This window comes from Chionomys nivalis, chromosome 4, assembly GCF_950005125.1.
Source record: "Chionomys nivalis chromosome 4, mChiNiv1.1, whole genome shotgun sequence".
In the NCBI taxonomy this organism is placed as follows: Eukaryota; Metazoa; Chordata; class Mammalia; order Rodentia; family Cricetidae; genus Chionomys; species Chionomys nivalis.
In genome coordinates, this window is record NC_080089.1 from 24408461 (window position 1) to 24480549 (window position 72089).

The 72089-nt window shown below is 43.0% G+C and overlaps 1 pseudogene; it reads right to left on the bottom strand.

The window, feature by feature from the left end:
- Positions 1 to 27773: 27773 nt before the first annotated feature.
- On the bottom strand, positions 27774 to 37443 carry LOC130872693 (complex I assembly factor TMEM126B, mitochondrial-like; annotated as a pseudogene).
- Between the last annotated feature and the right edge of the window lie 34646 nt (positions 37444 to 72089).

Sequence of the window (72089 nt, forward strand, 5' to 3'; positions counted from 1 at the left end):
TCTCTGTCATTCTACTGTACTCAAGGGATTAGCTCAGTATCTGGGAGACAGTGGGTGCTTAGAAAATGCTTGTAAAAACAGAAAGATGAGTGTTTGGATTAATATACGCTGAAAAATCTTTTAGGCACACTGTACCGTGCGATGGTGAATCTTCATTGCTAACTTGACTAGATTTTGATCATCTGGTAAATTGATGAGTATGTCTCCAGGATAGGTTAACTCAAGGGCGAGAGCCCCACATGTGGGTAGCACCGTCCCATGGACTGGGGTCCTACACAGACAACAAAGGGGAGGGGCGTAAAGCAGAAAGCCCTTCACCATGTCAGCATTGCCTCCATCCACCATGAAGAAATCCCCTTGCCTTGCTCTGCACACAAACATCCAGCCAGCAGCTGTGGAGAGATCCTCTCATTCCCTCTGCCACTGCTTTTCTCAAGTATTTAGTTACAGCAGCAAAAGGTATCAGGCATATGAGAGCAATGTATCTGGCCTTATTATACTGTACTGGAATAGTTCTCACTACTTCGGTTCTCCTGTCCCCGAAAATCATGGAAAAACAATTTTAATATTTGAGTCCTCTCCCGCAAGGGTCTGCAGCTACGCTCCCCCTCATCCAGCTTATTTTGTGAGCTCTCCTCCTACCATTACAACGCCTTTAAAGATCTTATCCAGATACAGTCGCATTCTGAAGGACCAAGGGAACGGGGCTTTAAAATATAAAAGAGGGACACGCAATTCAGCCCCCTTGCCCCTGGGTTCGTCTGAACTATTTAAATCTCACAGTGATTTTGAGAAACGAGTTTTAAAAGCTATCACACTTCTGTTTCATTTGGCATAAATCTTAGTAACAGAAGAATCTATTTGTTAGCTGTCAAAAATTCTAAGCCTGACATGGTGACACATACCTGTATTCTCAGAATTCCATATGCTGAGACAGGAGAATTGCTATGAGTTCAACCTATCCTGAGTTACAAAGTAACTCCCAGGTCAGCCTAGGCTACAGTCTGACAGTGTGAGGAGCAGCACAGTGGGTGAAGCAGAAAGGCCAACTGTAGGTCTCCACCTCTCTTCTCCTCCAAGTCCAGTGTCCCATGTCACTCCCAGCTCTGGAACAGACCCCCTTCTGAGGACCCCTCCCTTCTCCCATCTCCAGCAGACTGCATATATCTTTTCCTCCAAATGTCTTCCCCTCTTACCCAGTTGTCCCAGTACCCATGCTAGTAGGCATTTCCTGGGAATCTGCCATCCAAGCTTGCCAGAGAAGCAAGTAGGTCAGCAAAGCAGGCAGGCAATCTTCAGGCCTTTACTCCCTCCTCTCCTCCAGACCCAATCCCCCAGTTTCACCTCAACTTTATGGCAGACTCCCTGTTGTGGCTCTAGCCTCATTCCCAGGGAACTTAGCAAACCCTGGTGGAACACCCTGTTTTCCTCCCTAGTAGACCCCCTCAGCCATCCTTCCAGCTCCTCTCCATTCCTAAGTGTCAGCTCCCAATACCTACAAACAAATTCTACCTGAAACCCCTAGTGGCCACACCTGGAAGAATCCAAAAGAATTTTCTACCAGGCAACAAACAGCCACATACCCTCTTAAGGACCAGAGAGGTCAACAGAAACCAAGGAACAAAATACTCACCCAACACAGACAAGACCAGTTATCAGCACCTAGAATGACAATCACCCCATCCCCAGATACCCAACACACAACAGCATAATAGCAGCCGGGACAATGTGTCTCCACTAGAGTCCACAGGAGGCCCTGAGAATGTCAATATAACTGAAGCACAAGACAGGGACCTTAAAATAGCTTTTATGAGTATGATGTAGATCTTAATAAGAAAATGAATAAATCCCTTAAAGGATTCTGTGAAAACATAAACAAGCAGTGAAAGGAACTGAATATGACAGTTTAAGACCTGAAGGGGAAATAGAATCAATAAAAAAAAAAAACCAAACTGACGTAAATCTGAAAATGAAAAATTTAGAAACTTGAGCAGAATGCTCAGAGGCCAGCCTCACCAACAGAATATGAGATGGAAGAGAGAAACGCAGGCATTGAAGGTAAGATAGAAGAAATGGACACCTCGGTCAAAGAAACTCTTGATCTAAAAATTCCTAGGCACAAAACATCCAGGAAATCTGGAACACTATTAAAAGACCAAACCTATGAACAACAGGAATAAAAGAAAAAGAAAAAACCCAGGTCAAAGGCACAGGAAATATTTTCAGCAAGATCATAGAATAAAATTTCCCTAACCTAAAAACGGAGGTGTCTATCAAGGTACAAGAAGCATAGAGAACAGCAAACAGACTGGCCCAGAAAAGAAACTTCCCATGACACATAATAAAAACACTAAACATACAGAACAACAACAACAGAAGAAGAAGAAGAACATTAAAGCTGAACATAAAGCTGCAAGGTGGGGGAAAAACAAGCAACATATAAAGGCAGATCCATTAGAATAACACCTGACTTCCCAATGAAGGCTCTAAAAGGGCCTGGACAGACGCTTCACAAACTCTAAGAGACCACAGATGTCAGGTCAACTACTACGCCCAATAAAATGTTCAGTCACTAAAGATGGAGTAGAAAATTACATTCCATGATTAAAATGAAACAAAACAACTTTAAGTAACATCTGTCTACTAATCCAGCTCTTCAGAAGGGACTAGAAGGAAAACTTCAACCTGAATAGGTTTAACCATACAAAAAAAGAAAAGAAAAAGAAAGAAAAATAAAAGAGATAATCTCAGACCCCAAAATCAAAAGAGGGGAGAAATCCCATACAACCACAACAAAATAAGAGGAATCAACACAGTTCATTGATAACTCTCAAAATTAATGGTTTCAATTCCCCAATAAACAGACTAGCTAACTGTAGTAGGTACTTTCTCGTCAGGACCTCCATCCATAAATAATGACACAGTAATTTGTTATTAATTATGAAAACTTGACCATTACCTTAGGTTTGTCCCACTAGCTCTTACAACTTAAATTAACCTGCTTTTAATAATCTGTGTTATGCAACGTGGCTTGGTTATCTCCCCGCTGTACTGTCTTCAGTGTCTCCCTGGCATCACCTGTATGCCTAAATTCCTTCTCCTCTTCCTCTCTCTCCCCGGAAACTCTGCCCATCCTCTCCTGCTATTAGAGGTTCAGCTTTTTATTCCACCAATCACAGCAACACATCTTCACACAGTGTACAAATATCTCACAACAACTAGCAGATTGAATTTGAAAACAGGATCCATCATTTTGCAGTGTCTAAGAAACATACCTTAACATCAAGGATAGACATCACCCCAGGATGAAAGAATGGAAATCTTTATTCCAACCAAATGGACCTAAGAAGCCAGTGTAGCCATTTTAATGTCTGACTAAATCAACTTCAAACTAAAGCTAATCAGAAGTGATAGGGAAAGACACTGTATACTCATAAAGGAAGAAAATCTCCTAAGATTATTGCAGCTTTTTTTTTTTTTTGTCCCTGACACAGGCTTTCTCTGTAGCTTTGGTGCCTGTTCTGGACTTTGCTCTATAGACCAGGCTGGTCTCAAACTCACAGGGATCTGCCTGTCTCTGTCTCTTAAGTGCTGGGATTAAAGGCATGTACCACCACTGCCAAGCGATATTGTAACTCTTAGTGTTTGTACACAGAACACAAGGGCATCCAGTTTCATAAAAGAGCTAAAATGTTATGTCGACTCTCAAACACTGAGAGGGGGTGACTTCAATACTCCACTCTCACCAATACACAGATCATCCAAACACAAACTAAACTGAGCTAGGCTGGAGTTAACTGGTCATAAACCAAATGGACCTAACACATATTTACAGGACATGTCAAACACAACAGAATATACCTTCTTCTTGGCATTTCATGGAACTTGCTCCAAAATTGGTCACATACTCAGAAAGAAATCTCAGCAGATACAAGAAAATTGAATAACACCCTGCAGCCTATCTAACCAGAATGGCTAAAGCTGGGTATAAACAGCAACAGAAAACTTACAAATTCATAGTGACTGAACACCTGGCTACTGAATGAAAGATGGGTCAAGGCATAAATTAGGAAAGAAATGAAAGACTGCCTAGAATTGAATAAAAATGAAAACACAGCATAGCCAAGCTTACAGGATACAATGAAGACAGTTCTAAGAGGCAAGTTCATACATTAAGGACCAATTAAAACACGGGAGAGAGCTCATTCTAGTAACCTAAGAGCATACTTGGAAACTCTAGAACACAAAGAAGAAATGGCACCCAAGAGAAGTAGAGGGCAAGAAATAATCCAACTCAAGACTGAAATCAATAAAATAGAAACAAAAGAGAAAAAATCAACTAAGTAAAGATTTGGTTCTCTGAAAATCAATATGATTGACAAACCTTTGGCCGAATTAACTAAAAGGCTGGGAGAGAGGATGCAAATTAACAAAATTAGTGTTGAAAGGAGGGACATAACAACAGACACTGAGGAAACCCAGAGATTCGTAAGGACATACTTTGAAAACCTGTTCTCCACCAAATAGGAAATTCTATAAGAAATGGATTTCTCAATGTACACCACATACTAAAGTTAAATCAAAATCCTATAAGCAGTTTAAACAGACCTAGAAGTGTCCCAACCAAAAAAACGTCCAGGGCCATAAAGTTTGGGTACAGAATTCTACCAGATTTTCAAATAAGAGTTAATACCAATACTCCTCAAATTATTCCATAAAGTAGAAACAAAATTACTCAATTCATTTTATGAGGCCAAAGTTATCCTGATAACCCAAACACATAAGGACCCAACAAAGAAAGAGAATTACAAAACAATTTCCACTATAAACACAGATGCAAAATTACTCAAAAAATGTACATCCACCATGATCAGTAGGCATTATCCTACAGATACAGGGATAGTTCAACATAGCTAAATTAATAAACAAAATCCAAAATATAAACAACCTGAAAGACAAAACCCCCCACATGAAAGCTCATAAAATCTAACACCCCTTCATGATAAAAATCCTGGCAAGATTAGAGGGGTGTACCTCAACATAATAAAGGTGATTGACCACAAGCTCACAGGAAATTTCAACTTAAATGGAGAGAAACTCAAAGCAATTCCACTAAAATCAGGAACAAGACAAGGCTGTCCACTCTCTCTGTACTTATTCAATAAAGAACTGAAGTCTTAGCTAAAGCAATAAGACAGATGAAGGACATCAAGGGGACACAAAATGGAAAGGAAGAAGTCATTTGCAGATGACCCTAAAATTCTCCTGGCTACAAAATTAACAGAAAAATCAGTAGCCCTCCTATATGCAAATGACAGTCTGAGAAAGAAACCTGGGAAGCAACACTATCACAATAGACTCAAAAATAATATATCTTGGGGCAACTCTAAATAAACAAGTGAAAGACTCATATAAAACATTAAGAAATTAAAGAAGATATCAGAAAATGGAAAGATCTCCCAAGCTCATGGATTGGTAGAAGTAATAGATAAAAAGGGCACACTACCAAAAGCAATATACAGAGTCAATGCAGTCCTCATCAAAGTCTCAACACAATTCTTCACAGATCTCGAAAGGACAACTTTCATCTTCATATTGAAACACACGCAAAAAAATGTCAAGATTGCTGAAATAATCCTGAATAATAAAAGAACTGCTGGAGGTCTCACCATCCAGATCTCTAATTGTACTTCAGAGCTAAGGAAATAAAAATGACATGGTACTGTCACTGGACACACAGACATAAATCCAGACTCCTATGGACACCTGATTAAAAAAAAAAATAATAATCAGACCAGGTAGGTAGATCCTGCCCTCCTGGGCTGCCGTTCGGGCCCAGATCCAGAGCATTGAGTAGCTTCACCTCAGCATCTAACCATCTACGAGCTGCTGGAGTATATGGAGGAGTTGGTTCTGCAGAATCAACCGGATGCATGTCATTGCCATCAAGGATGAAAACCTGAAGCATAACTATGTCGAAGATGGCAGCAACAGCCAGGGAGCAGCTTCTAGGAGACTGGCACACCCATGAAGGTTCCCAGGGGAGATGAGGAGGCAGTGATGGAGGAGTCTGTAGAGCCTACAGTGTGCCCAGAACAGCCAGAGAAGGGCAGGTTCTACGGAAAGATGCTTTTTGGAGAGTGGGCTCAGGAAGTTGGAAGAGAAGATGGTGGAACAGTGGTGAATGAGTGCACAGGGAAGAATGGTAAAATGACAGATGTGGCCATAAAGGGCATAAAAGCATGGCTGCAGGAGACAGAGACCATGGCATGCTTGTGTGTGTGTGTGTGTATATATATGTATATGTATATGTATATGTATATATATATATATATATATATAGAGAGAGAGAGAGAGAGAGAGAGAGAAAGAGAGAAAGACAGAGAGAGAGACAGACAGACAGAGAGAGGGAGAGAGACAGAGAGAGGCAGAGACAGACAGAGAGAGACAGAGAGATGCTGCAGTTTGCAATGTCACATCAACAAATAAACACGCAAAGGAGAAGTGGGAAAGATGGAAGAACAGTGTTGTGTGAGTGGTAGAGAAAGGCAGAACTAGAGACCCCAGAGGTGACAGGTGTGGGAGAATATCCATGCTAAGCAGGGCCAGCAGGGTAGTGTGTGCAGCAGTCTGGAGCTGTCCCAGAACACTGCCAAGCCATAGGATCACCTAGACTTGAAACAGAGCCAGAAGTTCCAAATTGGAGAATGGTCTACCTCAAGATCCAGCTATTCATTCCTGGGCATACCCAAAGGATGCTTCATCCTACCCCGGAAACACTGATGAACCATGATCATTGCTGCTCTATTAATAATAGCCAGATGTTGAAAACAACCTAGATGTCTGTCTGTTTGTTTGCTTGCTTTGCTATGATGTGATTGCTTTTATTTTATCTTATTATATTTTCTTTTGTTTCATTACTATCTATTAGAAGCCTGGTTGTTCTCTAATGATAGACAGAAGGGCACATATCAGGATAGGAGAGGAGCTGGGAAGAATAAAGGAGGGGAAACCATAATCATGATATAATATAAAAAAGAACTATTTTCAATTAAAAAGAGGAAATCAATTTCAGAAGACCAGGCCTCTTGCTACCCCCAGGTCCATCATCCTCTACATTCAAAAACTACATTTAAAGAAAAGATCAGATTCAATGCCTGGACTCATTCATCCAGTCTTCCACTTGTCTTTCATTTCCCAGGGTGTTTCTTCTACCCCGCTGTTGGGATAAATTTCCCCTCTTCCAGGTTCTGAGAACTCACTGACAGGTACCCTGGATTAGTGTTATCTATCCGCACACCCGATTCCCCTTTATTTTCAAAGTACCCCAAGACTAGTCCTAATTCATCTATGCTCACCCATGGTCCAGAAAGGAGATCACAGAGTGTACACACCCCATCCTTGTGCCTCAGTGGGAAAGAGCCTTTTACAATGGTATCTTCCAAACTATCCCCTCTGCAGAGATATATGGCCATAGCTCAACTTGTGATCCCCTTCCTTTGCTTTTTTGTTGTTTTTTTTTTTTGTTTGTTTGTTTGTTTTGTATTTCGAGACAGGGCTTCGCTGAGCCTGTCCTGGAACTGGGAAGCCCTTCTGTATATGTGTTGCTTTTATTGGTTAATGAATAAACAAACAAATAAGCTGCTTTGGCCAATGGCTTAGCAGAGCAAAGCCAGGTGGGAAACCTGAACAGAGATATAGAGAGAAAGCAGGCGGAGTCAATGAGATGCAGTGTAGCTGCCAAAGGAGAAAGATGCTGCCACCAGAACCTTACCGATAGGTCACAGCCTCGTGGTGATACACGGATTAATAGAAATGGGTTAATTTAAGATGTAAAGGCTAACTAGGAATACACCTAAGCTATTGGCCAAACAGTGTTGTAATTAATATAGTTTCTGTATGATTACCTGGGTCCGGACAGCTGGGAACGGTTGAGCAGTCTTGGTTTACAGCTGGCCTCAAACTCACAGGGATCTGCCTGCCTCTGCCTGGGATTAAAGGCATGCACTGCCATGGCCAAGGAATCCCTTTCTTTTGATATATATATAGTATATTTGTGGGAAGAGTATGTGCACATGTATGTGCAGGTGTCCAAAGAGATCAGAAGAAGGTCTCAGCTGCCCTATAATGTGAGTACTGGAAACCAAACTCGGGTCACCTGCTAGAGCAGTATACACTCTTGATCAGAGAGTTCTCTCTCTGGGCCAGTGCTCCCTTTCTTTTCTGCAGTGAATGCAGCAAGACTTTCACTGAATTTTCTTGCTCTTTCTCTGTCTTCTTCCACCCCAATAATCTTCATCAGTAAAAGCTAGTATCAGCTCCTCTTCCTCTTGACTCAGCACTGGGGGAAGGGTACAGGAAATGTTTTTGTCCCTCCCAGCGGTACAGTAAGTTTCTATGGATGGAAGATAGACCCAGGGCCTGACCCAACTTCAAAATCTGAGACTTTACTAGAGAAAACAAGAGACCCAAGGGACCATTCCATAAGAAAATGCCAGAGTAGATGAAATTAGATGTAGGAGTCAAGTTCATTGCAGAGGTATTTATTCACAATAACCAAAGTGTGGAAACAAATGGTATTTCCATCAATGGACAAATTAGCCAAAAAAGGTAAAGGTTAATTATCAACATGAGAGGGCGGAGAATCACCTCCATCAACTTCTGGGGAGGTCTTTAAGGAATGTTTTAGATTGAGTTAATTGAGATGCGAGGATCCAGCTTAAATGAGAGCAATACCATGCCATGCATCTCCAGACTGCATACAAAGGGGAAAATGGGCTGAACACCAGCGTTCATTGGGAGCTACCCGTATCCTAACTGGATTAGTTTGGTTTTCATTGCTGTGAGAAAATACTGACCAAAGTCAGCTTGGATGAAGAACGGCTTATTTGGCTTACATTTCTACATTATAGTCCAATATGAAAGTTAGCCAAGTCAGGAGCTCAAGGAAGGAATCTGGAGGCAGGAACTGAAGCAGAAACCATGGGAAAATACTGCTTACTAGCTTGCTCCCCTTGGCTTGCTCAGCCTACTTTTTCATTCAATCCATAATAACCTGCTAAGGGGTGGAGCCACCTACAGTGGACTGAGTTCTCCCACGCCGAGCATTGATCAAGGAGATCTCCTACAGACATACCCATTGGCCAACCTGATGAAGACAATTCCCCAGTTGGGATTCTGTCTTCCTAGGTGACTCCAGTTTGTGTTGGTAAGAAAACTAACCAGCACACTGCCTAAGGTCACAACATGTGACCAGATGCCTCGTACCGCTGTCACCATGGCTTCTCTGTGATGATGGATTGAACCCTCAAACTGTGAACTAAAATAAACCATTCCCTCCTTAGCTATTTTCATCATGGTTTATCAAAGTTATGAGAAAATTAATATGTATGAAAAGCAATATTGCTCAACCTCAAAAAGAACATATTGACATATTTTTGGGTGTATAGTATCCATAGGACATTCTGTTGAATGAAATGCAATAGTTACAGAAGGCTGAATATTGTATTATCATACCATATGAGATGCCTCATTATCAAATTCATGACAATGAAAATCAGGATGGTAGATGCCATGCAAGGGGGTGCAGAACCCTGAGGGAGCTGCCTCTTATCTAGTTACAGGATTATGCAAGAGACACACATGGCACAGAGATGCAGAACAGCACTGTGCCTTTAGATAGCACATCTACATCACACACTTAAAACTCTATTAAAAGGGTGACTCTCATATCCTAACCAGGTAGCAGGGAGGAGCATGGCAGGCCCCACACAGCAGAGGGCAGCCCAGCACACACAGTGGCTGCTGCTGGGTGAAGCCCACAGGAGACTTGAGTGGGACAGAAGGCACCTGGTTTTATGCAGATCTACTTTGTCTTCATTTCATAACTGTGCTTTCATTAAAGTCAATTTTTTCCATCAAAAAAATCTTCACTAGCAATAGAGCTCTTCTTTCAAATCTTGCTGAGAATGGAGGAAGATTAGAGCTCATCAGATGCAGTGTGGGTGCCAGGAGTATACCCACATAGCAATCTGCTCTCCTACGTGTCCAAGGCCTTCAGTGCTTACAATTTCAGAGTACAATAGAAAAGACAGCATTCAATTTTACCTTCCCCCTGTCCAATGAGACGACAGCCTGTAGGTGCTATTCATCAGGGTGGGACATACACTATTCCCCAACAAATACAGCAGAAATGTGCACCTCTGAGGTGTCCAAGGAATTACAACATTCTGCAGGAATTAACGCATCTAATCTCCCCTAAGTCTGCTACTCGGGGAACTTTGATGAGACACCCTACAAAAAGAACTTCAAAAAAACTGAATTAGCATAAATTCTTTCTAAATGAATGAAAAGCTTCCAGAAAAGGAAAAAGAACATTTTCTTGATCCTACTGCACGTACTGGCTTGGTGGGAGCCTAGGCAGTTTGGATGCTCACCTTACTAGACCTGGATGGAGGTGGGTGGTCCTTGGACTTCCCACAGGGCAGGGAACCCTGATTGCTCTTTGGGCTGATGAGGGAGGGGAAATTGATTGGGGGGAGGGAGAAGGAAATGGGAGGCGGTGGTGGGGAGGAGGCAGAAATCTTTAATAAATAAATAAATAAATAAATAGAAAAGAAAAGAAAAAGTGGAAGAACACGCTCCTCAGGCATATCTGCAGGCTAATATACAGATATTCAAGGAAATCACCTAAACTGATGAATGGATATTCAGTGTCTTAAACAGGAGCTGAGGTTGCCGGGCGGTGGTGGCGCACGCCTTTAATCCCAACACTTGGGAGGCAGAGGCAGGCAGATCTTTGTGAGTTCAAGACCAGTCTGGTCTACAAGAGCTAGTTCCAGGACAGGCTCCAAAACCACAGGGAAACCCTGTCTCGAAAAACCAAAAAAAAAAAAAAAAAATCAAGAATATATTTTCAGAACTCTGAAAATTAGCTAAATTCTTAAAGCTAATTCAAGAATTTGAATTTTTGAATTAGCATACCAATGCAAAAGGAACAGCTGAGCCTCAGTAAGAACAGCTTATTAGTGAGTGTTCCCATCTCTCTGCCGGAAAGCTGATAGAATCATCTTAAGGAAGGAGATGTTTAGTTTGACTTTGGTTTAGAGAGTGCAGTCCACCCTGAAGGGTGTCTGGAGAAGCTCAGCCTACAGCAGAAGAAACTGGGTCTAGTGGAGAGGAAGAAGAGAACACAGCATCAGAAGCAGGACTGGGCTACAGTCCACAAAGGTCTGCCCATTATCTACCTCCTCCACCACTGTCCTCCACAAACTCTGCCCGTGACCCACCTCCTCCACCACTGTCCTCCACAAGGTCTGCCCATGATCCACCTCTCAAAACAGCTTCTACCTATGGACTAAAAGTTCAAACATCTTGGTTTGTAGGGGGCACTTAATAATCAACTTATAACAAATAGCAAGATTCAGGACGTTTTATCTCATCCTTGTCCCCTGCTTCCCTCTGCTCTATAGTAGCTTATAAAATAACCCATACTCATGATAGAAATTAGCATTAGCTAATCATCATGGAGACTGGAGATTTTTTTTTTCAAACCATGGCTTACAAAGAATGGTTATGAAGCAAACTGTCTGGCAGATCAAAATATCAGATGAAAGAATCAGTACATTTGGAGGTAAGGTCAATTGAGATTATCTACTTTGAAGAACAAAAAGAGAAAAAATAAAGAGAAACAGAGTTTCAGAGACAACATCAAGTAAATCAATATATGCCAAGGGGAAAAGAGAAAGACGGTAGATAATATTGGGATAAATAACTAAATAGACCTGTTACATGAACAACATCGAACCTGTTGATTCCTTAAAATAAGCTTTTCAACTTCTTTGAAAGTCTTGGAAGAAAAAAATGAAATCATTCAAAAATTCAGTCCAAGCCGGGCGGTGGTAGCACACGCCTTTAATCCCAGCACTCGGGAGGCAGAGGCAGGAGGATCTCTGGGAGTTCGAGGACAGCCTGGTCTACAAGAGCTAGTTCCGGGACAGGCACCAAAGCTACAGAGAAACCCTGTTCCCCCCCCCCCCCAAAAAAATTCAGTCCAGTCCACTGTGGCCTAATGTATCAAACGGCTATGAGAAAATAAGCTGCAGAAAAGTAAAAATGTAAATAAAAATGTGATTTCGATCTCTGCTTGGTGACTGTCCTCCCTCAGGCCACTAAGGCTCGGTGCCATCAGATGCATTACTGCTGGACACTGGTCACTGGTGAGGGAAGAGAGGATGAGCAAATCCGGAAGGGAACAGCTTACAAGCCCGGAATGCATTCAACAAATGCATCAGGCACAAGTTGCTGAAAACACAGAGCCATGAACTTCCTTCGGTAATTGCCTGACCGGAGGGGATAAACATGGCAACATGCTGAGTTACTCAAACAATGTAGAAGTGCATGATGTCAGAATTCCGCAGGGCTGCACCATGGCCCTGGGCTGGGTCTGGGTTTCCCTGAGAATGTCCTCACACCATGAAGTTTCTGATGGAATGGTCTCAGAGAAGCAGACCTCGGCGACCCTGAATGCCACCCTTCATTGTAAGAAGAGCAAATTCCTTCTGTTCTGGCACATGATGGTGATGGATGACCCCAAGGACTGATGAAGCACACTAGAGCTGTGTCACTGCAGCCAGAAAGCACAGCAAGTGTGGACAGAAGCAAGCCTTGGTACCAGGAAATGGCTCCCGACCCAATTGCTGACAGAAGAATCTAGGGCTCTGGATGGAGACCGACGTAAGAATCCACACCCAAAATGTAGGACCCCGTGCCCCGTACTAGGAAATCTTCTCAGAGCAGTGGGCTACAGAGCCCTTGCTTAGGACCTGGGACACTGATGTTGTCAGCCCTGTTATTAGATACCATTTGTCCTTCAACAGTCATAGACCCTTACAGAACAAATTCAGACTAAGTCGGTCCCACAAACTTTAAAAACAAGATAACTTTTTTGTTTGTTTGTTTGTTTTTGTTTTTTAACAATATAGAAGATTATTTCTCTCTCATGTAAACAATCCAGAGAAAAGAGCTGCTTTCTGCCATTTGCCCTTGCTTTCCATCTGGTCTAACTTAGACTCATCATCAGCTCCAGCCCTCACACACGGTCCACACAGAGGAAGCACGCAAAGGGAGAAAGAAGGGCGCAATGACTTCCATCATCACAGGCTCGTCCCCAAGTTGCCAAAGACTTCTTTCCTTGGCTCTGATCCCAATCCATGGCCACGGGCAGCTGCAGAAGAGACACAGTGCGGCCGCTTCCCCAGATGCTACTGGGAAAGACCACGTGAAGAAAGGGTGACATTACGGGCTCACAGGGTGATCTTCCGCGCAGCCTATCCGGCTACTGTGGCTGAGGATGGAGCTGAAGCACTGGCCTGCCTGGCTAGTGTGAAGATTAAGCGAGGCCAGCTGAAAGATGTTCTCCATGAGGGCCTGGGATGCTGCTCCCCACCCCCACCCACAGCATCAATGCTCGGTCTACATATCAGGAAGGGGCTCACCTGCAAACACTTGCTGTGGCGATTGGAAGGTTCAGAGTGCTGCCAAGGAGCCGGGGCTGGTGAGACCGCTAAAGCACTTGTCATGAGCGTAAATCGTAGGTGGACCCCAAAACATAGAACTCTAGAAAAGTATGATTTTGCTAGAAAAGCAAAATTAATGAAAAATGCAGGTTGAACAAAATTTTATAGAATGACGGTTTCTGATCCTGTTTTCCAATACTCTCCTCATCCTCCTCCCCTCACCTATTCCTGCCCAGACCGTCTTTTTGCAGGCCTGAGAGATTTAATGCAGTGTTGCAAAGGTTAGAACCTGTGAGCGGCATTTTCAGTAATATAGCAAAGGTGAAGAGAGTATGAGCTCTCTAAGGCATATGAACATCTTCCCGCTGTACATCAACTTTAATGGAAACAATACTCTTTAAAAAATGCAAAATCTATACCTTCTAAATCACAAGGATGAAAAATTTCTGTACTATAAAACCAAGCCTTCTTTGGTATTTCAGCACCTATCTTTCTCTGTCATGGACTGCACAGAAGGGAAAGAAAGGCAATGGGGGCCTCAAGCAACTGCAAGCTGCACTCAGCCTCCTTCCTCCAGTCGAAGATCCCAGCCCAGGATGGTGCCACACAGTGGGTGGGTTTTCAGTGAATGCAGTGACGGTACCCGCCATAGGCATAGCCTGAGGCCTCCCTCCAAGGTGACTCTAGAACCTATCAGTTGGCAGTTAACTCCAGCCATCACGGTATTGTTTTCACTTTTATTAGTATTTGCAGCTGTGTGTGGTGTGTCCGTCTGTGGAATGGGTACACAAGCACCTAAGTGCGATCAGAGAGGACAGAGCTCAACCCTGAACGTCTTTCCCTTGCACCCTATGTTTTTTCCCTTATTTCCATCTTATTTTTGGTAGAGCTTCTTTCACTGAACGTGAAATTCACCAGCTGCCTAGACCGTCCAGCCAAAGAGCCTCGGGACCATCTTGTCTCCAGCTCCTCAGTGGTGGTCACGAGCACACAACGCCACACATAACTTCTGTGAACTCTGGGATCTGAACTCAGGTCCTTATCTTTGCATAACAGGTACTTATACCCATGGAGCTACCTTCCCAGTCCACATTGTCTGTTTTTACAACGAATTGTCTGAGGTACTCGGCTCCATGGTGGGAGAGATTCAACTTTGTATACTCATTTGTGTCTCCAAGACACAGTCGGACAAAGTACTCAGTGGATCCTGAATAAAAGAAATTGTCTAGGAACACAGGGAAAGAAAGGCTTCTTATATCACAGGGATTAATATTTTTTAAGGATCTTACTTTCCCCCTCTTAGTTTATCATGTATCTTTCTGTTTTATTTACTGTCCTTTCTCACACAAGATTAAAACACCAAACTAGCTGGTCAGTGGTGGCACAGGCCTTTAATCCCAATACTTTTGAGGCAGAGGCAGGTGGATCTCTGAATTTAAGGCTAGCCTGGTCTACAGGATAGCCAGGGCCACACAGAGAAACTCTGTCTTGAAAAACCAAAAAAAGAAAAAGAAAGAAAACAAAAGCAAAACACCAAACTGATGCTTTCCTGTGTGTTAGAACAAAGTTATATACACTTTGTGTGTTTGTATATATGTGTGTTTGTGTGCATATGTTTGTGTGTCTATGAGTGTCTGTGTATGTGTTTCTATGTGTGTCTGTATATGTGTGTGTGTGCCTGTTTCAGTGGGTTTCTGTGTATGTGTCTCTGTATGTGAGTGTGTCTGTGTTTGTATGTCTCTGTGAACATGTATACTCTTGTGTCTGCATGTGCTTCTGTGTTCATACAGTGTACTCATTTTCTGTGTCTACTTCTTAAATATTTTGAATTTCTTGGAAAAAAATTACAACTTTTAAAAACACATGAACTCCTAATGTGAACTAGAGAACATTTTATTCTTTTCTATAGAGTTGGCAACAGTTGCTTCAAAGGCTTCATGGAATCATCTGCCCTTTCTCAATCAAAATTTTCTTTTACTAGAAATGCTTCATTTTACCTCAGCTTGGATCCATTTATGAACGTCCAGGTGTCCTTCCCAGGTATGCCTGTCTGTCTGCATCACTACTGTGCTACTTTAAGGGATGTTCTGACAGAGGAATTAGGGACTCCTTTCTACTACACAATTTTTAAAAATTCTCAGTTTGAGAAGGCATGATGGCTCACCGATAAAGGCATTTGCTGCCAATCCTGAAGACCTGAGTGTGATCCTTGGGACCCATGTGGTGGAAAGAAAGAACCGATTTCCATAGGTGTTCTCTGACCAAATATATACGACGACACCCATCTCCCCAATAAAGACACTTAGTTCTCAGTTATTATCCAATTTTCCTGTTTCAAGAATTACTGGGAGTCAAATGATTTAAGAATCCCATTATGGTGGCATTTGACACTGTCCAACTTTGGTAGCTCATTTTGGTGACAATATTATTTTTAATAAAAACACTTCCATGGGGATGTCATGTCTCTAGAGCAGAAGAATTTATGGATTCCTCAAGATACCTTGACTGCTTCCCACTGAACTTATTTTTAGGTACTTTATATTTTAAGTCATCGCTGAAGTGATTGATCGTCATCTCTGTTTTCTTACTTGTTACTGTTTTCATACAGAAAACCTAGTCTGGGGGTTTTATTTTCCGGATATTTCTGGATAGAATCTCTTATGCTAAAACTTTTACTTTCTAATTAATTTTTATTCTTCTCATTGTGTCTCCTTATCTTACTATCATTATTTAAGCTTCTAAGATGATGTTCAGTATTAATGGTTACTGTGAATGTCTTCATCTAACTTAGAGGAAAATTTTGTGCTATTCATTTTAAGACATTAATTTCAGTATCTTTAACATGATTAATTATCTTTATATTTTTCTTTCAGATAATTAAAAATAGAGGCTAAATGCTGGATTTTTAAAAACATTTGATAAAATATTTTGCTCATTCTAATGATATGATTGAGTGCATTGATAGTCACCTGAGTAAGTCCATGCATAGTCTGTTCTGTAATATCTTTATTTGTCAAGGGTCAGAGCACATAATCAATAAAACCTGAAGCTACGATTTGCTTACATAGTACATAAGATGACCTCATTTGCATACCTTTGCATTTATTTATAGTTGCCTCCCTCATTGATTCTAATGTGTAAAGTATCAGGATCATGTTCATTGTCTAAACTGACTTAAGGTTTGTGTTCCTTTCCTTTTCTATAGCGCAATTTCAACAGCACAGGAATCGTGTGTTTCTTCATGATAGAATAACTTCTCTATATTCAGGACCTTTAGTAACAAACCTTCAACTGCATTTTCTACATTTTCTGTCCCTGTTCTCTCTATTCAACTTCTTTTATGGAATTTGACCACATAAATTTTGTTGATTGCTTTACAGTCTTGACTTAGTTGAGGTATTAAAATGCATTTAGAGATGCTCATTGTATTTTCTTAATGCTTTTATGATTTTTGTTTCATTGCTTAAATCCACTTCTTATTATTGATATTTTCTCTGGAGTGTTTTTGGATTTGAATTTATGGTGATTACATTTGTGGAGTTTGCCAGTATAATTTGGCCCTTTTCAAAGAAGTATTTGGATTTACTGTGATGTCTCTACTTTTCTAATTAATTATTTCAGCTTGGATAGAAATTTCCTTATTAATCCTTAGTGAACAGGGATATGAGGGGGGATGCTTGGATATGGGGGAAGCTGAAGACGCATGGATAGGGGGGCTTTAGACATATGGATAAAAAATGGATATGGGGCGAATTCTATTACAGGAATGAAGCAAATTACAGAAAGAATGGGGAAATCACATGACTTTGGTAATACTTCTTTTTGAAAGGCAATGTTTATACTGCCATTTTAGAAATTATCTGCAACTATTTTTTATTTTAGATATTATAGTTTAATTACATTTATTCCTTCCATTTCCTCCCTTCAAAACCTTCCCTCTCCCCTTCAAATTCATAGCCTCCTTTTTTCACTAATTGTTATTACATATACATATGCATTTCTATGTACAATGGATGCAACAGATTGTATTTGGGGATACACATGCAACTATGGTTTATAGCATTTTTGTTTAGCCATTTGGGTAATTTTCTTTTTTTAAATTTATTTATTTATTTATTAAAGATTTATGCCTCCTCCCCGCCACCGCCTCCCATTTCCCCCCTCCCCCAATCAAGTCCCCCTCCCTCGTCAGCCCGAAGAGCAATCAGGGTTCCCTGTCCTGTGGGAAGTCCAAGGACCACCCACCTCCATCCAGGTCTAGTAAGGTGAGCATCCAAATTGCCTAGGCTCCCACCAAGCCAGTACGTGCAGTAGGATCCAGAACCCATTGCCATTGTTCTTGAGTTCTCAGTATACTTCATTGTCCGCTATGTTCAGTGAGTCCAGTTTTATCCCATGCTTTTTCAGACCCAGGCCACCTGGCCTTGGTGAGTTCCCAATAGAATATCCCCATTGTCTCAGTGTGTGCATGCACCCCTCACAGTCCTGAGTTCCTTGCTCGTGCTCTCTCTCCTTTTGCTCCTGATTTGGAGCTTGAGATTTCTGTCGGGTGCTCCAATGTGGGTCTCTGCCTCTGTCTCCTTTCATCACCTGATGAAGGTTAATATTCAGGAGGATGCCTATATGTTTTTCTTTGGGTTCACCTTCTTATTTAGTTTCTCTAAGATCACGAATTAGAGGCTCAATGTCCTTTATTTATGGCTAGAAACCAAATATGAGTGAGTACATCCCATGTTCCTCTTTTTGGGTCTGGCTTACCTCACTCAGGATAGTGTTTTCTATTTCCATCCATTTGTATGCAAAATTCAAGAAGTCATTGTTTTTTACTGCTGAGTAGTACTCTAATATGTATATATTCCATACTTTCTTCATCCATTCTTCCATTGAATGGCATCTAGGTTGTTTCCAGGTTCTGGCTATTACAAACAATGCTGCTATAAACATAGTTGAGCATATACTTTTGTTGTATGATAGGGCATCTCTTGGGTATATTCCCAAGAGTGGTATTGCTGGGTCCAGGGGTAGGTTGATCCCGAATTTCCTGAGAAACCGCCACACTGCTTTTCAAAATGGTTGCACAAGTTTGCATTCCCACCAGCAATGGATGAGTGTACCCCTTTCTCCGCAACCTCTCCAGCAAAGGCTATCATTAGTGTTTTTGATTTTAGCCATTCTGACAGGTGTAAGATGGTATCTTAAAGTTGTCTTGATTTGCATTTCCCTGATTGCTAAGGAGGTTGAGCATGACCTTAAGTGTCTTTTGGCCATTTGAACTTCTTCTGTTGAGAATTCTCTGTTCAGCTCAGTGCCCCATTTTATAATTGGGTTGATTAGCCTTTTACGGTCTAGTTTTTTGAGTTCTTTATATATTTTGGAGATCAGACCTTTGTCAGTTGCTGGGTTGGTGAAGATCTTCTCCCAGTCAGTGGGTTGCCTTTTTGTCTTAGCGACAATGTCCTTTGCTTTACAGAAGCTTCTCAGTCTCAGGAGGTCCCATTTATTCAATGAGGCCCTTAATGTCTGTGCTGCTGGGGTTATACGTAGGAAGTGTTCTCCCGTGTTCATGTGTTGTAGAGTACTTCCCAGTTTCTCTTCTATCAGGGTCAGTGTGTTTGGACTGATATTGAGGTCTTTAATCCATTTGGACTTGAGTTTTGTGCATGGTGATAGATATGGATCTATTTTCATTCTTCTACAGATTGACATCCAGTTTTGCCAGCACAATTTGTTGAAGATGCTCTCTTTTTTCCATTGTATACTTTTAGCTCCTTTATCGAAAATCAGGTGTTCATAGGTTTGTGAGTTAAAGTCAGGGTCTTCTATTCGATTCCATTGGTCGACTTCTCTGTTTTTATGCCAATACCAAACTGTTTTCAATACTGTAGCTCTGTAATAGAGTTTGAAGTCAGGGATGGTAATGCCTCCAGACAATCCTTTATTGTATAAGATTGTTTTAGCTATCCTGGATTTTTTGTTTTTCCATATAAAGTTGATTATTGTATTCTCCAGATCTGTGAAGAATTTTGATGGGATTTTGATGGGGATTGCATTGAATCTATAGATTGCTTTTGGTAGAATTGCCATTTTTACTATGTTGATCCTCCCAGTCCAAGAGCAAGGGAGATCCTTCCATTTTCTGGAGTCCTCTTCAATTTCTTTCTTCAAAGACTTAAAGTTCTTGTCAAATAGATCTTTCACTTCCTTGGTCAGAGTTACCTCAAGATATTTTATACTATTTGTGGCTATCGTGAAAGGTGATGCTTCTCTGATTTCCCTCTCTGCTTCCTTATCCTTAGTGTATAGGAAGGCAACTGATTTTTTGGAGTTGATCTTGTATCCTGCCACATTACTAAAGGTGTTTATCAGCTGTAGGAATTCTTTGGTAGAGTTTTTGAGGTCGCTTATGTATACTATCATATCATCTGCAAATAATGAAAGCTTAACTTCTTCCTTTCCAATATGGATCCCCTTGATCCCCTTATGTTGTCTTATTGCTATTGCTAGAAATTCAAGCACTATATTGAAGAGGTATAGAGAGAGTGGACATCCTTGTCATGTTCCTGATTTTAGTGGGATGGCTTTAAGTTTTTCTCTGCTTAATTTAATGTTAGCTGTCGGCTTGCTGTAAATAGCTTTTATTATATTTAGGTATGACCCATGTATCCCTAATCTCTCCAAGACCTTTATCATAAAGGGGTGTTAAATTTTGTCGAATGCTTTTTCAGCATCTAATGAAATGATCATATGGTTTTTTTCTTTCACTTTATTTATATGGTGCATTACATTGATAGATTTGCGTATGTTGAACCAGCCCTGCATCTCTGGGATGAAGCCTACTTGATCATAATGGATAATTTTTCTAATGTGTTCTTGGATTCGGTTTGCCAGTATTTTATTGAGAATTTTTGCGTCGATATTCATGAGTGAGATAGGCCTGTAATTCTCTTTCTTGGTTGGGTCTTTGTGTGGTTTTGGTATCAGGGTAACTGTAACTTCATAAAAGGAATTTGGCAATGACTCTTCTGTTTCTATATTGTGAAATACCTTAAGGAGTATAGGTATTAGCTCTTCTTGGAAGTTCTAGTAGAATTCTACATTGAAACCATCTGGTCCTGGGCTTTTTTTGGAAGAGAGATTTTTGATAACAGTTTCTAGTTCTTCGCGACTAACAGGTCTATTTAGATCGTTCACCTGGTCTTGGTTTAGCTTTGGTATATGGTACTTATCTAAAAAAAATGTCCATTTCTTTTGCATTTTCCAGTTTTGTGACATACAGCCTCTTGTAGTAAGATCTAATAATTCTCTGAATTTCCTCTGTGTCTGTGGTTATGTCCCCCTTTTCATTTCTGATCTTATTTATTTGCGTGTTCTCTCTCTGTTGTTTAATTAGTTTGGATAGGGGTTTGTCGATCTTGTTGATTTTCTCCAAGAACCAACTTTTTGCTTCATTGATTCTTTGGATTGTTTTCTGTGTTTCTATTTTGTTGTTTTCCACCCTCAGTTTGATTATTTCCAGTCTTCTACTCCTCCTGGGCACGTCTGCTTCTTTTTTTTCTAGAGCTTTTAGGTGTGCTGTTAAGTCCCCAATGTATGCTTTCTCCGTTTTCTTTAAGTGGGCACTTAGTGCTATGAACTTTCCTCTTAGCACTGCTTTCATCGTGTCCCATAGGTTTGAGCATGTTGTCTCTTTATTTTCATTAAATTCAAGGAAGACTTTAATTTCTTTCTTAATTTCTTCCTTGACCCAGGTGTGGTTCAGTAGTTGACTGTTCAGTTTCCATGAGTTTGTCGGCTTTCTGGGGGTAGCATTGTTGTTGCATTCTAACGTTAGTCCGTGGTGATCTGATAAGACACAGGTGGACACTGATATTTTTTTGTATCTGTGGAGGTTTCCTTTGTTTCCGAGTATGTGGTCAATTTTCGAGAAGGTTCCATGAGCTGCAGAGAAGAAGGTATATTCTTTCCTATTTGGGTGGAATGTTCTATAGATGTCTGTTAAGTCCATTTGCTTTATTACCTCCAATAATTCTCTTAATTCTCTATTTGGTTTCTGTCTGATTGACCTGTCCATTGGAGAGAGAGGTGTGCTGAAGTCTCCCACTACTAGTGTGTGTGGTTTGATGTCTGCCTTGAGTCCTAGTAATATTTCTTTTACATATGTGGGTGCTTTTATATTATGGGCGTAGATATTCAGGATTGAGACTTCATCCTGATGGATTGTTCCTGTTATGAGTATAAAGTATCCATCTCGATCTCTTCTGATTGATATTAGTTTGAAGTCAGTTTTGTCAGAAATTAATATGGCCACACCTGCTTTTTTCTTAGGACCATTTGCTTGAAACACCTTTTTCCAACCCTTTACTCTGAGTAGATGCCTGTCTTTGTGGTTGAGATGTGTTTCTTGCAAAGAGCAGAATGTTGGATCCTGTTTTCGTGTCCAATCTCTTAGCCTGCGCCTTTTTATAGGTGAATTGAGACCATTAATATTAAGTGATATTAATGACCAGTGGTTGTGTACTCCGGTTATTCTTATTGTTTTTGGTAGTAGAGTTTGTGTGTCTCCCTTCTTTGAGTTGTTCTGGTGAAAGGTCGCTAGATGCCTGAGTTATTGTAGGCAGTGTTGAATTCCTTGGGTTGTGATTTTCCTTCTATTACTTTCTATAGGGCTGGATTTGTGGCTACGTATTGTTTAAATTTGTTCTTATCCTGGAATGTCTTGTTTTCTCCATTGATAGTGAATGATAACTTGGCTGGGTATAGTAGTTTGGGTTTACATCCATGGTCTCTTAGTTTCTGCAGTACCTCTATCCAGGACCTTCTGGCTTTCATGGTTTCCATAGAGAAGTCAGGTGTAAGTCTGATCGGTTTACCTTTATAAGTTATTTGCCCTTTTTCCTTTGCAGCTCTTAATATTCTTTCTTTAACCTGTATATTTTGTGTTTTGATTATTATATGTCGAGAGGATGTTTTTCTTTGATCCAGTCTGTTTGGTGTTCTGTATGCTTCTTGAATATTGAAAGGAATATCTCTATGTTGGGAAAGTTTTTTTCTATAATTTTGTTAAAAATATTTTCTGGGCCTTTAAGCTGTGACTCTTCTCCTTCTTCTATCCCTATTATTCTTAGGTTTGGTCTTTTTATTGTGTCCCATATTTCCTGAATGTTTTGTGATGAGAATTTGCTGGCTTTGCTGTTTTCTTTGATCAGTGCGTTTATTTTCTCTACGGTGTCCTCAGAATCTGAGAGTCTTTCTTCTATCTCTTGTATTCTATTGATTATGCTTGTTTCTGTAGACTCTGCTCATTGACCTAGACTTTCTATATCCAGCTGGTCCTCAGTTTGTGTTTTCTTCCTTGCTTCCATTTCAGTTTTCAATTCTTGAACTATTTCCATTACCTGTTTGATTGTTTTTTCTTGGTTTCCCAGGGTATCATTTACATATTTACTCATTTCTTCAAACTTTTTGTTATACTTCTCATCCATTTCTATAAGGGCGTTTTTTACATGTTGTTTAAGGGACTCTATTGCTTTCATAAAGTCAATTTTTTCCACTTCTTCTGTGTTAGGGTGTTCAAGTCCTTCTGTTGTAAGATCATTGGGTTCTGGTGTTTTCATGTTGTTTTTCAGATTGTTGGGTGAATTCTTGCCTTGGCGCCTGCCCCTCTCCTCCTATCGATGCTATCTAATGGGTCTTTTAAAACTGGATTAGGTTTCCATGCTGGCCAGGGGCTTACAAAATTCCCTCGCTCCATTTCCTGGCTCCTGTCGCGGGCCAAGATCCCTCTCACCACTCAGAAGGGTCTTCAGGAACAGGACCCAGCTCCCTGTTTGTCAGGGACCTCGCCAACAAAAGGCCTACCTCTTTGATTTAATTGTAGTGGGACGATCTGCTCTTGGAATTGCTTGCTGGTCCCCGCCGCTTGGCTGTCTGGGTAATTTTCTTTTGCATTTTAACTTTTGAAACTTTGATTTGAAACATTGATCAAGTAATTTCTACTCTTTAATGCGAGTGTCTTGAGGTTCAGTGTATGTGTGTGTGTGTTGTGCTGTGTTATAAATAGTTTTAAAAAATATTCTTTTGACATAAAAATACCTTTTCTAATCTTAAAAATTTCCAATAGATTTATTAAGCAAAAGTTATTAATCAGTTTATACATATTCTCTGTGTCCTTATTTAGTTTTATCCTTTTTTGATTGTGGGGTATCCACCAGAGAAGACCACTCAGACATGGGTTTAAGTCAATAGAAAGTTTTTATTTACTAGCCGGTGACTACACTGGGTGTTCAGGACCTCAGTATAACCCCAAGTCTTCTTAGGGTGAGCTTTTTGAGCACAGAAACATGTCCTGGGTGACATACTTCAGTTGACAAGAACAGCCAGCCAGAAGCAAAACTACAGAAGCCAAAAAGCAAGGTTGCTACATTTAGAGACTTTCCTCGAACTATGGGCTTTGTTGGGCTAGACCTTTGTTTTAGTTTTGGCTGGTGAAACTGTCTACATGCTGAGTTTTATAGCCTGAACGGTTCTTCCACCATGGAGTCAGTAGTCAGTTGTGCTAAGGTCTGGGGCCCTGTTACACTTTTATTGACAACTGAGATGAATGTAGAGTTGACATTTTACTCTTCCCAATTATCTCTTAGCAGCTTTTAGCAAGAGGTTTTGATAATGCTCAGAATTTAAAGTCATGAAAATGATTCCAGGTGTCTTGCTACCACACATTTGGCAGTCACACTGTGATGGCAACACTTGTGCAGCAGAAAGGTCTACATCTCAGAATTCGCAACAACAACAATATGACATCATTTTTAATGCTAGATGAATTAAGTTCTTTGTCTTTTTGTTTTACTTTTCTTTTTTTATTGATTTTTTGAGCTATACATTTTTCTCCACTCCCCTCCCTTTCTACTCCCTCCCCTTCTATCCTCTCCCATGACCCCCACGCTCCCAATTTACTCAGGAGATCTCGTCTCTTTATACTTCCCATGTAGATCCATGTATGTCTCTCTCAGGGTCCTCATTGTTGTCTAGGTTCTCTGAGATTGTGAATTGTAGGCTGGTTTTTCTTTGTTTTATGTCTAACAGCCACTTATGAGTAAATGCATATTTTATTTGTCTTTCTGGGTTTGGGTTATCTCATTCAATATGGTTTTTTATAGATCCATCCATTTGCCTGCAAATTTCATGATGTCATTGTTTTTACAGCTGAGTAGAACTCCATGTGTAAATGTACCACATTTTCCTTATCCGTTCTTCAGTTGAGGGGCATCTAGGTTGTTTCCAGGTTCTGGCTATGACAAATAATGCTGCTATGAACACAGTTGAGCACATGTCCTTGTGGTATGATTAAGTATCTTTTGAGTATATACCTAACAATGGTAATGAATTAAGTTCTTGATCTACCTAATTTCCTCTTGAAATTTTTATCTAGTATTAATATTGCCAATGTTATTCCTTTTGCATACGTCTATTATTCTAAAGATTCTGTCATTTAAAATATACCATAGAGTACAGACTACTTCTAACTAAATATAACTATCTTCATGCTTTCTTGTAAGAATTTAAACTCATCAGCACCTCTAAATTTAATACTGTTCATCTCAGTGTGTTGGGGTTGCTCAACATACAGAGCAGACATAATTTTCTTTATCTTTTAAGTTATCTTACAAATATTAAAACCTTTATGCTTTGCAGGTAGGCACGACTGTCCACAATTGTATAAATTACATGTCCTTGCTCAGATTCAGAGATATATTTAGAAAAAAGAATTAACCTAAAATACTGTAAAGCCATTGTCAGTGCTAAACCAACTTTATATGAAAACCAGAAAACTATAATCAGAGATACATGAGGCATTCTTTCTGAAAATGGCTTTGCAAGAAAAGAGGCGGGCACTGCAAAGACAGAGCCAGCGTGGATGCAGACATCTGAATTGGATTCACAAGTTCTGGCTATGTGACCTGCTTCCTTGGCTGCTTAGTCACATTTCCTCTAATACTTTCTACAAGTTGCTATCACTTTCTGGTTCTTGAGCCCATTGTGTGCCAGGAGACTTGGATTTCACAGCCTGAAGAACTTAGGCTGTAACACTGGTAGGTGGGCTCCCGAAAGCCCAACACATGACTCTCACCTGTTCCTTAAATTTGCCCTGTGTTCCATTGGGATGCATTGCCTGCTACTCAACCATAGGCAGAATGGGCAGCAGAGTCTGTTCTGCCCATGGCTTCCTTGGGCCTCTCCTCATGTTGCTCATGTGTGTGCCTTAGGCATTACAAGTACAGCCTGGACAGAGAGGGTGGTGCATGATGCCATGGAATGAAGGCCAGCCAGGCCTAACCTTGAGAAGTGGCCTCGTGCTGGAGAAAAGAGCTGGCCAGGACAATTAGGAAGGTACAGGGAAGTTCTGGGGCTGGGGAAAACAGAGTCCTTCAACTGTCTGAGAAAATGTCACACCAAAATTCATTATTTAAAACATTTAATAACCACAGCATGAAAAACTTATAAGTGTCCCAAAGGGAAATAAAATATGATGGGCTAGAGCACCCTGCCCTATATCCACTGAATGAATCCCACTTGTTTTGCCATAGTCAAAAATTATTTGTATTATTAAGACTATCTACAACTTAGCTTCCACCCTTGGTGTTGTGAAATAGTTTAATCAATAAAAAGCCAATCAAAAGATACACTTTTAAAACAATACCCAGCATGCCAATGTAAGTACGTCCAATAATCAGCTCTGCCCAATCTCAAGTATTAAGCAAACTTCCCTAACATATTTTCAAATTGTCAATATATAGTTTTAATATAAGTTTCCAACCAAGCAATTAATTATATTGAGTGGGTCAAAAACCTGTGAGTTTATTATTCCAAGATTTTCAAATATGTATCTCTACTTCCTTTTCTTTTTTTTATTAATTAATTTATTTAATTATTAAAGATTTCTGCCTCTTCCCCGCCACCACCTCCCATTCCCTCCCCCTCCCCCAATCAAGTCTTCCTTCCTCCTCAGCCCAAAGAGCAAGCAGGTTTCTCTGCCCTGTGGGAGGTCCAAGGACCACCCACCTCCATCCAGGTCTATTAAGGTGAGCATCCAAACTACCTGGGCTCCCACAAAGCCATTACGTGCAATAGGATCAAGAACCCATTGCCATTGTTCTTCAGTTCTCAGTAGTCCTCATTGTCCATTATGTTCAGCGAGACCGGTTTTGTCCCATGCTTTTTCAGACCCCGGCCAGCTGGCCTTGGTGAGTCCCCGATAGAACATCCCCATTGCCTCAGTGTGTGGGTGCACCCCTCGCAGTCCTGAGTTCCTTGCTCGTGCTCACTCTCCTTCTGCTCCTACTTTGGATCGTGAGACTTCAGTCCAGTGCTCCAATGTTGGTCTCTGTCTCTGTCTTCTTTCATCGCCTGATGAAGGTTAATATTCAGGGGGATGCTTATATGTTTTTCTTTGGGTTCAGTTTAGGTATGACATGAATTCTTTCGATACATCTTTCCTGTGTGTCCCAGGAAGGTCATTCGGGTTTACTCTGCCTGTCAAGGGGAACACATTCAGCAAATTCTTAAGCTTTTGTCATCTCCCAGGCAGCCTTTTGTGGGGCTGGGCAGGAAGAGACAGGTTGCCCTGGGCAGTGTTGGACAGCACAGCTCTTTGTCTCTTGTTGTCAGCCGCCGCTGTCACTACATTGTTCTTCGGGCGGGTGCCTTTGATGGACTATCTACTCCCCTGTCTCAACACTCCCAGCAGCATTTGGAGAAATAGCAGCCGCCGCCACCACTGCTCGTCTGTTAGAGAATAACCCACTGCCCCACACATTCTATGAGAACACCTCACAGGAAATCCCAGAGCTGTGTCGCAGATTCCTTCCCTGAAAATGCTCCCCAAAGGCTGAGAGACCAGCTGTGCGCACGAAGCAAACATTTGCTTCGCTGTTGTTGCGATGACACTATGATCAAAAGCGACTCGGAGGGGAAAGGGTTCATTTTGTCTTACAGGTTACAGCCCATCATCTGGGGACACCGAGGCTTGACTTCAAGGCAGAAGTCACCGAGGGACACTGCTTACTGACTTGCTCACAGGCTCCTGCTCGGCTGTCTCTTTCTCCTAAAAGATAATTACTTGTTGATGCATGAGTGAATTGCTGGTAGAATTCTTTGTTGCTGTTTGTTTGTCTTACATTTATATTTACTGAATATCTGCTATATCCTAGGCAAAAGGACCAACTACTTTTTGCTCTTCCACCAGTGCCCAAGTCCTTATTACAAAAAAGTCCATTCTGTTAAATAGGCCTCCCCCATTCTTTGGTTAATCTTTAGGTACGGTTTTCCCAAGTGTTCTTTAGAGCACAGAGGTAGAAGCCATGAAACCTCCCGATCCTGTCTGAAGGGCAGAGAAACAGCCATTGCTTTCACCCCAGTCTGACAAAGGATTAGCCAATGGAGTAAAACTCTCCCTTTTGGAGGCAGTGGAGCAGAATGACACCTGACTGCCAAATGTTTATTTTTATGAAAATCAAAACACTGGAATATGAATCACCGCATAAGAAGCCAATCAGTGAACTTCTCAGAACTCTGTTTTCCTGGTTTATGTTACCTGAGTACAAGGCTCCAGTTACAAAGAGTGTGTAACAGTGGCCACAAAAATGCAAGTGCATTTAAGGATGCGTAGGTCTTCAGAGTTTCCTACTGAACCTTGAAACTGTTTCTGAAAATGAAGTTTGCCAGTGTTCCAGACAAACTCACAGTTGTTCCAAAGAATGAAGTGCTAGGGATATTTAAAGTCTTTTCTTTTATATCGTATTCTTTTTTTTATGATTTCAGTGATCCTTGGACTTCTGAATTTTTTTAAAAATACTATTTATTTATTTATTATGTCTACAATATTCTGTCTACATGTATGCTTGCAGGCCAGAAGAGGGTGCCAGACCTCATTGCAGATGGTTGTGAGCCACCATGTGGCTGCTGGGAATTGAACTCAGGACCTTTGGAAGAACAGGCAATGCTCTTAACCGCTGAGCCATCTCTCCAGCCCCTGGACTTCTGAATTTTGCATCTCCTAGAGACAGAGTCTGCTGACCATGTTGCCATCTTGATGTTCTGGGTGCTTCTCTATCCTGCACCCACACACGGCAGCATCTCAATTAGCTCTAAGCCTCTTGCTCAGGTTGCAATTGTGACCAAAAGTTTGAACCTTGATTACTAATGTCTTATAATAGAATAATTTCGGTTCCATTTTCCTTTATTTCCCCCTTCCATTTCCTCCCTCCAAAGCCTCCCATATATTCTTCCTTTCTCTTCTTGAAATTCATGGCCTTTTTCAAAATAATGCTGTTACATATATATACACAGACATTCCTAAATGCAGCCTGCTTGGCCTATATAATGTTACTTGTATGTATGTTTCAGGAATGACCGTTTGGTATTGGATAACCAACTGGTGTCCTCTTTCCCACCTTCCCAGAATCAATGCTCTTCACTCTGGATTTGACCCTCACACACCAATCAGTAATCAAGGAAATTCCTCACAGACATGCCCAAAGGCCAGTCTGATGGAGGCAATTCTCCAGTTGAGGCTCCCTCTTCCCTGGTGCATCACATTGACAACCAAGATTAGTCATCACAGCCAGCAAGACAGTACCAAAGTGGGAACTGAGCCCTATTTGACCCTGTCATCTCAGACAGCTGTTGTTGAGGATCATTATAAGTAGTTTATTTATTTATTTATTTGTGCTGAGGAGCATACCTAGAATCTCATTCATGAGGGAGGTGGGTCTTTATCTATCTGTTGCTTTCATTGGTTAATTAATAAAGAAACTGCTTGGTCTTTGATAGGACAGAAAATTAGGTAGGCGGAGTAGACAGAACAGAATGCTGGGAGAAAGAAGCCAAGTCAGGCAGTCGCCATGATTCTCCCACTCCAGACAGATGCAGGTTAAGATCTTTCCTGGTAAGCCATCAGCTCATGGTGCTACACAGATTATTAGAAATGGGTTAATCAAGATGTGAAAATTAGCCATTAAGAGGCTAGAACTAATGGGCCAACCAGTGTTTAAAAGAATACAGTTTCCGTGTAGTTATTTCGGGTAAAGCTAGCCGTGCGGGAGCTGGGCGGAAACGCAGCCCACCGCTCATCTTACTACACATGCATGCTAGCCAGGCACTCTACCACTGAAGCTACATCCCAAAACAACAAATTAATTACTTCTTAGCATCATTATATAATTTCTATAACCCATTAACTCTGCATCATGCAGTTTTTTCAGTAAAACTAGCTTTAGTCGACTTACAGTGCTGTGCAGATGCCTCCTCAATGCAATCTCCCTGCATTTCTACCACCCTGAAAGCACCCTCAGTAACATGGGCAATGAATCTCCACCCTCCCTCAGCCTCATGTCCTGGAAACCACTGGGCTGCTTTTAGCTTCTATAGCTTTCTCTTTTCTAGGCATTTGACATGATTTTCCTTAGAGTCATAGTCTGGCCCCTCATCCATGTTGTAGCTTGTGCCAGCATGCACTCAATTCTTTGGAAGACAAAATCATTTGCTGTTTATTTACCAGTTTATGGATATTTGGAGTATTTGAATTTTACCATTTTATGAATATTTTGAGCAAAATAATATATGAATTTTGGGTTGACATGCTTTCATTTATCTTGGGTGGATTTTCAAGGAAGAATTTGTTGAAAATTAGATTTGTTGAAGTTCAAAATGTAAGAAATTGCTTGAAAAGTGTATCCTTCAGTCAGGAAAGAAAAAACCACCCATGGACTAAAGCCTCACACTAAACACTGAGATATGAAGGAAGAGTGAATCATTTGATCCCATCAGTGTTGGCTTGTGAGAGCATCATGATGGGGGTGGGCATAATGAAACGGAGCTGTGCACTGTTTGGGAAGCAAACAACTGGAGAGATATGGGGTAGAGGCAAGATTATACAAAGTTTGTCATGGTGGTGCATACCTATTTTAATTAACCCTGGGCCCGGAAAAGTGGCCTAGAGGCAAGAGTGAGCCCAGCTTGTAAGCGCAGCAGAGGAGGAAACCAACCTCCTACAGCTTGAAAGCAGGATGACCCTCATGTCATTCTAAGACAAACATCTCTGGAGCCCACAGTTGAGTGAGCATGTAGCAGTAGACATTTTGTTATACAACATGGAGAAATCAAAGAAACAGTAAAAATATTATAGCTGATGTAATATGCCACCAATATGGAGGAAAACTGCAAATATGTTTGGTGTGTGGGTTTGGGGAGGATCCAAACATGCACATGTTCATGTATGTGTATTTACATGTATGTGCAGGTGTGTGTGCTTGTGGAGGTCAGAGATCAACCCTGAGTGTCATTATTCAGGAGATGCCTACCTTGTTTATTCAGACAGTCTTTCCCTGGAACTTGGGGCTCTTGGATTAGACTTGGCTGGCTGGCCAGCAATTCCTGGGATTCCGTCTGTCCCCATCTCCCTGGTACTGAGGCTACAGATGACTAACATTGCACCTGGATTCTCACATAGATTCTGAGGTTTGAATTCAGTCTTCAAGCTTGCAAGGCGAACACTTTGCTAACAGAGCTGTCTTCCCAGCCTGAGAACTCCAAACATATTGGAGGTGGGAACGCTTGGCAATTATGGGGCATCTGTGGAACCCAGACATAAGCAGTGTCTGTGTGCAGGAGAGTGCAGGTCAGCTACACCAATCACGGAATACTGGAGTATGTGTGTAAGACATGTTTAAAGTCTTTTTAAAAGGTGTTTTAAAGTTAATTTTAATTATGTATATGTGTGTACATTAGTATGTAAATGTGAATGCAGGTACCCCCAGAGTCCAGAAGAGGACGTTGGATGCCCTATAACTGGACTTACAGGTGGTTATGAGCCGCCCAATGTGGATGCTGTAAACCCAGGTCCAGTCCTCTACAAGAGCACCATGTGTTGCTAACCACTCAACCACCTCTCCAGCTCCCATTAGAAACTCTTGTAACCCATGACCAGTTTTAAACTAAGTTCATTTTGCAAGGGAATCAGCACCAAAATGACTTCAAAAGTCAGTATCACTAAATGAGGAAAATTTAGCTGCATGAAGAGAAGGAAAACACCAAGCGCAAATAACCATCTGCAACTGATATTTATTTGAGCTTCAGCGCAGCAGGACTGGGGTGGGGTTTTGTATGGACTATCTTATACAAATTTTGCTACTCCCAGCTAAGTAGGTTGTATGAAGAAGAGGGAAGCACCAAGACTCAAAACAGTTGATTTGGATTAGACCTCGCTCTTAAGCACCGCTGAACTGGTGTGCTGAACTTGGTCCCATCCTGGGTCATCTTAATGGGCAGAAAACATGACCCCTCAACAGCCTACACAGGACCTGACTGAAGGTAGTTAATGGAGGTGTAGGAAGCAGGCATGGCTCAGACCAAAATCTTAGCAACACAAAGTTAAGCTAAACCCTAGCTACATGAAGAATGGTGAAGACACAAACACACCACAGCCAGGAAATGGACTAGGAGAATAACTGGCTAAGATAAAGGAAGGATTCTAAAGTTTCAAAGACATGTACTTTGAAGCCAGGTCCAATCTTTTCTCTCTGGAGTAAGAATTCCATCTCACATCTACTTATATTAAATGCATTCCCTAACTGGTCCTTGGCATTGATTCATGGTCCATTGTCCAATGGAGGAAAGGCCTCACCAAACAAGCATTGCATTTGTGGCTATATTGCTTAGGGCAGGTAGAAGCTGTGTCTTCAACCCTTCAGGCTGGGGTTGAGCTTCGTGGCGTTAGTGTCATCCTCTGTAAAATATCAAACTAAGCATTTCTGCTCCTTCAGAAGTCCAAACAGGGCAATAGAGAAACTTAAATAAAATACCGTTTAAACTCACAAGCCCAGGGACTGGCGTTTAGAAGAGGCACAAAATATGGTAACACGGTGATTTCACTTGCTAGGATGCTAGCTGCTCTGATGTCCATATCAAACAAGAATGTCTCATTCCAAAGATGTCACAACACTCCTGCATGGTGTAATGCCAGGCTGGATATGCAACTGGGCTGAATCGCACCTTTCTTATCCTGGCTGAACTCTTTGAAGATAAGACACCTTAAGTCTTGCCCTTCCCTGCCATCTCTGCCCCTCCCCATCCTCTTACAGATAATAGACAAGAAAAGAGAATTCTGGCATCCCACCAAACTTAACAAAAAGTTATGAATGAAGATTGCACGGGACAGTTGGCTCTCAAATAAGACATCCTGAAGGGCGGGCAACAACCCCAGGGAGCCTGTAGTCATGAGACCACCAATTCACTGTCTCTCTTGGACTAATAGGCAAACAATATCCTATTCCACTGACGGTCTGAGTGGTGTTATTAGTCATGAAATAACTGAGATAAACTTTGTGAACACTCAGAAACTGGCATCTGGTGCCTCATGTGGGACTGATCTCCTCACAGGAGTCTTAAGGAATGTCACAGCAATTGGCTAACAGTTGGTTGATGTCTGACATTCTTAGCAAACCAAGGTTGTGTTAAGGTGTCAGTGCCCAAGGGACTGAGCTATGAAACTGTCCTAATTAGGATCCTATAAAACATCAGAGGAGCATTAAAGGAAAAAGGTCCTGGCTTCAGGGACTACAGAATACACATAGGTGTGCTTTGTCCCAAGCTCAAGAAATGCCATTCTGGCATGACTATAGCTTTCACAGAGGTATGATCTTGTTTCATTTGTGTTGATTATTATTAGTATTATTATTATTATTACACACTTTCTGGATTATGGATGGGGCTCATTATGATCATTTTCAATGCTTGATATTTTTCACAATAAAATCTTAAAATGGCAACATCAATCAGGGCACTCACTACAGCCCATGACAACACTTGACCACCTAAGCAGACTTTTGGGCATTTATCACCAGCAAGAGGTCAATGGTCAGATACTTTTGGCCAATCAAGACACTGAGGCCTCTTGGAAGCTCTAAAAGTTTAAGTCAAGTCAAGCGGTGGTGACATACACCTTTAATTCCAGCCCTCGGGAGGTGGAGGTACGTGGATCTCTGTGAGTTCAAGCCCAGCCTGGTCTTGCAGAGTGAGTTACACAGAGAAACTCTGTCTCAAAGAACAAAAAAAAAAAAAAAAGATTTAAGTCAGACTAAATAATATTTCAAACCTGCTATGCCCATCAGGCCTTGTATAGAAAACATGGGTGAGTTTGTTGCCATTGTCACTGTAGTGGTTATTTAATAGTTAATAATTCAGAAGTCCATCCATTAATTCTGTGAGAAGTGATGATCCTCACTTCATAATAAGAGCATTGGAGACACAGAGTAGTGTGTGTTGAGCAACTTATCTCCCAATCTTGCAATCAAACATCTGTGTGTAGAGAAGACAAGAGGGTGGCTAGTGTGCTGATGTGGCAGGAAACAGTGGTTTTTAACATCCCGAATCTGATTTCCTTGCTTCCCGAATTCCTTATTGGCTAGAATTTTGGGGAGGTACAATCTTCTTGGTGTCTAGTACTGTCCCCTCCCAGGATTCTCCATTCTGTTGGTTCAAGATGTAAAGGCTTATCCAATATGTATTCTGGGGCTGGAATTCCTTCCCTTTCTGACTGTGAGCTCAGTCTTGTGGAGATTGCCTGTAACCTTAAAACCCCAGGAAGAACTGAGAGCACTTAGACAAGGAGGTACCAGCTGCCAGCTAAGGAGGACAGGGGTCTAGTGTCCCTTGCTTATCTGTGATTCTCTGATGAACTCTGAATGCACTCTATACTGAAAATAGAACATGATTCATTCTTACAATACTGACCTAGCAGAGAATCATTCCCTGAATTTCTTTCATGTCTGGGGTTTATCTAACTTTTTAAAAATTAAGTCTTTTGTGTAATTTATTGCTTTTATTTTTATTAAAAATGGATTCTTCTCTCATACAATACATCCTGAACACAGTTTCCCCTCCCTCCACTCCTCCCAGCTTCCTCCAGGCCCCTCCTCCCCACATCCATTCTCCTTTAGTTTCCCTTCAGAAAAGAACAGGCCTCCAAGAGACAACAAACAAACACAGCAAAACAAGATACAGTAAGACAGGACAAAAGCCCTCATATTGAGACTAGAAAAGGCAACCCAATAGGAGGAAAGAAGTCCCAAGAGCAGGCAAAAGTGTCAGAGACATACCTGCTGTCATTGTTATGAGTTCCACGAAAGCTCTCGAGGTAACAACCCCTCTCTGACCAATATGGACATTGCATGAATGTGGCATGGCATACACAATACACTCAGGCACACATACACACAAAAATAAACACATGTTAAATTTAAAAAGTTGGAAAGTGAGTCTGACTTCAGTATTTAAAAGTGAGGGTCTTTGAGATGTGCTCAGGATGGGAAGAAGTAGTGGGGATAGAGCCCCGTGACTGAGTCTTAGTACATTTATAAGACAAAGGAGAGGGACCAGAAAGATGTTGCAGTCCCTGCCTCTGGCCATGCAATGTCCTCCTCACTCTTAGGACTCTACAGTAAGGAAATCATCACTACAGCCATCCTCTAAGTCTTTCCCTCACAGAATCAGGAAACAAACACCTTTTTCTTTATACAGCATCTTGTCTCTATTTTATTATGGAAACAAAAATGAACCCATATAGGAGTCAACAGAGACTTTTAGCAATCACTTACAAATGTAAAACCCATTGCACCCAAGAGTGATCTTGACTGCCTGTGTTATCAGGAAAAGGATACTGAAAGACTTGTTCTCCATATTGGGGGACATCCATCCTGACCCCTGGAACTTTCCCTACACTCATGAATTTCTCCTCCAGTGTTATAGCAATGCAGCCTTTTCTGAAAGAGACACAAATCAATGATAGGTAATGCCTTTGTAAGCAGGGTTGTCTGCTGTCTCTGCATGTGTGCTCAGAAGTCCTTGAGTCTCAAGAAGGGGCTGGAACAGGGTCCTTTCAAGGTGTTTGTGAACAGCAGAGGGCCAGGAAGGGGACAGCAAGATCTTCACACCAACTGGTGACATTGCCCACTCAAAGCATCATGAAACAGGTTGGGTTTTGCTTGCTTGTTTGTTTGTTTTTACTCACTTAATAATAGGATCCTGCATGGGGGACTCGAGCACACAGTCTTGGCATTAATACCTCTGAGGGCTGTATCCTGTCTCTGTGTCCCTCTGCTAGTGCCTAGAATGCCTGTAATGACAGGAGTTTCCTATTTAATTTGTTGCTAACTCTTCTGCTACCTCCCCAACAACTGTGCAATAAACCCCATAGATTAAAAAAAAAAAAGAATATGATAAACGTACTGCTTTAGGTGTCAAATGTAATCTCTCTCTCTCTCTCTCTCTCTCTCTCTCCCTCTCTCTCTCTCTCTCTCTCTCTCTCTCTCTCACACACACACACACACACACACGCTTCCATGGTGATTCTAGACCTAATCAAGTTGCAATCTACCAATCACTGCAGGCAGGGCTCCCATCAGCCAGCACACGGTTGCTTTATTCCTCACAATAGTCTTCAGGGATCAAGCAGAAAGACCTCTTTCTGTTTTACAGACAGGGAAACTGAGGCACGGTGAAATTATATTATCTACCCAATGTCTTGAAGCTAACAAATAGCGGAGCTGAAACCATCTCCTTGGACTTCCAGCATCTCCCAGGCCTGTGACCTATTACTCTTTAACACAACAGAGACACAGGATTAGCTATTTTGGTCTGGAGACACCGCCTCATTTTAGCTTAGGCTGAAAAAGGACTCACACTATGTTTCAGGCTGTACTGGAGTTTTTCTGGGAGGATTTTCTCAGGGGAGCCTCATTAACTTTTGCCAGGTAGTGGTATCAACAGAGTCATTATCCCATAATAAGTCCATCTTCCAATAATCTCCCCATCCCCCGAAATTTACTTCCGTTTCTGGCCCCTCCCCTTGCCAGGTTCCCATTGATTCCCACAAGCTCCCTTAGCTAACATTCACTAGAACATGTCTGAATGCCCACCCCTCTTGAGTCCCCAGAAGGGACACAGTTTGGAGAGTCCTATCTCAGGTACATCTGTCAACGTTAAAAGAAATAGAAACGAGGAGAGGAATATGCTGGGCAGCAACTGCCTTATGGCCCCATTCCATGTCCCTGGAAAGGATGGCGAGAGAGAGAGAGAGAGAGAGAGAGAGAGAGAGAGAGAGAGAGAGAGAGAGAGAGAGAGAGAGAGGAGAGGAGACAGAGAGAGAGAGAGGAGAGGAGAGGAGAGGAGAGGAGAGGAGAGGAGAGGAGAGGAGAGAGAGAGAGAGAGAGAGAGAGAGAGAGAGAGAGAGAGAGAGAGAGAAATATTTTCTGCTTCCACAAATAAGCCAGCCCTGAAGAGAGACTTCTTTACATACACTTTGCAGGGATGACTTAAGGAAGTCTTGACGACTCTCTTTCCCTAGAGACTAGACTAAAAGTATTGTTTAGAAATCTAATATATGGTTTATTTACTCAATTTGTGCTGAGCTCCACAGTTCCTTCAGGCCAGCCTCACTCACCCATTACTCTATTAATGCTCCATTACTGAAATTAGTGGTGTAATTGAAGGGGGGAAGGGCAGCAGAAGGGGGCACTCCTTAAAGGCACAGGCCCCGGTTAATCACATCAGGGGAAGGGGCATGGAGAACTGGTGTGGGGGGCACTTGAGTGTTCCTGATGTTCTGTTCCGGAGCAAAGCGATACCTTTGCAGCTAGGCAGCAGGGAGGGGACTTGAGGCAAGGTTGTGCTGGCCACAGTGTTGCTCAGGGACCTCAGCAGGCCTTACACAGCCCATCACACCGGTGCGACACCCTTTTCAGGCCCAGACTGTGGAGCAAAGTAGTCAATGCAAAGACCCAGGGCCCCAGTGCTTCAGTTCCGCCCTTACCTTGGCAGTTTTAAACACAGGGCAACAGCCTCCATTCTCGGCAGGTGGTGAGGTCAATGCCATTTGTCTTCAGCTTCCTTGGCTACCTTCATTATTGCAATTGCTTCTCCTCTGGGCTTGTCCTGGTCCAGTCAACGCTCTCAGGCACGGTCCCTGTACCCTCAGCCAGCACAGAGAGTCCTCTTCTAAGAACCAGTCTACGATCCCTACCACCGTCTCCATGGTTTCCTCACTTCCTGCTTCTCTTCTATGAAGTAAAAACATGCTAGTACTCCTGGGTCCCCAACACATCACTTTCTCTTACAAACTGAATGCAGTTTTTATGAGCTTCGTCAGCACTTCATGCCCTAGTCCATACTGCCTGCTGGGTTCTCAGTTCTAGAGCACTTGAATTGCACTATCTCTCACCTGCTGGAATGACTGTCTTAAAGGTCCCCAGCTGTCCCATTTCTCAAGTCTTACTGTTTACCAGACATCAGTGAAGCACTGGAAATTGCCCAGCATCCTCTTTCTGGAGTGAATATCGCCTTCCTGTTTCTACAAAATGCTGTCTCCTGGTTCTTTTCTATGTCTCTCCAACAGAACATTCTCTTTCTGTTGCTGTAATGTTCACATTGTTTTAAGTCACAAGAACTTTGAAGAATCCAAAGCAGCACACAGACACATACACACCGCCCATTCTCACCTGCTGTGAGATCTGAGTTCCAGACAACTACTGCTGCTCTTTTCTTTGATGACTTCCTTGGTTCCTGCTCTTAAAAGCTTGTGTACCGAAGCAACTTCCACATCCAAGCCTCTAGCCTAGGCCTTTTTGGCAGTTCATAGCTGTATTTTCAGCTCTCTTAGGAACATGCCGTAAGCACATAAGAGATGCCTTCCTCTTCACCCGTCTACCTCTATTCATGAGCTGGCGGCCTCAGACTTGGCATCCCTTAATGTTGGCTTCACCTGGGAGTCAATTGGTTAACATGATGACCCACTGTGGGATATTTGATCACTCTGTGCACCTTGAAATTGCATTAATTAAATAAAATCAACCTTGGGTCAATAGGCATAGCCAGCAACTAGTTGACAGAAAGTAGCCATAGAGAATCAGAGGGAGTCCAAAAACTACACAAAGAGACACACAGGAAGTAGTAGGGAAGGACTTTTAAGTGTGCTGGTCTTGTTTGTTTGTTTGTTTGTTTGTTGCAATAGAAGAGATGCTCTCCTGCTGGATCACTGGAAAAAGAGGAAGGACAGTTGACTGCTTCTAGGCTTCTCTGAGTTGGCAGGTTTTCACTCCAGCATCTGACTCCAAGTCTTTATTGGTAAATAGAGCAATAGAGATTTAGTTAAAAACTATGCTTGGTGGCAGTGGCAGTGGGAGGTCTGGCAGGACACAGATGTAGCAGCGGGGCAGTGACTGCAGAGCCACAGCTGATAGAAGAAACAGTGACAGGTTCGGATGCATATGCCGGGCTGGTCATAAAGCAACAGTGGCATCTGTGTAACTATGGAGAACGCTGAGATGATTCAATGCATTTCTCCTCCATGCGTAACTTAAGTAGGATTCACACCGACCTCCCCCAAGAAGCCTGGATTATTTTAAGGGTGTGCAGGTGAAATACTCTTAGCAGCCTGGCTATTTTACCCTCTGACCCTGCTGAAACCAGGGCCAGAGGTGCTAAAATCCAGCTGAAAAGACTGGTCCCAGGACACTTCTAAGCAAGTCAAAGTTGGAAGGATAAGAAATCCCTCCAGGTTGTTCACATGAAGCTAAAGGGCAGAGTGAAGTTACTGGAGAAGCAACCGCCCTTCAGAAAACCTTTTGGGTTGGGGACAACTGTGGTCACATCTACTTGGGACAAAGTGACAGTTCCCGTTGCTTTAAAGAAGGCCCTGCTAATGATTTTCTAAATACAGCCTTTCTAAGTGGTCTGTGTGGCTCTCCAGAGGGAGCAGAGTCCGAGGATGTGTGTGTGGTAAGTAAGCACACTCCTAGGAGGGCTGCGGTAAGTAAGGAGTTGCCCTGAAGTGCTACCTATAATGACAACTGCAAAATGAATCCCTGGTGCAGGGTGGACTGCAATAACTGCCATCTGACTAGCTGGGACCTGTCAAAAGGCCCTTCATACGCTAACCCTGGAAATCAAGATAGTATAATCGGTTCAGTACAAATAGAGCCAAAATGCTTTATCTTAATTGATTTACTTCGCAGCATGTAAAATATAAGCTTTTGAGTTTCACAAATCCCTCTGTGGATGTGGCAGATTGTTCAGCTGATGTGACTGTGAGTTTGAAATGACCTTGAAGTTTCCCCGTAGTCAGAGGGCTAATTAACCAACATAATTCTATTTTGTATCAGCTTAAATAACTGAATAGCGCATAGCTGATTAAAATAGCTTGGAATTTCAAACCTAAAATGCTATTTAATACAGTGTTCCCTATAATACATGAAGACACCAGGGCTCCACGTCGAATTAAGAACCTTACACAAAGATGCAAGTCTTTAAAGTGAAAGCCCGGGTATTCTGACTCCCAGGTTCATCATCTTTCTTGCCCATAGTTCTCTCCTTAGAGGGTCTAAGGTCCTCAGCTATTCAGGTAAAATGCCATAGACATTTTCCCTGAACTAGGTCGGGTAACATGCCCTCCTGACAGAAAGAAGCCAATGGTAATCTGATGTCATATGAAGTGTTCTTTAAAATTTATGCTTACAGTAGTTTCTTCTCTGGTGGAAAAAATAATCTGTGTAACTTCTAAAGGCATGCCGTGCAACCAACTCTGAAGATATGATCGAGGGTCTTAACCACTCGCAAGCTTGCGATATGTGTATAGAGAGGTCAAACATGGTTAGACGTGTTCTGTAGCTTGAAGACAATTGGGACTAGCTTTGTTCTAGTCTAAGAAGAAGTGCCCAAAATATGTTTGAGCTGATGTTTTTCTGGTGAACCAGTGCAAGCATTGTAGATGGTATGAATATTAAATGACAAAAATGGAAAATGCATTATGTAAGAAGGAGGTGCTTGGGTTCAGCCCATGAGGTTCCTTTGCTGTTCAATCCATCATAGAAACCTAGGGCTTCACTGCGAGATGCAAAGGATGACATCCTCCTCCACATAAGGTCCTGCGTTTCCATGTTCACGCAGTCAAGACTAATCTCTTTACTGTGTCCACCCTCACTGCCCACCACACCACTGTCAACCCGTGATCATAGAAAATGGCGAAAGAACCAGCCTGGAGCCCATCATGAGCTAGAGTGTGGTTACGTCTGTGAGCTGCCTCTTCTGCTCCCTTTCCCCATTCTCCATGTGCTCTATAGTAATCTTTTTTTTTTAATCTCCTCTGATGCCAACTGCTAATATCTCAGCTGGATTTGAGTCATTGTGTTTTCCTTTTAGGAGCTGTGGCTTCATACACTAAAACTAAGCATCAACTTCTAAAAGGTTTCTGAATTAAGATACAAGTGCCACTGTGGAACCTCAGATCCATGGAGTCTGGAAGCCCATGTAGACGTCAGGCCTGGACTACAAAAGCACCAGGAGAGGTTCTCAAGGAGGACAGCAGAACCTGTGAGCATATCAAGGAGAACTTTTGGTAGAAGCAAGGAGGACCAAGGAATAATTTTCATATTACTGATGTTCTTGACCTAAAATCATAGTACCACTTGACTATCACAAGACAAACTAAAAAGTAATAACGACTTTGATGGAGAACATTTATATGTGCACCTGAAACACTGAGTGGATATGAAACATAAGAGTGCTGGATTTAATCAAACATTTGCAAACATATATTGGTATAATAATACTTTTATTTTTAATTTTCTCTTCTGTTACTGAATTCCTCCATTTGTTAGAAATTTTGTAGCAAAACTAACAAACTCTAAGTATCTTAGCCCTGTTTTTTTTTTAATTACAGATCACATCTACTGTTTTGTGAAATATAATTTGCTAGTGTTTCAGTGTTTAAGATTTCATCATGAACTAGAAGCTTCTCTGGTTTGCTACATGTTCTAAAGTCTTGCTATCCATCATCACCCATTATCATTTTTATGTTTTGAGCATTGAGTCTCTCTGGCTTCACCTCCTTATTACTAGGACATTTCCCTGTGGTATCTACTGTTTTCCTTCCCATCTTTAACTGGATTAAACTCTTCCTCTGTATCTAGAGCCACCTTCCTTTTTTTTTTCTTTTAGGTGGATAGACACTTTTACACACTGGCTCCTACACAGCCTGTTCTGATTTTGCATCTTCCGGTTCCTGTTTCATAAAAGACATACCCTTCGGACTGCATACAACAAAAATCTTTCTTCTGGGATTCATTGTCTGATTAAGTAATGGTTGAGGAGCCGTGAGCTAATGGTTCCACATTGTTGGAAATGTGGCCTCTGAGCAGAGAGGATAAAGATAGTCTGAAGGAAGCTATGTAAGAAGCATGGGTCAGGGGGCGACCTGGGGAGAGACAAGACTCCACAGGCTCTGAGACCCAGAGGCTGGTGAGAACTGCTCCCCTCTCTAATCAGTTCCTGTGACTTGGAGACATCAACAACTGTAAGATGGTGTCCAGTTACTAGACATCTTGTCTCTTGGTGCTTGCGTTGTTGGTGTTGTGATTGGTGACAGTTCCTCCAGAACTGAACGTATTCTTTTTCATGCTCATTATTGCTTTCATGCGCACTCACAGGATCCCCAAATCCAAGCTGAAGCCTCTTTCCCACCTTTCTCTGGGTCCTGCAATCCTTCTCCCTTCTTTTGTACTGACTGAGTGTTGTCTTTGGATCGTGGGAGCTCTTAGTTCAGTTCAGGTAAGATGGCAAGGAGAGGGTGCCGGCTAGCTGGCTCTGGGTCAGCCGCCATCCAAGGAGAGAAAAGGCCCCCTGAACTGGGAAGACGAGAACTGTTAGTGCCTATGGAGTGACAGACAGCAGCCAAGAAGAGGAGATGACCTCCCAAGGTTAGCAACTACAGCAATGTCGAACCAAAATGTGAATTCTAAAGGTGCATGCCGGGACATAGGAAACAACCAGGAGAGGTGTCAGCCTGAGGGCTGGTACTAGTGGGACATGGCCACCACTGAGTCCAAAGGGACGAAGACAAAAGTTGATTTCAGAATAATCAGATTGTTCTTAGTCAAAAGCTTCTATATCATCATTAAAAATATGAGCAATACTAAAAAAAATGCTGTTCTGTTTTTATTCCTTGCTTTAGTGCTTAAGTGGCATCTATTAAACCGATGCGAATTAATTAAGCATTGATTGAGGAATAAGCCAAGTCTCTGATACCACTGGAGTGGAAGCAGGAGGGAAGTACATTCTGGGACTTCTGTTAGGGATGCCTGTGAACAAATGCCAAGCATGCACGCCTCACGGAGGGGGCAATTATATGTCCTTGTTTGGCTCAGGGCTGAAGCCCCGCCTGGCTGGAAGACAGTTGGCTTAGCCCCAGCATGATTGCGTGTCCGCCCTCCCGGGGCCCCACTTCTAGCGGGTCACCGGATCTGTGTTGCCACCTAGGAACATTTGAGAGAGCTGTGAGCTTCAGAAGGTGAGGTGCTGGGGCGGGTTGGGGGCAGGGAAGGCCAGCCAGGCAGGGTGGCTGGAGAGTTTTGACAGCCTAGAGAAGAACCCCGGGATCCCATTCCTGCAGACACGAGCCCCCCAGGCAGGCGCCGGGTGGATAAGCCTGTAGACAGCCCGGCCAGGCCGGTCTGTGACGCTTGCCAGCACCTGCAGATAGCAGGGAAATAATTGGCACATGTTTAAAAAAAAATTAAAAACCTCTTGGATGTGAGTATTTTTTAACAGCATCTGGCGGGAGTGCCTGGAAGGAATTTAATCAGCGAGAGTTGTTTAAACCGGGCTCCGCACTCGGCCCCAGCCAGGCTCCTAATGAACTCCATATCATGTGCCACCCCTGCCTGCTGAGGACATTCAATTTGTTAATTCTGCAGCTGGTGAGAGAGGTCAGATAGGAAAGTGATGATTGTTTTCTGACGTCCCAACCCCTGCTCACATCTTTCTAATTAATCCTTTTAGGAGACATGGGAAGATTAAGAAAGAGAAAAGGTGAGGGAAACAAGCATGGGAGAATTTGATGGAAAGCCAGTGCTGCTTTCCCAGATGGCAAGGACCTGAGGGGCTGGGGTGGGGAGGGAATGCAGAGCTGGGCAGGAGGCTAGCTGTTCTGTTCACACAAAGGAAAAACAAATGCATTGAAGAGATGCCCCCGGTTCGCCACTCTCCTATTGTGGCTATTTGAAACAGAAGGAAGATTAAGAGGTCTTGGGTAGACTTCAGGCATCATAGAGGTATGAGGGCTCCCCAACAGTGATGAGTGGGCAGAGACCTGTGCAGCCTGCATTCAAAGGCTCCAGTCACCATAGTTTTATGAGAATATCAATCTGGAAGGCAGCAGGCCTAGCGTTTCTCCAGCCCTGCAGCCACTATTACCTTTGTCTTCTGCATCTATGTTCCTTTCTGCTGGACCTGCTGCTGACCAGGGGATCAGAACCCTGCAGCCCTCAGCCATAAGTCACCTTGTCCATCAAGTCTGGGGAGCCCAGCGGCTAGGAAGGAGAGTATCCCGAGGCACCTCACCCCATTTCTCTTCCTAGAGACCCTGCACATACTTCCAAACACACACCCCTCAGACTGTCTTGATAGAGAGTACTTCTTTTCAGTCAAGACACTGTCACCAGTTTGTAAGGGGACAAGGCACACTTGAGTTTGTATCTGGCCCCTCCTTATAGGGAACACACAGAAAGTTGACATCTCTGAGCCTGAGTTTTCTCATAGAATGAAGGTAGTGATGCTAAAGCAGAGCCTGTGGAGTGACCTGATCAGACACCTGCTATCTGTCTAGTGGAGGCTTAGAATGGCCAAGCCCAGAAAGGAGTATGAAATATTACACAATGATCACTTGGTTACCAAACTGAATATACTCAACACTGTTTCTGCCAGTGTGGCCCTAACTAGGTCGTACTACTTGATGACGCCTCATTTCTGGTCAGAAGACAGCCCTGCTCTGTAAACGGAGACTGCAAGCTCATTTCCCGGCCGCCCAAACCCGAATAATCACATAGAAACTACAAATTACAACACTGTTTGACCAATGGCTCAAGTGTATTTCTAGTTAGCCCTTATATCTTAAATTAATCCATGTCTATTAATCTATGCATCACCACAAGGCTGTGGCCTACCAGTAAGGTTCTCCTGCAGCTCCCTGGGTCTCTCTAACCCTGCCTTCTTTCTCCCAGCATTCAGTTTAGTTTTACAGCCCAACTTATTCTGCCCTGCCACAGGCCAAAGCAGCTTCTTTATTAACCAATGATAATAAAACATTCACAGCATACAGAGGGGAATCCCACATCACTGCTCTGTTCTGTCCATTGGTGGCAGGCATGGAGCATGTATGTCAGTCACACATACATCTCTGTGAAGTCTCATACCCTCTAGTGCTGTCACTAGTGCTTGGCCAGGCTTGTCATACAAATGTTTCCTGGGTCACTTTCTATGTGACTGTCATTGTGCTCAGCTATGGAGAACCAGAGATAAATTAGACAGTGTCAGACCTCAGGGTGCTCACAGTTCAAGGATAAAGGGTCTGGGAAGACCTTTTCAGGTTCTTGAAAGACTCACAGCCCCCCAAAAAGCAAATCTCTATTGGAAGAAAGGATAGCAGGTGCTTAAAGGCAGGAAATTAGGCAGGAAGCTACTGGTTGGCCGTGGTGGCTGGTATGCAAAATCCAAGGAACCAAGTGCAGGGCTGGGAGTGGAGAACTGCAGGGCCAGGAATGGGAGAATCCATTGGCAATAGAGCCTAGCTTGGAAGCAAACAACCTGAGAGCCACCCTGAGAAATATTGCTTTGTTTTAAGCAGGCAAAGAAGTAGCAAATGTTCTTTAATCCAGATGTTTTAAGAAAAAAACAAAATCTGAATTCTCTGTCCAGCTCCTCTGGATGGGCAAGAAATTGACTCTCAGCCACCATGGAGGTTTCTTTTTCCAATGCTCCCATCAGAGATGATGTCCAGTCTCCACAGTTTTGCACAGAGACGGGAAACCCACAAAATCATCTCCGGCAAATGTGCGCACCTGCCCAGGGACTGCCCTGGGGTGGGAACGAATCCTATGTGATTGGTGCACACCGACCATAGACTGTCCACACTGTACAAAAGCTTCTCCTGCTTTTCTTTACCTTCAAACAGTCTCTCCTCCACCCCTCTACCCCCTGCCCAGACACACACAGCCTAGTCTGCCATAAACTGCAATGAAATACAAAATAAAGGTCAGATTTTGTGAACTCCATGTTTGCTTTCTGTCTTACAAAAATCCCAGGCTTGGCAATTTAGTTGGAATGTGAGTGAAGAGGAGAAAAACCAAACAGCCTTGCCCGTGAAGCACCCAAGCAGCACATTCTAAGGCTTTGCTATTATTACAGCTACAGTGATCCACAGTCTCAGGTTATGTCTGAGTACTAATCAGGGCGATGTGGTTCTTTGAGCAGTATTATCAGAGCATCCATATAGCTGACGAGAGAATAGGATGACTAACTGAAATTACAACTGGGTTAGTAATAATTACACCTACAACAGCCTCTTCAGGAGAGTGAGCCTCTCCAGGATAATGCTGCTTATTGGAATGATCTTAGTTTGAATTTATCTCTCACTCATGTGACTGCGGACCAATCTTTCGACTTCCCTAAGACCTACCTTTCTCCCTAGTAAAATGAGGCTATCCTTTCAGCCTTGCAAAAATTACAGTCCATAAAAGGTTCAAACATAAGGGAGACATTAGACAAATGCAGTCTGGAGGGATGGGTGACAGAAGACGTAGGACACATGACTATCACAAGCTCTCTGCTGGTGCAGTAAGTGTCAAATGTCTCAAGGTGTTATTGAAATATGCTCTCAATTGTAGCACTACTGTGTGAAGTTGGCACCAGGGAGTAACTTATAAGCTTTTGTGAACTCTCAGACCTTCTAAACTGGAATCTAAAGCGGGGTCTCTGTCTTGCCCATGCAACACTAAGTGAGGAAGAGGAGAGGTGAGGGCTAGTCACCTCATTATCAAGCGTAAGGGCAGCACATTCTCCCATTCATTAGCACCCACTTGTGTCTGCCAGGAGAAGGTCAATCGGCTGCCATTTACCTGGGAATTCCAACACAAGGGGTGACCCAAGACAGGAGCCTGTGTTCTGCAGTGGAGAAAGAAAAGGCAGACTTTTCGGTCTCAGAACCTTCCCCAGAGATGCAATGGTCTGATTCGCAGAGGCCCCGCTAGGGAAGTGTAAGGAAACCAGCACAAGTTTCCTTACACTTAACCGTACTGAAGTTGCTTTCAAGGGCAATGTCAGGTCACTGAACTAGCAGGAGAGCAAGCCTACCCAATGCAGTGGCAGTAAGTGGGGTAAATTTTAGAAAATCCACGTGCAAGTGAAATCTTCCAAGCTTAAGTATTCTAATACTGACGATCTTCACACTTCTGGAACTCTGTGTAGGACAAACAAAGCCTGTTTAAAGGATCACAGCGGTGTTCAAACTGTCATTTAGTTACAGCACACACAGGAAAATAGGTACTGGGTTCAGCTCTAACAGATCCTGTCTGATTGGCATGAAGCTATGTTCCGAGCATAGAGTTTTCCACTGTAGACTTACAAAATCCACTATCTCATGTACAGTAGAGCAATGGGTATTGTAGACTGCATTAAATCTATCACCTTATAGACCAATGGGTTCTGCACACAGGGTGAAATCCATCATCTCATACACAATAGGACTATGGGTTCTATAGAGTAGGTGAAATGCATTGCCTCCTATACAGTAAGGCTATGGGTTCTGTACTGGGTAAAACCCATCACCTCATATACAATAGTACTATGGGTTCTACAGAGTAGGTGAAATGCATTCCCTCCTATATAATAGGACTGTGGGTTCTGTACACTGGGTGAAACCCATTGCTTCATATATAACAGATACAATAGGGTACTGGATCACCATTTTGCAGACAGTAATAACGACACTGTGGCATGAAAATCATTTTCATATATTTAGAGTTTATGAAATTGCATTTTTATTTGATTAAATTTATACTTCAAAAGGGTTGTACCATGTGTCAGGTACAGTCTGACATTGTATCAGGAAGTCTTTGCCAAGTATTTAGCAGTCTATCAGCTTTCTTACATCTAAGGTCATGAGACTGGTGAGCTATGAAACAGAAATGGCATGTACTAAGATACCTAAGAGAGGAATCTCTGCTCTGCCTATGAGGGCACTAATGAAAGCCATGCAACGAGACAATACTATGGGCCCGTGAATTATCACATGAAGGAAAGTCACAGTAAATTCTACTGTAACTGTTCACATAAATAAGATAAAAGCTGTATGTCAAATTGCTAGCATTTTTGAGTTGCTTATAGCAACACAGCCTAGCTTTTCTAGCTTTCAGTATACCATTTTATAGTGAGACCACAGGAAACATCAATGTAATTCACCATATCTCTATGCATTTGACACGGTCATTGAAAACACTTACTTTAATGGATTAATGGGTGGTATATTGGTCCTGTTCCATTTAATCTTGCATTTCTATGACTGAATAAGATAGAATATTTTCCAAATTTATTAGCTATGGCTCCCACCTAAAGGAAGATCAACTACAATTAGATAATTGATACTTATGAGCGTTAATATTTTTTTTCCAAGACAGGGTTTCTCTGTGTAACAGGCCTGACTGTCCTGGAACTAACTCTTGTACACCAGGCTGGCCTTGAACTCACAGAGATTAGCCTGTCTCTGCCTCCCAAGTGCTGGTATTAAAGGCATGTGCCACTATTGCCCAGCTTGATATTTTTCTTAAAATAATTTATTAATTCTTTGAAAATTGCATATAATATATTTTGGTCATATTGTATCCCTCCCCCTACTTTTTCCTTACCCACCCTCTCTACCCTCACCTTCCACTCACCCAACTTAGAGTTTTCTTCTTTATCTATCATCCACTATGAATTAAGTATTTGTTGCTCAACTACTCCTGGGAGTGGGGCCTGCCTGGAGTGTGGTCAACCTACCAGGAGTCATGTCATTAAAGACTGCACTAGATTTTAGCTGAGAGCCCACTTTGAGATCTGGCTCTGTATTAGTCCACAAGTATCTATTATTGAGTATTTTTCTGTAGCTTATATTCCCTTTATTGCTAGTGTAACTGAATGTCTTCTCATAACGGTCTGTCTAGGTCTTAACTTCTGCACTGCTCCCTCTGGTTCAGGAGAGACAGCAATGACTCTCAATGCTGCACCTGCTGGAGGGATGGCTGAGCACCTTCCTTTCTGAGTGTCTGTCTCTAAACCTCTCCTGCTCGGTGCTACTTTGACTACTGTGCCAGAGTGTCCCTGAAGCTATCCTAGCTGGCTGCTGGTTGCAGCTGTTTTCCAATGTTGCCATGAGAGGAAATAAGGCCCCAAGCTTCCTGGTCTGGCATTAATTTTTACTAATATCTTAAATTTTCTTTTGCTGATAACTATATTTATAGACTTCCTGAAAACAGCAGCTATCCTCTTACAATAATAAAAATAAAAATTACCGAGATAATATTGTTGTGATTTTAAGATATTATTTGTAAGACTCATGGTAACAAAAAGAAAATGTCTGTAGGATACACAAAAAAATAAAGAGATAAGGAGAAATTCAAAATGTGTCACTACAAAAATTAAAAATACTGTCTATAATCCAAAAATTCAAAATCTAAAATTCTCAAAAATCAGAGAGTTTTCAGTGATGATACCACAAGTGGAGAATTTCAATTATTAAATTTTATTTCAGGAACAAAATTATTTTTTAAAAAAAATCCTATAAAGTCACCTTTGTTGTGAGCATAACATGTATATGAAATATCATGAATTTTGCTCTTTGACCAGGTTCCTACCACTAAGCTACTTCGTTGTTTATGTGCAAATTCCTAAGATGGAATATTCCTGGTCTGAGGCTGAGAAACACCACACTGTAGCAAAACAGTAGGGTGAGAGGTGGCGGCTGTGCAGAGACCAGAGTAACAGGGTCAAAAACTGTCACAGATGTACAGTCACCAAGGAATTCCTGCACTGATGAACACATGTGACCCTAAAGACTAGGGGTGAAGACCTGTAGCCCCAGCTGCCTAGGAAGCTGTGGCCACAATGCCTGCCTGAGTTACGGAGTGAGTGAGTTCAAGGCCAGCCTGGGAAACGTAGTGAGAACACAGGAAATATAGCTCAGTAACAGAACACTGGCTGTAAGGTAAGCTTTAGGTCCAATGCCCAGTACAGGAAGGAAGGAAGGAAGGAAGGAAGGAAGGAAGGAAGGAAGGAAGGAAGGACAAAAAACAACAACACCAAACATCAGAGCTCCAAAATATATGCAGCAACTAGTGGAATAAACACCAAGCTGAGGCTCATAAGGAAATTCAGCACCTCAGTAATACTAAAGGAGCTTGCCCAGTGACTGGTGGCATGGGCAGGCTGGTAGGCACCACTGTGAAGAGCAAGGATGTAGTGGAGAGAGGGGAGAGAAAGAGAAGTGGAGCCTTTTGTGCGCTGTGGAGAGAGGTGGAACTGGAAACACTATGGGGATGAGAAAGAGGCTTCTGTGAGAGGCCTACACTGCCATCTGAGGCCATGTAATGTCTGGGTTGTGCTGCCACTGAGGGCCATGTCTGGGTCTGTGGTCTGTGAGCCAGGGTCTGTGATGATGTCTGTGGCCCATGTTACCACCAAAGGCCATGAGGATGTGATGGTCTGGGCTGCCAGCAGAAGCCCTGTTCATGGCCAAGGACCTTGCTGCCATTCCATTCACCAGCCAACACACATGTGAGAACCGGCCCTGCCTCTCACTGGATGCATGGAGGCTATGGTGAGGGCATGGAAGAGTTGGCTAGCTGACCCACTCAGCTGCTATCCAGGCCCAGATTCAGGGCTTTGAGTTGGCATACTTCACTATCTACCTATCTATGAGTCGCTGGAGCTGTGAAGGGGCCTGTCCTGAGGAACCATAGCCGCAGGATCTCCGGGATTCGGGACAACAGCAGAATGTCCTAGAGGAGTTCTGCTGAGAGTTCAGTATTGATGGTGTAGCAGAAGCCAGAGGCCTTGAACCCAATCAACAACTCATTGTAATGAACATTTGTGGTATAAAGGTGGGCTGTGTGACACGCCACAGCTCCCCATGTCAGTTCCAATACAACAAACAAATATGCCATGGAGAGGCAGAAAGGCAGGGAGCAAAACAGTGCATGCACAGCCAAGACAGCCATGACGGCAGTGGGAGAAGACTGCCCAGAGACGCAAGTGAGATCCTTTTTGTTTTCGCTTGTGTTTTTTATTTTTAAGTTTTTTATTCTCTTCTTTTTTGGGACAGATTACAAGGGTGGAGGCCAGATATGGAAGGGCTGGGAAATAATGGGGTTGGAGGTACATAATATAAAATTCCAAAAAGAATATGTTAAAGAATAAGACTAAAGCAACTGGACCCAAGGGTCCTGTACAGAACATCCCGTCAACAGACCCCAACACACACTTTCTCAAATACTCTTGAGACATCCTCTAAAACAGGCCACATAGCACGTGTTAGGCTACAACGTGATACATTCTGAAAGACTGGAGTCGTACAGAGAACATATCCAGTCACAGTGGAAGTCAGAAATCAACAGCAGAAGGAAGACTGTAGAAATCTGTGGAATTTTAAAACACTCTTCAACGACCAATGGGCAAAGGACAGAATCGTAAGGGAGAGAAAGAAATTTCTTGTAATAAATAAAAATGGAGCACAATGTACTAAAACTTACAGAATCCGGCAAAAGCACTGCTGACTGGAAAATACATTGAAAGGAAGGCAGAGGGGCTGGGCAATGATGGCGCACACCTTTAATACCAGCACTCAGGAGGCAGAGAGAGGTGGATCTCAGTGAGTTCGAGGCCAGTCTGGTCTACAGAGAGAGTTCCAGGACAGCCAGGACTGTTACACAAGAGAAACCCTGTCTTGAAAAACAAACAAACAAAAATAATAATAATAAAATGAAAAATAAAAGGAAGGCAGAGGGACTGGAGAGATGGCTCAGCAGTTAAGAGCACCGGTTGCTCCTGCAAATGACCTGGGTTCTAATCTCAGCTTCCACATGGTGGTTCTCAACTACTGAAACTTCAGGCCCAGGGAATCCAAGGCCCCTTTCTGGTCTCCTTGGACACCAGGCACACACATGATGCACAGACATACATGTAGACAAAATATCCATTGCACTAAATAAGTATGTTTTAGTTATTTCTTTTACTTTTTAAAGTAATCTAAGATGGCCTCTTTTTTCATTGATTACTATTATATACACACATACAGTACACATGAATATGGTTTTTTTAATGAAAATTTCCATCTGTGTCAAAAATTGCTTCCTCCAAAATACACAGTCATCTAAGAAAAACCCCAACACCAGGCATGAGAAACCCTCTTTTGAATTGTTGGTCAGGACAAACTCTTAAAACATTGTAGGCTATTGCTATTGCCCCCAGTGGCACTTCAAAGGTGGAAGGTAAGTCCCTATTGCTGAAGACATCATGCACTTTAGACACAGGGGACAGAGACTTCTGAGCTGGAACTGTCTTGAATTACCCTCCCTGGGACTAGTGTCCACGTTACCAGAAGGGTGCAGTAATGGCACCATGCCTTGGGGGTAATCAACAGCTTTCTCATTGTACCCAAGGCTCCCTCAATAAGAGGGAACCGTGCCTAGTACCAAAGGAAAACTTTTTAAAGATTTGAATGCCTTTAAAAGAAAGGGTACTATAGAACCTTCGTCCAACAACAGATGGGAACAGAGGCAATGACCCACATCGGAGCACTGTACTGAGCTCCCAAGATCCACTTGAAGAGTAGAAGGAGTGAGAGTGTGAGCAAGACCATGAGGGGTTCATCCACTGAGACAGTTTGCTTGACCTAATGGGAGCTCACCAACTCCACCTGGACTGGGAGTGAACGAGCATTGAAACAACCAAGCCCCTCTGAAGGGGGTTGACAGCTGGGGCAGACTGAGGGGCCTCTGACAGTGACACTGGGATGTGTCTCTACTGCATATACCAGCTTCACGGGATCCTGTTCTCTTTGAATGTAAACCTTGCTCAACCTAGATGTAGTAGGGAAGGCCTTGGACTTTCCACAGAGTTTGAGAGTGAAAATGCTTCTAGCCTGAACAATACCCTGAGCTACACAAAGGAGGAGAAGGAGGTAACAGAGGACAAAGATCTCAAAGCAAAGGCCTATCTTTGTGGAGTAAAGAACTAGAAAAAGAAGCCCAAAGAAACTTAGAAGAAAAACAGTAAGGAAAAGAGGAAAATAACAACTTCATCAAAAGCAAAAGCTAGAAAGAGAAAAAAGAAAAATAAAAAATAAAAACTCAAGCATTGAGAATGAAATAGGGTTCCATGGGCTATTAAATTAAAATCTTGTTGCCAAGGGTAGGTTACTACCCTACAAGTTGTTGGACAGAGAGACCACTTCAGTCTCTTCCCTCCAACGTAGGGAACTGCCACATCTATTGCTTGTCCACCATAACTAGATTGTAAGGTCCTTATGCTGAAGGCACCATGCATTCTGGTCACATAAGAGGACATAGAGATATAAAACTGGAACTAAGCCGGGAGCTTCCTACCTTCATGCTAGCCCCTACAGTGCCAGAAGATCCTATACAGAGTGCTGAGTGGAGAATTGTGATCAGTGCGGACCCTGTGACCTACACTGCAGACCAGCCAGGAAAGCACAAACTGGTCTTAATAAGTTTAGAATTTTAAAAGGACACAAAGCTGGGTAGGTAGGGAAGGGGAGATGGACCTGGGAAGAATTGGGGGATGAATATGGTCAAAGTTCATTGTATAAAACTGTCAAAGAACTGATAAAACTTTTTCAAAAGAAGGAAGGAAGGAAGGAAAGAAAGAAAGAAAGAAAGAAAGAAAGAAAGAAAGAAAGAAAGAAAGGAACACAAGTTTATCACTTTACAGTCTCATGGGTCAGAAAATGGAACAGAATCTCGCTAGGCTAAACTCAGGTAAAAGCAGATCAGTGTCCTGCAGGAGGCTCTTTGTATATTTTGGGGATCGGACCTTTGTCTGAAGAAATTTGTCATCAAAAGAACAAATAATCCAATAAAAAAAGGAGTACAGATTTAAACAGAGAACTCTCAACAGAGGAATCTAAAATGGCTGAAAGACACTTAAGGAAATACTCAACATCCCTTAGCCATCAGAAAACTGCAAATCAAAACAATTCTGAGATTCCAACTTACATCTGTAAGAATGGCCAAGATCAAAAACACTGATGACAACTTATGCTGGAGAGGTTGTAGGGTAAAGGGAACACTCCTGCATTGCTGGTGGGAATGCAAGCTGGTACAGCCCCTTTGGATATCAGTATGGCAATTACTCAGAAAATTAGGAAACAATCTTCCTTAAGACCAAGTAATACCACTTTTGAGTATATATCCAAAGGATGCTCAATCTTACCACAAGGACATGTGCTCAACTATGTTCACAGCAGCATTGTTTATCATAGCCAGAACCTAAAAACAACCTAAATGCCCCCCAACTGAAGAATGGATAAGGAAAATGTGGTACATTTATACAATGGAGTACTACACAGTAGAAAAAATAATGACATCTTTAAATTTACAGGCAAATGGATAGAGCTAGAAAACATTATTCTGAGTGAGGTAACTCAGACACAGAAAGACAATTATCATATGTATTCACACATAAGTGGTTTTTAAACATAAAGCAAAGAAAACCAGCCTACAAATCATAATCCCAGAGAACCTAGACAACAATGAGGACCCTGAGAGAGACATACGTGGATCTAGTCTACATGAGAAGTAGAAAAAAACAAGATCTCCTAAGTAAATTGGGAGCATGGGGACCATGGGAGAGGGTGGAAGGGAAGAGGAGAGAAAGGGGGTGGAGCAGAAAAAATATAGAGCTCAATAAAATCAATTAAAAAAGAATCACTTAAAAATATCTATCAATCAAACCAACCATAAAAATAAGAAAACTGTGGCTCACACTTCTGGGACCAAATTAAGAAACACAGCCTCTGATGATAAGAAAAATGGGAGAAGCTAAAGGTGGGTGGGGGAGGTGATTACAGAGGTTTTAGTGAAAACATGGGGGTTATGGAATATTAGTTGAAGATGTGTTACATGTGTTTATGCTATGGAATATATGTTTAGTGATGCAAAGATATGTTGCATTTGTTTAGCTCTGTGAAGCTGTGTTACTTTGCCTGCCTAAAACACCTGATTGGTCTAATAAAGATGGGAATGGCCAATAGCTAGCTGAGAGAGGGATAGGTAGGCCTGGAAGGCAGAGAGAATCAATAGAAGGAGAAAGAGAGAAGAGGAGGTATAGAAAAGGAGAAGAGGATGACAGGGGCTCAGCCACCCAGCCACATAGCTGGAATAAGGAGGAAAAAGCAGATACAGAAATAGAAAAAGGTTAAAGCCCGGAGGCAAAAGGTAGATGGAATAATTTAAGTTAAAAAAAAAAAAGCTGGAGAGAAGCAAGGCAGGGCATTCATAAGAAGTATTAAGTCTCTGTGCGTTTATCTAGGAGCTAGGTGGTGGGCCCCCAAAGAGCAAAGAGTAAAAAAATAAACCAACATCACACAGATTCTGAAGTTAGGAAAGAGAAGACAGACTAATCAAATGACAGCACGGCCAGTCCTGTGCCTAGTCTCCCTTACAGAACAAGAGCTCCCCTCTCTCAAGACTTGTGTGTGAATTGCTGCAGACAGGGAAGATACACCCTTAAGGAGAGTGTGTTCATCTAAGTGGCCAGGTATAAACACACAAAGTGAAGGGTCTCTTTGCAGAGAGCCCGATAGACTCTTTCTTGTACTGCCTTGAACCTCAGCATTATAGCTCACTGACCCTGGCATCCAGGATTTGTGCATACTATGGTCTAGTTGGCTTTAAAGTCCCAGACTGACGGGGTCACAGAATCAACTCTTCTCTGTTACTAAGGCCTGAGAACATAGGCCAAGACAAGCAGCTGGCATTTGATGCTTCCAGCCTTAAGGTGGCCTGACACAAGATGGATGGAGCACAGGCAGATGCTATGGTTCAAAGGATCAGAAAAGACCTTTCTAAGGAGGAGGAACAGCAGCACAATAAATGAAAAGGACTGGAGGCAGGGGACCAGAGTTACATTTAAGATGTAGAGCAGGCATTGAACCCAGTGAATGAGGGGATAGAAATGTAGATCTGAGCTGGGGGATGGGACTGGACCCTGGAGGGTCTCATACTCCTGGCTTTTATCTGCAAGGTAAAGAAGACTCTAAAGGGTATGAACAGAGGAAATCAAACGATCTTCCTGTCATTTACAACTTTTTATTCTGCATATATGAAAATGTTTAGGGTAAAAAGTGTTGATGGAAGCCTGCCGATAGATCCAAACTGAATAGATAGATTCAAAACTGAAATATTCCCAGAGCATGGCATGCCCAAGCCCCAAAAGGAAAAGAACAAACCCAAGGCAAAAATAAAAGCAATGGAAATGACTAGAAAGAGAGAGGGGGAGAGGAGAGGCCACTTGGACACATAGACACCCCCCCCCAGACCAGGTGATCTTTGAGAAGATGAAGGATGCACATAAAACAGAAAAATCATGGAGCAAGCACTTGGAACCCACAAGCAGAGAGCAGAGGGCTTCACTCACACCTCGACCCACTCATAGAGCATTGGAACACCCACAATGTCAGCTGGAGAAAGTCAGCGGGTGACAGCCAGTGAGGTGGGAGGACAAGCAAGGTAGGATTGTTTCCTAAATATGTCTATGTTTCTTCTACCAAAACTAGGCTTTCTAAAGCTCTGCCTCTCTTTCCAAAATGATATAAAAGCCAAGCTGTCTGTTTCCTCTGTCTGAGGTTGACACTGGGTAGCATCATTTTTTAGTTTGGACTGGGGCATTCTGGATTTATCTGGAAATTGGGGTCACTTTTGGGTGAAGGCTATGTAAGATTTTTACCCCCATATTGTGTTCTGCAGTCCAAGGCTTGGGACTCACCACAGTGCCCATCTGGGCCTCTAGACCATGAGACTACACAGCTTGTAGAAGAGAACAGGAATCTAAAGCAAGAATGGAACAGTTCTCCTGAATTTGTTGCTGGCATGCAGTTCCGTCCCTCCATATGCCCCATGACCTCCATACCAGGCAGTACAAATCAAGCACAGATTTTACTGATGGCACAGAGAGTCTCACAGTCCTCAACCCAGGGTTTGGAGTCAGTGTGTCTAGTGGAAATATTTGGCATTCCTGGCCTAAGGGAAACACATGGTTGTTACAACCAGGGTAGCGGGCCAACAGAGATGGGCAGAGAGTGCTAGGGAGCCCTTATATAGATGTTATATAGATATTAGACATTGGAGATGTTTGAAAGTCTATGTGGACCATGTAAGCATAACTGCAAAAACTATTGGGAGAAACAATTTCCATTGCCAAAGATACTGAAAGATATCAGAAAAGACAAAAAGACAAAAGCCTTCGTATAAACCAGAGAATAAAACAAGTTACATTTATGCTCAAAGTGTTCATTTCTATAACTTATTTTGAAATGCAACACATAAGACAGATTGAGAGATAGATAGCGGAACAAAATAGAAATTTTGTTTTGTGCTGAAACAAGAGCAACTGGATGTTCATGGTTATATCTGAGGGTGAATATACAATGCTTTTCTAAAAATTCTTTCCTGCTGGTATGTATGAAGTTTGTTTGGGTTTGTTTGTTTGTTTTTTGTTTCGTTTTTACAAAGTGTTAAGAAACCACTTACTCTGGCTGCTGTATGGTTCCAGACCTGACAGAGGCCCAGAAGATGAAGGATGGCTGAAAGGCTTCTCCTGGAACCCTGCAGGGGTGATAGTCCCTGGACCAGTGCGGCAGCTGGGAATGGTGGGTGGGGCTTCTCATAATGATGATGAGCAGCACATTTGCTGAAAATGTGGGTCATCAAGCAATGAGGGGACCAGCTGGGAGCTGAGAGATGGCCAGCTAACCCTGGAATCTTATCTCTACAGTCTATGCTGTGCCATGGAGCAGATCTCCTGTATGCATTGCATCTGTGTTTCTTTAATCGTAGAATGAGGTAACAATTTACTGTGCTGTGCTCTTTCTGATAATGAAATGCTTAAATTGCCTAAAAGAGGGTTGCAAACAATGGGTGTTTGGTGATCTTGGTGGTCAACCTTATTGGATCTGCAACCAACTAAGAGGTAGACCTTTGAGTGGGTCTATGAAGGCATTTCCTAGAAGGATTAACTGAGGCAAGAGTGGCAGTGCCATCTGGCAGCAGTCCAGATATAAAGAAGTCTGGGGGAGAACCCCAAGAGCCTCTCTCGGAACAAGACAGACTACCCCTATGGCTCTAGGTTGACCCACAATTTGTCGGGAAGACCAATTGCTGAAGACACCATACATTCTGATGTCTTCACCAAATGAAGCTGGAACTGAGCTGAATGCTTTATCCCTGCTAACTAGCTTTCCAGGTGCCTGAAGGTGTGTGCAGCTGCCAGGGGAGAAAAGTCACTTCCCGTCCGATTCATTACATTTGTGAACTTTGCATGCTGCAATACTGACTTGCCAGCAAGATATGTCCTCTGAAATGACTGTCAGATGAATAGCCAACTGTTTTCTGCTTTGATTTTGTTCTTTCTCCACAGGCGGGAACTTATGCCTGGTACTGCAGTCTGGTCAGGAGCCCGTGGCTGAGGCGCCCATAGTCCCGTCCCTAGTGAGACCTGCTCCTGTTTTGCTAAATGGTCATGTGGCCAAACTGCCTTCTAAATAGGCATGTTTATATCCATTGGTTAACCCTGCATTCCAGCCTTTATCAGAGTAGCTTTCTAGTACAGCAGACAGAAGTTAATGCAGAGACTTGTAACTGGTCAAAGTGGTGTGTTGTAAGGGACTGCTAGTTCATTTCCTGACTGCCCAGCGGCTCATACCTGAAATAACCACACAGAAACTTGTATTAATTAAATCACTGCTTGCCCTATCAGCTCTAGCTTCTTGTTGACTAGATCTTACATCTTAATTTAACTCATTTCTATTAATTTGTGTATCTCCATGTGGCTGTGGCTTACTGGCAAGGTTCTGGCTGGCAGCTTGCATCTTTCCCCTCTGGCGGCTCCATGGCATCTCCTTGACTCTGCCTACTCTCTCTATATAAATATGTATCTTACAGCCTGGATATATTCTGTTAAGCCATTGGCTAAAAGCAGCTTCTTTATTCATTAACCAATAAAAGCAACACATATACAGAAGGACCTCCCACACCAGTGATGGTAGAATGCTTGGCCCTAGCTGAGATACCTGTAATCACACCTTCCAAGGGCTAGAGAACATTGCAGAAGAAGAGGCAGAAAGAATGTAAGAGGCATACGATGGGGGAAATGTGCCCCCAAAAGACATCTTTCAGGACAGGACAACTGCTATATTCAACTCACTGCAGCTGTGATTACTTAGGAGAGGGCCCTTAAAGGCCCCACTGTCCCCAAGGGGCTAAATTGTCAGTTCATGGCTGTCGAAGGAGAGGATGCTATTTTCTTCATTGATATGGTCACTGGTAAGCTGTCCCATACGCCAGTAAATAACCCCCAGCTAACAGATCTGTTGGTCTAATTCACGGGAAGTGTATACGTACACTCCACCTGGAGAGCCCATTTTTGCAGAGCTATGGACATCTGTCCTTTGGATAAGTCACTGTTAATTCTGTAAAAATCTTGTGATATCGTGACATTTCTCCCTTCTCTAGTATTCCAGCAGTGTATCAGTGTGCCAACCTGACTTTTCCTGTAAGGCAACTAGATACCCTCACACACACCATGAAGCCATGGTGTAAAAAGGGGTCAGTCAAATCCTTGTTCTCATAGCCAGAATCTACATAAAAATAGTCCCCCACACACGTTGTTTATAGACAGTAGTCTCAGACAAGAAAGGAGCCTCATACAGGAGGTAACATGTCTGCTCTGCAGTCTTCTGCTCTGACTTAACAAACTACTAATATTCTGTATTTACCCTCCACCTTGGCTTCAACTAACATAGGACCATAGCCCAGATTTATACAGGGAAAAGACCTGAGTTGCTAAAACCAGCTTCAGAGAGAAAAGTTTTCACCTGGGCACCCTGCTGGAGTCAGAAGCAGGGTCCCCAGAAGAGATTCCTTTTAACTCAACCAGCTAGACACTAATGCAAACCAAACCCACAGGTTAGTATAGCAACCAAGGCTGTGTTCCCAGGCACAGGGGAACTTCACGGCCACGCCCCCTCTGAGACATAAGGAATCTCCTTGCCAGATCCACTTGTGACTCTGAAAATGCACAAGTGATGATTGTTGCCACCTATGGGATTGTTAAGTTGCCTGTCTGCCTATATAAACTGACAGCTTTGTGGAGATCACTCCTTCTATACCCCTTTCTTTTTACCCTTATGCTTTATCCCTTTTTCTTACCTTTAGCTTTACCCTTATGCCTGATGCCTTCTTCTTATACCTTATACCTTATGCCTTATGCCTTATGCCTTACACTCATCATCCCCTAAGTAATAAAGAAACATGCAGGAAAGCGTGCCTAAGTTGGTCAGTTTGTTTTAACCCTCAGATCCCATTCCTGAGCCAGTTTTCACTTGTCGTAGAAGTCCTATTCTGAACCCTGAGAGAGGGCTGAGGTTGGTCCTCAGTAGCTCTCCATAAACCAGAGTAACAGAGCAGGCATCACCTGCCTATCTTCACTCTTGTCTGGCGAGCACATATACCCTTTTGCTGTCCCATCCTTCACTACAGTGAGACCCCAGATTCTTCAGCCTCCAGAAGTAGACTGAAGACCAGCAGCTCTCCAAGAATCCTCCAGGTCTTCAGGCCAGGCATACACATAGAGGGTACTGGGTCTCAGCCTCTCTGTTATATAGTCAGTCGCTGTCGAACTACCCAGTCCACATAATGTAAGCCAGTTGCGGTGGTTTGAATGAGAAAGCCCCCTGACAAAGGCTCATTTATTTGAGTGTTTGGTTTCCAGTCAGCAGACTGTTTGGGAAGGATTCGGAGGTGTGGCCTTTTTGGAGGAGGTGTGTCACTGGAGGTGGACTTTGAGGTTTCAAAAGCCCACACTAGGCCTACTCTCATTCTCTCTCGGCCTCCTGCCTGGAGTGCTTACATCAGGGTGTGAGCACTCAGCCGCCGTTGCTCCAGCACCTGCCTCCATGCTTCCCACAATGATGATCACGAACTCATCCTCTGAAACTGTAAACAAGTCCCCAGTTAGATATTTCTTCTATAAGTCGCCTTGGTCGTGGTGTCTCCTGACAGCAGTGGAACAGTGACTAAGACACCAACCTAATGAATTCTCCTTGTAGTTTGTATTTGTTCTGTAAGTTCTGTTCTTCTTGAGAATGCTAACGCAGTGGGTGTTATGAATTAGCACGATCCAGTTGACGTCACTGGTGATGTCAATGACCACAAAATCCTGCTACTATAAAGCGCTGGAAGTTGAGAAATGTCCACTGATGAAGTATAAAAACATATAACAAGGTCTGAAGCTGCTGTGACTTTTTTTTCTTATCCTTTTGAGTAACACAGAAAGCCTTGTCAAACGAGGAATAAAAGAGAGTAAGAGAGGCTCCCTTTGGCCTCAGCCTTTAGATCACTAGGAGAATCCTGGGGATGTTTGGGGAGAAAGGACCAGTCCAGTTCTGAAGCTGGCATTCCGTGCACACGAGCGGACTGCACTTCTCCTGCTGTTTTGGACCAACAACAAAGTTAATTTTTTAAAAGGCGGAAGAAAGGCTCAGAAGCAAAGCTCAGCCCTAGCCTCAGCACTTTTGCTCTCTCAAATGACTTTCCCGTGTCTTTAAACTTTCAAATTTTGGCTAAACTCAGGAGTAAAACATGCCAGAATTCTATGGACAAGACATCTTTTTATCAAGGTACTGGGAAGCCCATATAACATGTTCAGTAAATTGGGATTGTTATGCCAGTGAAGCTGGATCAATCGATGACTCTCAGGGAACAGTCTCTCAGATCCTTTTTCTCCTCTTTCTCCCTGAACTCTCTCCCCTCCTCCAATCCCCCAACTCTCAGCATTGCCTCACTCTCCTGGAACCTCTGACTCAGCTGGAGAAATAACAGGAAAGGTAATTAGAAGCTAGGAGGTCAAATGCTCCAAATGCCCCTCTGACAATTTGCTCCTTTCCCACCAGGACTCGGCGTCTTGGTTTCCTTGTGGGAGCAGTGTCTGTAAGTCCAAGTCATCCAGGGAGTGAAAAAAATAGCTCAAGAGAGGCATCTGGTCCTGTTAGGAACTCTGGTCTGAATGCCTCACTTGGAGGAGAAGTGTGTGTCAGAGCTGCTTGCCTTCCGGGTTGCAGAGATCACTGAAGAGCCTGAGCCTCCAGAAGTCTCTGCAGGCTGCTATCTGTAATGCTTGCTCCACCTGGCCAAGGCAACCTCATGCCCCACACTTTGGGTGTGTTTGATGACTTCACAGCTCGTTAAACTTCCATGCTAGGCACCTCTCCCCACATGAACACATTTAAGCACAATGTCCCACACAGAAGACCGCTAGCTCCATTCTCTTTTGTAGATGAAGAAACAGAACCAGGAAGGTGGGGTGATGCCCAATTCTGCAGTCAGTAAGAGGTATGACTGTCTATACTTCAAAACCACATAACTGCTCTTAAATTCAGTCCAGTGTTCTCTTCTAGAAATGGCAATCTCAAATAAGTTCTATCGGCACCTCCATGGTCAGGTGTGATGGTTAGGCTACAGTAGAGGCCTGTCCCTGGTAAAATGGTTTGGGTAGCAAGGCACTGTTCAGCTCACATAAGCACCTCTGAGACACCAGCCAAGGTAGTGAGCAATTTCTTGCAATTTCCCAGAAAAAAAAAAATGTGGACTGGGGAGGGAAATTCTTCAGAAGACTAGAACTCTTGTAGACAAGGTGTCTGAGACATGTCGTCTTCAGTGAGCAGCTCAATGCAACTACCCCAGTACCCATTTAGTATCTAGGACATGGACATCCTGATGCTGGAAGATTCTGGCTTTGGTATTAAACAGGGGCTGAAAATATAAATGACAAAGCATGTGTGTCTCTGGATTTTATCGCTGGTCAGTTTTCACTACCATAACACTCTAGTTGATACCATATAAGAAATGGCACAAAAAAATATGGTGGAGGAAAACCATGTTACAAAACTTGCCCTTCTCCTAAGGATGACACCAGCATCCATTCAGGCCTCTACTTCCTGGCTCCATCACATTCTCAGCCCTTTACTCTGTCTTTGACTCTTATTCTTATCTGTTGTAGGGTCATCTGCCCCAGCCCCTCCCTCTGTACTCCAGATGGTGCCACCAGTTCTAGTGCTGAGATTGGGAGTGGGAGCCTCCATCCCACTACCTACCCTTGCTCTGACCCAGTGCCTTCACCTCTGCAAAGGTTAAAGGCAAGGAGTGTAAAATACATCAGCATTTTAGAGCCGACTTTGTGTATTGGCTTTGCCGATCCCAGATGCTGCCCACTTCAGCTCCTTAATCAGCCACTGAGTCCTTGAGCATTCTGTGTCGGGTCCAGCTTAAAGACAGAGCTATGCCCAAGAGGCCGATGTGTTTTCATGTGCTGTTTCCACTTCCCAAAACAGCACGAGTCTCCTTCAAAAGTTTGATGTAAGATCTCCTAGTAATAGCAAAACCAAGTGAGATTCACAAGCCACTAGAATAATTACATAGGACTCTTAGCTGATTTAAACAACCGTATTTGTTCCTTTGCTTGTGACTGTGAGACTTCGTTGACATCTGTTGAATTATCTAGGGTCAAGAAAAAAAACAGGCTAGCTAAAAGATAGACCAATTATATCTTTCTTTATTATAAGGGGCAAACTCACGAAACAGGAACGAGAAGTCCAAGCTCAGCTGTGTAGAGCGGGAACTACAAAGAAAGAGAGAGAGAGAGCCCCTGGGCCAAGCCCTGTTTTTTTCCAGGTACCCAGAAAACCACGCCCTAACTTGGTCCCACCCTTAAAGATAATTGGCTGACAAAGATTCCCCATCAGAATCTATGAGCAGGCCTAGGAAGACCACTGGAAAGCTGTTTATGATATGGCACGCCTGGGAAGGGGAAACCAGAAACCTGTGGACCTGTGAACCCGGCAATATACAGAGCTCATCTCTCCAGGGAAGCCTCAAGCAAGGGGAAGATAACTACATTTTGATCTCTTGACAATGCAATTTAAGTTTAGCATCAGTCATTGACCTTCTTTCTTTAAGATTTATTATTTATTTTTAAAATTATATGCATACGTGTGTGTCTGTGTGTGGGATTGTGTACACATGAGTGCAGGTACCCAAGGAGTCCAGGAGAAGGTTCAAAACCTCTGGAGCTGGAGTTACAAGGAGTTTGTGAGCTGCCTGCCATGGGTGCTGGGACCTAACAAGATCAGCACAACCTCATAACCTCTGACACATCTCTCTGAATCCCTGATCCATTCTCTTAAACATTTGCATCATCCCATGCTGCAGGGAATCATTTCCAATCACGATGCCCTAGGATACCTCATTATGAGTCACATCTGTGACAATGCTTGTAAAATATTTATTAGCAGCATTAGATATTATTGATTTCTTTTCTTGATAAGGTAAATTAACATCATGAATTCTAAACAGCTAATAGCTAAATAATCTGTTACTTGCCGAGCTCCAAGAACTCTAATATAATGGCTGCCACACTGCAGTAGGCACAGACATTGAACTATCTCCTGTGTTGCCAACTTTCTTTAATGAGGGATGACCATCCTCTGAAGAACCCCAGACCCGTATGCATGTCTGTGTGTATAGGTTGCGGGACAGTCTTCTCCCACTGGCTAAGCTGGAATTGATGAAGTTATCATAAGGTGATCTTCCTTATGACAACTGCTAGCCAGCACATTTCTTGCTACAGACAAGAAAACATCTACAAAGTTAACACAGCTTTAAAAATTATGAAGTCATTTGAGCCATGGAAGTCTAATTTTCCGTGATTTTTCTGAAGTCTAAGAATTTGTTAACATGACTTTAAACTTCTCCCAGAGAGCAGCCAGCTGCTCTCGGTGTGTAGTATGCAGGTGATGGAGGATGCCTCTGTTGCCCTGTCCCTGCCACACCACACTAGCATGTTACCTTGGAGAGGGGAGGTGCCCAGTAACTTCAGGCTCCGAGAGCCCTTGTTTCTCGGCGTGTTGATGCGGATTCCAAATTACTTGCAGAATCGAAGCTTTGGGGGCAAAGCCTGGTACTGCTGACTGGAAGACTCCAAAGATGGCCTTCCAGTGATGGCACACAGGGAGTGGAGGGGGGTGTCTCAAAGATGATTACATCTCTATAGCTGGCTGGAGCCACGACTAGCCCTGGACTTGGCTACAGCACTTACCTCAGAATCTTATAGCATTTGAATGCCGGCCCATTCCAGGGATCTGAAAGCTGTTGTACTTCCAGCCTTTTCCATGTGGCTAATAAGGACATACTGAGCGTTTCCACTATAAATCATGCCCATATAGCTGAGGGCTTCTGAACTAATGTCATTGTCGTCACCCTCATCATGATCATCAGCATCCTTAAGAAACATCCATCACCTGAACAATTCACGCATTAGAAAGGCCAGGCAACTCTTTGATAGCCCTAGCTTTGAACTCTAATATACTTTTTCAATTATATTAATTTAATTTTCTGTACAGGACAGAAAGTCTCTGTGAAACCTAGATTAGAGGAATTCCCATCTCACCACCTGGAAGAGCTGATACCACACAAGTAATTCCCTATCTTTTCCATATGCCTATACATTTACTTTCCCATAAAGCTGGCTTTGCTATAAAACAACCTAATCATTGAAAGATCCTTGTGTATCTATTCTTAGTGAATACCTTTGCCCACGAAGCATTCCAAATCTATGTTCTCCTATAGTAATGGGCTAGAGAGATAGCTCTGCAGTTAAGAGCAATTACTGCTCGTATAGAGGACCTAGGTTTGGTTCCCGGCACCCACATGAAGCAGGTCACAACCATCTACAGCTCCAGTTCCAGGTGCTCTGAATTCCTCTCCAGATTGCATGGGTACTTTGCTTCCGCAAGTGGTGCACATAAACTCATACAGGCACACATGCATAAACTCATACAAGCACACGTGCACACACATAGGTAAAAGTAAGTAAATCTTTTAAAGTATTTCTGTAGTTTAAAGTAAGCTTGATATTCTTCCTAAAATCTCATCTTAAACTACAATATGTTTCTTTACTATGAAGAGGGATAACACTAAGGCATATGGAACTTGAAAGCATTCAATGAGAAGATTTACATTTATCATGCCCCAAAGATCTGAGCTATTTTAAGAAAAGTTGAAAATAAAAAACATCACACACCAAAATTAATCAGACCCAAACACTACAGAAGTCAACAAACAGTTTCAGAAAAACCATCTGGACCAGAAGTTACGGGGCTTCACACTAGATTTTATACTTTCACTATCACACATAATTTTTTGCAGTCGACCACGACCACAGACAAAAGTCTATAACATAGTCAAAACTAGAAGAACGATCAGCTTTTTTCTAGAGGGAGAAATGGCGAAGATGAACACTAGGTCATCAACACCGTGGGCGTCAGAGAAAAAGAAAGAGACCAAAGCAACATTATATTAAGAACATGATTTTTTAGACAATGTTTCAGTTTGTTGCCTCTAATCTAAAATCTGTAGAAATAAGTCTATGCCAATGTAATGAAGAGATATTTTAACTTCATCAATAAATTGTTAAAACTTGCACACAGCTAAGTTGCATGCAAGAATTGGGAAATCAGGCTGGCCTTGCATAGCTGGGCAACACTAGAAGACAAAACACAATCTTTATTTTATCTTTAAAAGCCTGAGGAGGACACAGGCAAAAGATCACAAAGAGAACATTCAGATCAGCATCCTTGTGTGGAACAGTAGCTCGGAGACAATGCTGCTGCAGAGCGCCCAAGGCCCTAGCAAAGAATGTATTAGTTAACACAGTGGTCTTCCTTTCCTCAGCTTGGGAGCAGAACCAGGCCTCCATTTGCAGCGTATGTTGCAGCAGCCTCTACAGCACACACCCTTGGCTTTACTGAGTTCCCACTTCCTTACCACAGTGGTATGGTTCTCACTCCATGGTCCTTTATGTTATTTTTTCACTTATTTTTTATTTTTTAATTAGTCTGATACTTTCCCATAGTATCCTCCTTCAAGAACTGTACCTGTCCTTCTCCGAATGTGCATGAAAACCAAAGAAACAATAGGAGTCTGATTGTAGCTTTAACATAGAAAAAAGCAGCCCAGATATATGGCAATACAGTCTTAGTAATTATTCAAAAGTGGTAAGATACTGGAAATTACATTTCATTTTTCAGTTCTAATATATTTTCTAAATAGCATATCCAAAATCAGGAAAATGTGGCTTTTTTAAGACTGTAATGAAACTGTATAAAAACTGTCTTTAACTAAAATGAATTAGCTAATAAGGCCTCAGATGTGCTGGCAAATGTCTCTAGGGCGGGGCATACGAAGACCAAATTCCTTTCCTTCCTTCTCCATTTGTGAATTTTCCCTGGTGAACATAAAGGATATTATCCACAGTAATATTAAATAGCAGAAAGTCAGCACACGGTTTTTCTTTTCTTCACGTATGTTAAGAACATCAGGGATGAAACTGATGTGGTGAAGGCAGCAGCGTTTTCCAGGGTTTTCCTACAAATCCCACAGAGAGGACAGGAGGACATACCTGGCTCCATCTCCCTCCACCAGGCCGATTCAGCAGCTGTCTGGGTCTATGCTCTGCTCTTTTTGGTCATATGGTGAGGAGAACATCCTGGAATCTCAGTCTCTCTCTCTCTCTCTCTCTCTCTCTCTCTCTCTGTCTCTGTCTCTCTCTCTCTCTCTTTCTCTCTCTCTTTCTCTCTCTCTCTCTCTCTCTCTCTGTCTCTGTCTCTCTCTCTGTCTCTCTCTGTCTCTCTCTCTCTGTCTGTCTCTCTGTGTCTCTCTGTCTCTGTCTCTCTCTGTGTCTGTCTGTCTCTCTGTGTCTCTTTCTCTGTCTCTCTCTTTGTCTGTCTGTCTCTCTGTGTCTGTCTATCTGTCTCTCTGTCTGTCTCTGTCTCTCTCTCTCTCTCTCTCTCTCTCTCTGTGTGTGTGTGTGTGAATTTTCTCAATAGGCAGTTTTGACATGTCCTTTCAGGCTAGCCTGTAACTCACTGCCCTCTGACCTCTGCCTCTAAGTGCTGGGATTGCAAAAGTGGATCACAGCACCGACCTTGTCCTGGAGGTTCTTTGCAGAGTTTCACTGGGCAGCCTTGAAACAATAGCAAACCATGAGAACCTCCAAGAGAACCCAGCAGCTGCTCCCTTCCACCAAGGTTAAGAGAACTTGAAGAGGCGAGGGGATCAGCACTTGAGACCATGACTGTGTTCCTAGGCTGGGAAGGGCAATCTCACAGGCACAGGGTGAGGTGTGAACCTAAAAGATGACTCTGGTCCTGCTGGGGCATGGATCAGATGAGTGAGGCAGACAACAGGAGGCATATGACTGAGGATAGACCATTCCTTACCACCCACATCTGCTCTGCATCAGGACTGGCCTCCTGGACTCAGCATCTTCCTTCCCTGTGTGTAATCTAGACAGCACCCAAAGAGGATTCCAGCAGGATTGCTCAGAACACAGAGGCCGACCCCCGTGTCTCTTGCTGACCCCAAGGGAAATCCATTCTTGCCAGAAAAATGAGAAGCCTTTGCTAGAAACAGGGTGTTACCAAAGTCATACATGTCAGGATGAGTTTAGCAAAATGACTTAAAGCCCCAGCTTCAGGTCAGCTCCTGTTGGCCAGTGGCCTCTCTCAGGATCTACTTAGGAACCCCGGGCAGCAGGTAGAACACAGCTGCAGCTTCTCCTGGTGCGGGAACCAACATGGGTCAAAGTTGACCATGCTTTGTAATGTCATTTTCCACATCTGTGTGTTTCTGTCTCGTCACTGTGGTAGTTGCACACCACAGAAACCCCAGTAAGATGTAGCTGTCAGGGGCTGCTGATAATGAAAGAAACACGTGGTAGCTAAGGGCTGAAGGCACAAGAAAGTAAATGCTACAGTTCCTGACAGCTGGTGAAGACAAAGAAGCAGTGCGGACACAGACTAGCCCATCCCTCTAAAGTCTACGCTACAATGTAAGGAGGTCATCGCGGGTGGCAAAGCGGTCCTGGGAGGCCACATAATTCTACACGAAATGATTTGAAAAGCACAAACTTATGCATCTTGTTAAATTCTCTGTCACCCCAGTCAAAGTTCTAGCAGAATTTCCTAGCTTCAGGCCATGCCAATTTTCAGCCCTGACTGTAGTGTTCGGGCCACTCTTCAGCCTTATGATCTTCAGCCTTATGCTGAGCTCTCTGACTTGCCTGGCACCAGGAATTGTAGGTAGGGACTGTGGACTTTGGATGTAGTCAGGAAACCTTGGTATGAACCAACTGACTCTGACCAGGAGCTCTCTCTTTCCTCTCCAGCTTTGATAGAAATGATGTCCATTTTGTGACTAGTCTGCATGAGACTTTGGTACCCACAGTGTGGGACTCCTTGGTGGATTAGAGCTGGGCAGACAGATTCCAGGCCTTCTGTTCTGTTCCATTCTCTGTGCGTGGCCCTGAAGATGGACAGGGTGCCCTGCAGACCCAGAGTATTTTTCCTTCAAAGGGGCTGTGAGAAAGAAAAGAGACAAGGTCTCCTGGAGGACACAAGGGGTTCACTATAGAGGACCAGCAACGGTGGAGGGCGACAGATGAGGCTGACCTCTCGCCAGCCCCAACTCAAGCTTCCTTGGGGCCCAGAAGGAACTCAAGGCTTAGACAATGCCAATTAGCAGCTTAAGATGAGGTTGAGGGTGTGGGGTGACATGGAGAAAATCCCAGGTGAGATGGAGCAGAATCTTCCTTCTTAGCAATTGCCTTCTGGACATCTTGGGATTTAGCCACTGAACGGCATTTTCTCAAGTTCTTTGGAGAAAAGAGAAACCACTCAAAATTCTGGAATCCTATGTCCAAGTTACCAATGCAGATGGTCAACTTCGCATAAAAGCACAAAGACTTGCTTCCAAGTGGCCGCTTGTGGAATCTTTGGGTGTAAGGTCTAGTTTCAAGTGCAAGGCCCTTGGGATGGACTTTGAAGGTCATAGCTCACCTGTGATTTCGGTTTAGTGTCTGTTTCCTGATTCCCCTGAATACGAGCAAGTCACACTGCATGTTCCTGCTGCCATGGACCAAGCAGCTATAGCCACCATACCTGCACAACGATGGGCTGCATGAAGCCTCTTCATGACATGATGGACTATGTGCACTCTCTGGAACCATGGGCCGAAATAGATCCCCCAGATTCAAACCACTTCTGGTATACGTTGCGTCGCAGTAAGAAGAAAGCAATTAAAAACATTTCAAAAACGTTTCATTTTTATGTGACTGTGCCTAGGACGCCTAACATGCCATCTGCCTACTTAACTAGTCCGCAATTATACTACACAGTGTTGGACTCCAGGCACAGTGTCCTACAGATCCCTAGAAGTCACTGACCTGTCAAGACTGAAAAGCTGCGTTGCTCCCTCCCTGCAGCTGCTGACAAGAGCTTGTCTGCTCCAGAGGCCTTGTACAGGCAGAGCAATGTCTGCCTTATTATGCCTGATGTATTTCACTTAGTCCCGGGTCACCATAGTCATCCACGGAGTTGAATTTTGTGGGAATTCCTTCTTTACTGGCGGTCCTGTCTAGGAGGTAACTTCCCATCAAGCCTCTCACCACCTGCTGTGGAGCCAGCAAGCAAAGCTGCAGTGGGGAGTAAGGAAAGGGAGCACGGGCCTGATTTCCAGGTCCCCTAACCAGATGGCTGGCCTTTGATTGACATTCACTGTCTCTCGATATCAATCTTCTCTCCTGTAAAATGAAGTCGTTTTTACCCAACACCACTGAGGTCTCTTCTGCCTTAGAGTGGTTACGGTTCTGTGTGGATTCCATGATGCAGTGAACATGTGTTTGGGGAACAATATGATGTTTAAAGAAACATATGTCCTCCCCGAGGCTCTTGTCATTTGGGAAAATTTATTTAACGAGAGGTCCGACACCAGATTCTGTGAATAAAAACCATCATTTTCGGCATCTTTCTCTAGAATGCTTCCTCGTTTCCCCTTTCCCCCTTAGAAAATGCCTTAATATAAACATTAAGATCATTATAGAAAAAGAATTCTTCCTGATGAGCTTGAGATCCTATAATAACAATATTAAGCCGGGCCTTTTATTGCTGGTTAATGAAATTCTTTTAAAATTGAACCAACTTCAAGTAAACTGATTTGCATTGATCTGGTAATGTATGGAGCTCCAGCCACTCCATGTATAAGCAAATTAAAAGCTTGAAGCCTGTAAGGCCAAGCTGCATAGTCCCTGTTGGAAAAATTGATCCCGTGATTCCCTCCAGGGGCACCTTGTTGGAGGTTGGGACTGTTTAAAGGTACAGTCTTTTTTTTTTTTCTTTTCTTTTTTTTTTTTTTTTGGCAGAAAACAAAATTAATTAGAAGAAAAGTAAAATCGTGTTCAGTGCTAGAGTCAACCTTTTCCCAAGTCACAGAGACAATTTTTTTAATGGAAAAAGTTATCTTGGATGACTTCGAAGCCCATTTCACACACGCACTGAAATGGCACACAGAGGCACAGCTGGTTACACTAGCATCCCTCGTGGTTCCTGACTGCTCTGTCCATCTCACCAAGGATCTATTATGGTTCCTGGGTGTCCCATCCATCTCTCTGAGCATCCCTCTTGGTGCTGAGTACTCCATCCATCTCACTGAGCATCCCTCATGGCTCCTGGAAGCTCCATCATCTCACTGAGCATCCCTCATGGTTCCTGGGTGTCCCATCCATCTCTCTGAGCATCCCTCATGGTTCCTGGGTGCTCCGTTCATCTCACTCAGCATCCTTCGTGGTTCCTGGGTGCTCCATCCATCTCACTGAGCATCCCTCATACTTCCTGGGTGCTCTGTACATCTCACTGAGCATCCCTCATGGTGCTCCATCCATCTCACGGAGCATCCCTCATGGTTCCTGGGTGCTCCATCCATCTCACGGAGCATCCCTCGTGGTTCCTAGACCCCCCCCCACACACACACTCATCTAACTGCTACACTGCAGCCTGGTAACTGTCAGTCCCAGCTGTGGCTTTTCTATAGAGATAGAAAATGGAAGAAGGGGAGATCTGATCTCGGCACCAGGAGAGACAGCAGTGGGGTGAGTTTGTGACCAGCAGCAGAGGAAGCAGCCCTGGACAGGGAACTCTGAAGTTCCTCATCCCCCTCCCTATACTCCCTGGGCTCCCTGCAGGGGCTCTACACCCCGCATACTGCCTCTCTCTTCTTGTCCCACCCAGCTTGCATCCAGAACCCCTCTTCCTTCTGCCCCCTTTCATCTTTGGGCACATAACACCATCCAGCTCAGTCTGTCTGGCGCTGGGGGCAAATCCTCAGGGCAAGTAGGCAGGCGAGACTTCCTTTGTTTCACTGGCCTGCCTGCACCAACCAAGGTAGGCGCTTTGTTTACGAACTACCCAACCTGCACGGAGATCTGATCTCGGCACCAGGAGAGACAGCAGTGGGGTGAGTTTGTGACCAGCGGCAGCGG